The 72089-nt window shown below is 34.6% G+C and overlaps 2 protein-coding genes, 1 long non-coding RNA gene and 1 pseudogene across 4 annotated transcripts; all 4 read right to left on the bottom strand.

The window, feature by feature from the left end:
* Window positions 1-2114: 2114 nt before the first annotated feature.
* On the bottom strand, window positions 2115-11076 carry LOC126701907 (11-beta-hydroxysteroid dehydrogenase-like 4A). The gene is made up of 6 exons (XM_050400348.1): window positions 10482-11076; window positions 7906-8098; window positions 7723-7808; window positions 5402-5533; window positions 5182-5310; window positions 2115-2545 (listed from the first exon to the last, which is right to left on the bottom strand). The coding sequence occupies exons 1-6, from the start codon at window positions 10662-10664 to the stop codon at window positions 2339-2341; spliced, it is 930 nt and encodes a 309-aa protein (XP_050256305.1). The 5' UTR covers window positions 10665-11076; the 3' UTR covers window positions 2115-2338.
* On the bottom strand, window positions 3932-5175 carry LOC126701912 (uncharacterized). The gene is made up of 2 exons (XR_007647554.1): window positions 4437-5175; window positions 3932-4290 (listed from the first exon to the last, which is right to left on the bottom strand). It is a non-coding gene; the product is annotated as an uncharacterized LOC126701912 (long non-coding RNA).
* Window positions 11077-29017: 17941 nt separating the features above from the next.
* Window positions 29018-48782, bottom strand: LOC126701908 (11-beta-hydroxysteroid dehydrogenase A-like). 2 transcript variants are annotated; one of them, XM_050400349.1, is made up of 6 exons: window positions 48477-48782; window positions 48030-48222; window positions 31516-31604; window positions 31192-31323; window positions 30973-31101; window positions 29018-29393 (listed from the first exon to the last, which is right to left on the bottom strand). In XM_050400349.1, the coding sequence occupies exons 1-6, from the start codon at window positions 48657-48659 to the stop codon at window positions 29193-29195; spliced, it is 927 nt and encodes a 308-aa protein (XP_050256306.1). In that variant the 5' UTR covers window positions 48660-48782; the 3' UTR covers window positions 29018-29192. The 2 variants fall into 2 exon arrangements, with proteins under 2 accessions (XP_050256306.1, XP_050256307.1); XM_050400350.1 differs by having other exon boundaries at window positions 31516-31592; window positions 48477-48780.
* A 3276-nt stretch (window positions 48783-52058) lies between these two features.
* LOC126704350 (11-beta-hydroxysteroid dehydrogenase A-like) lies at window positions 52059-66240 on the bottom strand (annotated as a pseudogene).
* Between the last annotated feature and the right edge of the window lie 5849 nt (window positions 66241-72089).

The following is a 72089-nucleotide window of genomic DNA, read 5'->3' as shown; positions in this document are numbered from 1 at the left end:
TTGAAGCATCCATATAGAAAGGAATCTTTCTCATGTAATAATCTCCATCCCTGTTTGGCCAACATAGCAAGGTTGAAATTTCTTAAGTCACGAAAACCCATGCCACCTTCATTCTTCGGTTTAGTTAACACCTTCCAACTTTTCCAATGGATCTTCCTTTCATTACCAATTTGCCCCCACCGGAACCTTGCACACATCGCATTAAGCTCATCACAAAGCTTCACTGGCAACTAGAACACCCTCATAGTATAAGTTGGGATGGATTGTGCCACTGCTTTGATAAGATTTTCCTTCCCTGCTCAAGACAATAATTGCCCCTTCCACCCTTGAATTTTCTTCCAAACTCTGTCCTTAAGGAAAGAAAAAGTTTGGTATTTGGCCCGGCCAATCAAAGTTGGTAATCCCAAATAGGAATCAAACTGCTCCACCTACCTCACTCCCAAAATCTCCTTAATTCTCTCCCTAGATTCCGTTGCTGTGTTGCTACTAAAGAAAACTGAGGACTTCTCAAACTTAATATATTGGCCTGAAGCTGCTGCATATGTCTGCAAGGCATCTGAAATAACCTGCACCTCCTCTTGATTAGCCCTACAGAATAAGAGCGAATCATCTGCAAATAATAAGTGGGATATGCATGGTGCTCTTCTGCATATAGAAACCCCATGGAGCCTCCCACCATCCTGTGCTTTGGCTAGCAAAGAAGAGAACCCTTCTGCACATGAGAGAAACAAATAAGGTGATAGTGGGTCTCCTTGACGAAGCCAACGGGTAGGTCGAATATTACCAAATGCCTTACCATTAATTATCTAATATTTTTTGATATCATAAAATCTTTGAGAGTAACGCTACCCCCTAAACCCCCTAAGCACTTTATAAATAAGAAAGTGCCAATTGAACTACAGGAAGCCAATGATATAATATTACAACTACAGGCTATCATTATAATTATTTAGTTTTGTGTTACACTAGTTTTATTAATTTCAAACATAAATGTGAGTGGGCTATCATTATGTGTACGGGGCTATAAAATATTAATGACAATTTTTTTTTTTTAATTTTTGGAAGGAAAAATAAATTTCAACAGAAGATTTAAGTATTATTTTGCACGAAAAATAAATATCAATATTTCTATTTTGAATTGATGACTTTTAATTATCTGATTCGCATAAATTTTGATAAAATGTATAAAGGAAATAATTGAAAAGAAAAAGACATGCTTCGTACTTCATCCTCAGAAATTATTTAATACATCAAAGTGATCGATATTTTAATTCTGACATGAAAATAACCAATAAATCTCTTATATAGTACACTTGAGTTTTCATTTGCTCCATAAATCTCTTGGACTTTATTGGCTCAAAACTTTGATCTTTGAAGTTTGAACTAGTGGTCGTTCTTTTGAGAGTGTGGCCAAAGTGGATCGAATAAGACAGAATGGGACTAAATAGGACAAACGTGGATAGAATGGACCGAATAAGACCAAATTAGACAGTATGGACGGAATAAGACTGACGAGGACCAATATGGACTGAATAGGACTGAAGTGGACCAAATAGGACCATTATGAACTGAATAGGACGAAATTGGACCGAATAGAACTAAAGTGAACTGAATAGACCGAATAGGAGAAAAGTGGACCGAATAAGACTGAATAGACAAAACAAGACCGAATTGGACCGAATAGAACAAAAGAGGACCGAATAGGACCAACTTAGACTGAATGGAGAGGATAAGACCAAAGTGGGCAGAATAAGACCGAATAGGACCAAAGTAGACCGAATGGATAGAATAGAACCAAAGTGGACCAAGCAGGACCAAATTGGACTGACCATGACCGTAATGAACAGTATGGACCAGTAAGACCAATATAGACCGAATAAGACTGAATGAACTGAAGTGGACCAAGTAGAACCAATATGGACTGAAGTGGACCCATGTTGACAGAATGGACTGAATAAGACCTAATGGACTGAATATAATCAAAGTGGACCAAAGTGAATTGAATAAGAATAAGACTGAAGTACACAATATAAATATAAGATAAACAAGTTTGTGGTGGTAAATTTTGGTTTAAAAATCAAATAATGATAAATGTTGTTGTAAAGCCTTTAAAGTAAGGAAGCAAATATGGATATAGAATATATATAATATTAAAATTTATTTATTAATTCTTATTTAACCATGCAATTCATTCATGATCAATAAATCTCTTTATATAGTACACTTTAGTTTTCATTTGCACCAAACAATTTACCAAACCTTTCCAATCTAAGATCATATATAGGGAGCTCCATTTGTTCTTCTGCTTATTTATTGGCTCAAAACTTTGATCTTTAAACTACAGGTCCTTCTGTTGAGTGTGTGGCCATTTGACTAATATTGCGTGCAGACCCCATTCTAATACTTCAGGGCATAAGACCCTCGTCCAAAATCCCCACCCCATCCAAGATGGGACAGTCAAGTACATGTCTCCTCTGCAAGTGCTGTCCACAATTGCCTTGGCACACCTTTCTGTTGATTCAACTGGCACCCAAGAAATTTTACCCTAACCAGAAATCACCATTCAGAAAGGGGAAGGAAAATCCTCTTTGTTTAGAGAGAATAGAAGTGTACATAATGGATAAGTTTTTTTTTTTTTTTTGAGAATGCATAATGGATAAGTTATGAGTAGAAATTACACATACTAGTGGTAATTACATGGTACTGTTTATTTATAAGAGTCTCCAAAGGTTAATTAGTATGAAGTGGCATTAAAAATACTACAAATTTTACTACATTACAAACTATTATGTCATCAATCATCAAAAAAAAAAAAAAAAAAAAATTTGAACAAATATTCATTTATTACAAACTGTTTTGTCATCAAATCTAAAAAGCATTATTTTCAAGGGCATCCCAAGAGAACATAAATCATATAAACTAGTCGCAAACCCGTGCTATGCACGGGAACCTACCTATTTGTAAGGTAGATTAAAATAATTTTATAAAAAATTTAAGAAACTACACTCTTGCATGATTTGCTCTTTTATGACTTCAATTTGTGTTACAATTTAATGAAGAAGCTATTACTTGAACGTGCAATGAATTATAAAAAATTTGTCAAACAATTTTAGATACTGCAAAAAATAACTCAAAAATCTAGATATTAAAACTTCTGAAAGACCAAAAAATATTAAAGAATCAAATGATTCACTACTTAGAAATTATTGAAACAAAACAAAATATATGTGACTAAACAATAGAGAAATATAAGAGAATGATGGGGTACATTTGAAATAATAATTTCAATTATTGCAAGCTTTTTTATCTCGTAAATGCTTAAAGAGAGTTTGTGATTCATGTACGAAAATTACATTTTAAAAAATATATGAAAAACTATAAAATAATTTATTTAAAAAAAAAAAAAATAAAGGAGAAGAAAATAATATAAGAAGAGCTTATACCTCTACTCAGCTTAAAAAAAAAAAAAAAAAAAATATATATATATATATATATATATATATTGGGGTTTGCTTTGCTTTTATAGTATCCATCATTAACCTTCCAAATTTGGAGATATATTATCAATGTTTAAGTTTGAGTTTAAGTTGGACTTGTTAGAGAGTTAGAGTTTCACTTCTTGTTAAGTTTGGATTGAGCAAAAATAATTTTGTTTTAAAAAAATGATAATGATGAGTTTGAGTTTAGGTTTAATTTAGACTTGTTAGAGAGATAAAGTTTCACTTCTTATTAAGTTTGGATTATATAAAAATAATTTTATTTAAATATTTTGCTGACGTGAAAAATTGTAAGAACTTCATAGTGTTCGGTTTTATTTATATATATATATATATATATATAGATTACATGCAATGCTCAAATTTTTCCATTTCCACCAAGTTCATATATGCTATCTTTATCTGTATTTTTTTTTTGGTTGTGCAAGGTTCACTCATAGTTAACACATCTCCAATACAAAGCTACAAAAATTCACATCAACACTTTTGATATAGCATTCAGATATAAATAGTGGACTAAATATTGCTAAAATAATCCTAATGAGTTTAATAACTAACTAACCATGAGCATTTTTTTCTATCCTTGGGAAGTGACAGCAAATTTTGGCACTGTTTCCAAAACAGAAAAAAAAAAAAATGCTTCAGAGATCAACCACACGAGACAGCTTCTAGATCCGGTTCAATGGGAAGTCCCCTCGCTTGATAGTTGCTTGGTAAAGAGCATTCTTTGCATCTGGACGATTAGTCTCAAGAACTCCTGCAACTTTATCAATCTTGCAATGAAGCTTCACAGCTGCAATAAAACGTGAGAGCTCCAGATCAATGAACTGCACAGTTCAGAAGAAAATACTTAAACTTGTCCATTTTCTATCCTTTTCCTGCAATTTCTTATCTACCAAACAAAAATTAAAACAAAAGGGTCTCAAAGTGTAGAATTACCTTCCAACGCTCCCACCAATTCTAACTCAAAAATTCAGGCACTAACTCAGTCCTAAACCGTTCCGACTCACCCCGACCTTTGCTGACCCCTTCCTTAGCTCGCCCCACAAACTCACCCACCTTCACATTGGCATCTTCCAAGCAAACCTAGTTTCCTTCTTCCCTGACTTGCCGAGTTTCGACCACAGCCGCTCCGAGCCACACCGGACCGACCGAGTCAGACTCAGCCATGAAAACCCATTAGACCCATTTGGGTTTGCAGAAGTTAGAACACAAAAATTGGGTCTGTGGTGGGAATTTTTGGACCTGGGTTTCTTAGGAAGCTTGAGAAGAATGAGAGTTTGAGAGTTGTGTGTGAGTGGAGCTGAAGAAAATAAAAGTGGATTTGGTTTGTATGCGATGCAATGTTTTGCTGTAGGTTTGCCGTGGGTCTGATTGAGGAGGAGATGGTAGAGGATGGCAGAGAGCATCGAGGAGGAGCTGGTAGAGTATCGCGGTTTGCTGTAGTTTTATTACGTTTTTTTTTTTGTTTTTTGTTTTTTCTTTTTAATACGTGCTGACGTGGAAAATTGTGGGAGTTTCAAAAGCTTCGGTTTTATATATATATAGATTAATTAATTTATATTATTAAATTATTATTTCTCATTTGTTTGGTCCTCATTAAATGCAACATAAACAGGATTGGTAAAGGATTTTCAAGTTTTATTTCAATTATATCTCAATATGCCTCCTCTTAACAACCTACCTCTTGTAATGATGGGCCTCGTGTTATTTCTGAGTCAATTAGTCCAGGAGTCACAATAGTTATTCCAATATTTGAACCAATCTCAGTTCTCAATGTCTCAAAAAAGGATATTAGGGCTGCCTTGCTTGCCTGAAGATAACACATATTTAAACCCAATCAGTAAAAATAAAAAAATGCTAGAGTGAGCTAGCTTGTAAGGAATACCAAGGACGTTTCTTACATTGTAGAAGCTTATTCTTGGCATAGTTATGCTTGCTCCTGTTGAAGCCATTACAACAATCTTCCCTTTGCTTTTTCTTAAGTGCGGAACTGCATAGTGGGTTCCATACACTGAACCCCAGAAATTTACGTCCTAAATTACATAAAGTGGGAGTCTGTTAATGTAAGTTTAACAAAAAAAGAGGGTCAATTCTTGAAGAAATCGATTTCATAGTGATGAACATCTTAACACAAGGCCAAGAAATTTGTGACTAAATGTAAATTTAGCAAGGTTGATAATGTAAATCCCAAAGGCATGATCACATAGTGAATAATGCAGAAGACACAATCTATATGGTATGGAACCTGTGGGCGTGCACTCACACACACATATATATATATATATATATAGTTTTTCCAACTTAATATTTTAAAAACATATAAAAGATTAGCATCAAAAACGGAGATGAAAATAATGTAAATAGAAGTACATCTCAACATTTGGGTTACACTTTCAAGCAAAATAATAAATAAAAATATACTACCATGTACCCTTGGCGTGATGGTCACTCTACAAGTATAAATGCTTTTGGGATGAGGGGTAAGGGTTGGAGTTCAAGTCTCTAGAAAGGAGTTTCAAATACATATACACTCAAATTAGGTTAAAGTAGAAATTATGGAAACATTAATGTTTCATAAAATATTAAAATAAAGAATTAAAAAGATATTAATTTTGACAATTATTTTACTGACTACAATAATACAACTACGAGGAGAATAAACAACTCAAATGTCAGCTAGAGTATTACCCCAATTGAATTGATGTATATATATATATATATATATATATATATTCATAGATATAATAGAATTTCAATCTATGTTGTCAGCTCTATGATAATTTCTTTTTATTATTAGGCTAAGACACTAATTGGTTTTTTTTATGAACCCTAGATTTCTTATTTTATAACAAGAGATTTTGCCAATTGAGCTAATTGAAATCCAACAATTAAATTGAGGTGTTTATGTTTATGGTATAATATAGAAAAAAAAAAAAATTGACCTATGAATATTTTTAAATATAAAACTTTTTATAATATTCTGCATTATGTAATAAATTGTATTAGATTGCATTATATGCGTGTGTATTAAATGCAAGGATGTCAAAGTCGGGATTTTATGTAGGATTGTAAGAGATAGGTGAGATTGTTGATCTTAAAATCCTACCTATTTTCTAATTTAAAGCAAAATAACACATTGAGTGACTTTTTATATTGAATAATCATATAAATTATGAATTCATCTATGAAAAAGTAAAGAATATGATGTAATTGTATACCATTCATCGCCACATCTATATTAACAAAATAAATATTCTTAAGTTTTAACACAATTTATCCAAAAATTCATCAAATGTTTAATTAGCAACCAAATACCAAAATAACTATCAACACATATGAAAAATGTTTTCCAAATTCTAAGTTCTAGTTTCAAAATCCAAAATAAGTTAGCAATTGGAAACTAGCTTACTACAAATTAGTGCTATCACAAAAAAATAAACACATAAATATTGCACAATTACATAACCCAACCAAATAATCAAAACAGTAAGCCTAAAAAAAACTTAGTTAATTTCCCCTTTTTTTACCTCTAATATATAAACAACAAAAACTAATACCTAACACAAGCAACTTTGTAACAATTAGATTTTCTGAATATGGCCAAGTGATACATGAATAGAACCTTTAAGATGATCAAAGTTCAAATCCCTTCTATTCACAATATATATTCATTCCTACAATGATCAAAATTCAAATAGAACACTTAAAATGATGATAAAATAAAACAAAATTTAGTTTTTAGTGGGATTGGTAGGATCCTATACGATCATACGATTTTGAACGATTCTACTTAGGATCCTACCAAATATGAGATCCTATTATGATTTGAATCATTTTGGTTAGGTAAGATCATATGATCCTACTATTTGGATTTCGATTTTGACAACATTATTTATGTGGTTCGTTGATGTCCAAATCAAATGTGTATTAGGTCATCCCATATTCAACATGTACTAAGTCAATTAGGACTGCGTAAGATATTACATGAAGCTCTATAGTATATCGTCAAGAGCTTTATAGCTCACCAGAAACTTCCTGATATTTCTAATAATAAAGCTCTCCAAGATTCAAATCCCCCACCCCTACTATAACTATCTAATTATTGGGGGAAAAAACTATTGTTAGAGATGATTTTCTATCACTATAGTTTTCATTTTCCAAATTCCAATTAATGTCACAACATTATTACAAAAAGTGGATCAAAACATGTTGGCTTTATTACCATAATCGAAGAAACATCAGTGAATTTGGTGTAATCTTCGAAAAAGCTACCACTTATTACTCCAGCGTTATTCACCAAATGATCCACTGTTGCATAAAGACCACAAATCAGATATCACAACATATTAATTCAAAAATATTTCCACAAAAACTATAGAAAAATGAAAACACATCAAACACTTACATCGTCCAAAGTAGTTCACTGTTTCATCAACAAACTGCTTACATTCCTCAACCTTGGAAACATCTGCACGTACCACAATAACCTCCGGGGATCCTAGTTCTCGGGCTTTATTTGCCACTGTTGGAAGACGATCATCTCTTATGTCAACAAGGGCTAAATGAGCACCTCTCCTAGCATACTCGTAAGCTACATGCTACAAACTCACAAAATAAATTATATGTGAAAATGTTGTGGTACTTATATGTTTTTTTTAGCTTATGAAATGCTTTGTGATTACAACCATGTATTTGTTTTTTTGAGATAAGAAACTGTTGCATTCTTGGGGCTCTAATTGAGTCGAGCCAAATTGAGTACTAAAAGTTCAAGCATGTTCATTTAATTTTATTTTGAACATGAGATCATCAAACAAGATTAGATGTATAAACTTGATTAAAGTTTTTGTCATATAAGCTTGAGTTTGTTCATGAGCTACTTGATTAACTTATTATGTTCTCATATATAGAAAACCATATCAATTTTTTTTTTAATCCTCTAAAAATCTATGATTTGTAACTGCGAATGGAAGGTTTATATTATCAATAAACTATAAATTATAATTTGATATCATATAAAATTATTTACAAATGTATACAATCCAATCTCAATTCTATATAAATATTTTTTTTTAAACAAGTTTAATTATAAAAAAAATAATATTATGTATAGTTATGTAGTGTCTCATGTACACAATCTTGTTCACAATTACCTTATTATGATTTAGCTTTGTTTGTTTAATACTAAAGTCTAAACTTGGGTTTGAGCTTGAATTACTTGTTAAACAAACGAACATAAACAAGCATTCTCCTGAGTAGAGCTCGAGCTGTTCTTAAATCGTTTGTTTTATTTATTGCCCTAGGTGCCCTAGCCTTTGGTAGAACTATTCCACTGCTTGTCCATTAGACAAACTTTGAAACCTTTAGAATCTATAATGTGGTGGTTTAAACTTGGGACATCTGGGTTTATGTTATGCCCCTAACCAATGAACCAACCACCTAGATATCCTTGTGGAGGTATAAGTAAGGAGTTAATTTCATAACATAGATTGTTTTGATTTGGCTAAAGGAATAAAATATTCCAGTACTCGTTGATACCGATATACCGTTTTGGAGTTACCATTAATATTATGAACATTTAAGTTTTAATAAAAAAATAAAATAATGTTTATATGTATAAGTAAATTGTTGGGCCAATCAACCAAATACTATTGTATAAATTTAAACCCATGTCATAGCCCAGCCCATTAACCGAAGACCAAACAAATTTTCCTATTTTTTAAATATTTATAGAACAATTTTCCCTATTTGTTTTCTCCTCTTGTTTTGTCCGCCACACATTAGTTTTATCTTTACCTCTTTTTTGTTTTCACCTTTTTATCTTTTTTCTCATTCACATCCCTTCCAGAATATTCTTTTTTCTTTATTTCTTCACACCTACTGATCTGTTTCTTATCGTTAGGGATAAAATAACCATAAGTGTTTTAACAAAACATACAATATACGTCTAAATTTCAATTGATAGAGATAACAACATATTTTTTCTTATCAATTTATTTAAATAAAGTAAGAATAAGTTTTTTAACAAAATATTTAACATGCATCTAAGTTTCAGTTGATAGAGACTACAACTTATTTGTTCTTATCAATTTATTCAAATAAAGTAATAATAAGTGTTTTAACAAAATATGCAACATTCATCTAGGTTTCAGAAATTTAAACCATACTCTAAGTAAAAATCTATTATCAAAATTTCAAAACTTATATATATTCACCAATGGCTTTTTTTTTTTTTTTTTTTTTTTTTTTTTTTTTTTTTAAGTTCAGAAATTTGGATTATTTTTCCTTAATGAATTGAGATTTTTGCTTAATTTTTTTCAATGTTCTAATTGTTAAATTTATTAATTTTTTAATGGGTAATATTAATATATGTGTTCTTAAAGGATAAAGCACAATATAATTAGAGACATTAATACAATTGAATTTTTTAATCTTAAGTTTGGAATTAATTATTTTAGGATAACCTTACTTATGCAATTATTAGAAAAAATTTAACAGCTTGAGTTCAAATCACCCTCTTCATTAATAAATAAGGAATTATAAAAAAAAAAATTAGAAAAGTTTTTATTAATCATTTTAATTAGAGATATTATATATAAGGACATATATACAAAATTATGCATTTTATATAGTAATAATCATTCATTTAGTTAGAAATGAGTTCTAAAATGATGTAATAATAACTCATTTAGTTATTGTTTCTCAATATATATATATATATATATTTATATTAATTATTGTCAATTGTAGGTAGTCAAGCCAAATCACATTATTATTATTATTTTTTTTCAGTTCTCACTCACAATATCAACAACAATTCTAACATATATAAATAAAAGAATAATAATTAAACACTTGAAAAAAACAATTATGATCATAACAAATACCATATTAAAAGATACTGTCGAAGAACCCAAATTATATAATATAAATAGCCCATGTAAAAAGTCTGCAAAGATTAGATGGTGTGACATTGATACAAACCTTGCCAATTCCTGATGATGCTCTAGTGATGAGTACTACCTTGCCAGACACTTCCTCACTATATATGGATCTTTTTAAGAAAGAAAGAAACTTGAGTAACAGAAATGGTGGCATAAAAAAAGGGAATGCAATGAGCATTAAGAGGGGAACAGCAATGTTCAAGAACTTGTGTAGCAAATCCATAGCTTTGCTGTGATGAACAGAACAGAGAAAGGCAAGAGAGAAATTGAAGATATGAGGATGGTCTTACATATTTGAGCCTTAAATTCCCTGCCCCCTAATAAATTGGGGGGACTGGTACCACCAGCACCAGTGGATAGACCTGTCAAAAATTTATTAAACTCCATAATAGGCCTTACCTATATTTGCCAGATGGAGTGGAGGATTAGGGTTAAAGAGGATCAATGATATTAACATATGACATATCTTTGGTTAGAAAAGGATGAAAGACAAAATAAAAATTGACATCTATAAATTTTCTCAAAGACAAGATTACTAATTTTTAAATTTTAGGAAGGAAAAATATATTTCAACAAACGATTTATGTAATTATTTTGCAGTGAAAAAAAAAGACAGTATGAAGTCTAGCTATAGGAATAAAAAGTTGTTTATACTTTATTCCAAACACCAAATAGAACAGGTTTAAGGCATTTATAGTGAAATGATATGGTGGATCTTAGTTGGTATAGTATAACTGTTAAAAACCAACAACTCATCTAATTTTCTGTGATGACTTCCAACAACTTTATTATTTCATGCCCAGGTATTTATTTAAAATATCAAAATGATATTTTAATTTTGAGATGAAAATTTATCCCAAAAAAAAAAGAAAAAGAAATTCTGGTCAGAACATAATCATAAATCTCTTTAAATAGTACAATATAGTTTTTATTTGCACAAATAATGATAACGCCTTCCAATCTAAATCATAGCGAGCTCTCCATTAATTCTGCTTAGAATTTATTGGCTTAAACACTAATGTTTCAGCTAGCGGTCCTTGTTTTGATGAGTGCATGGGCGATTGACTAACATTGAGTGCATACACCACTCAAAAACTTCAGGACATAAGACCCTTATCCAAAATCCCACCCTCATCCAAGATGGCTTAATTAGTCAAGTACATGTCTCCTTTACAAGTGCTGTCCACAATTGCTTTAGCACACCTCTCTGTTGACTCAACTGGCATCCAAGGCATTTCAATCTATAAGCAAATATCACCATTCAGAAATGAAAAAAAAAAATTCATTTTTGTTTTGAGAGACTAGAAGTTACGTGATGGCTAAGTTATGAGTAGAAATTACATATAAGTTCTTTCTCCTTTATGCAGCCAAAAAAAGAGCTATGTTAGAAATATTATAAATCTTATTATGTAAGTCCTATAAAAAAAAAGTTATTAAGATATTTATTATAATATATTTTAAATGGTATCGATCATATTCATCATCATGTTCGTTTATCGGTATTTTAAAGAAAATTTGTAATTTTTAGCATTTTCCATTATATGTAGTAGGGATTATTACAAGGTAAGGTTCATGGTCAATGGTCAATATATAGGACTATGTAAAGTTTTGTACCCAAGCCATAGGGTCCTATATATATATATATATATATATCAATATATGAGGTTACTAGAGGTTGAGCTTTGGTGTGATGGCAAGTGCCTTACACCCAAAGCAACAAGTTGTGAGTTTGAGCTCGGGAATCAGTCCCTCTAAAAAAAATAATTGAGGTTAAAGCTGCTTATTAAGACATCTTTTTTTTTTTTTGAGAAACAACACTGTGATGCATTTAATTACGAAATACCAGCTAAATCAGCATGGTATGAAGATAGTACATCACATGGAACATCTTCCATCCATATTACACAATTTGAAAAATTAACTGCTAGCTGAGCCAAGTTGTGTGCAACTATGTTGCCCTCTCTCTTAGTATGAGAGTAGGACAATTTGGAAAAACTTGAAGATAGAGTTAAAGAGTCCTATATCAGCAAGCCAAAAGGGGCTAACCTAGGATTCTTAGATTTCAATGCCGTCATCACCAGTAAAGAGTTGCCCTCCAGTACAGCATCCGATATGTCCATCTCTCTAGCAAACTCGAGGGCTTTGTTGGCAGCCAAGGCTTCAATCTCTATTGGCTGGAGTTTTTGAGGAACCCGAGTAGACATGGAAGCAATAACAAGTCCCTCCTTGTTTCGAACGATAACACCTAGACCGGAGCATTTTTCTTTAGCGAAAATGGCACCGTCAAAATTAATTTTGAACATATCCTGATCAGGTGGTTTCCACCGTGCTCTCCTCTTCGGCCTACTGGGCATTGGCGCAGGTTTTAGGGCTTTGTATTCCGCGTAACTATCATGAGCCCATTGAGAAAGTTGGCTTAGAGGGCGATGGGCTTGTTGGATTCTCACTTGGTTTCTTTAGTGCCAAATGGACCAGATGGTGAAGGCAAACAGGACCGGGCTTCTTTGATGTTTGAACACCTAGGCCAAGAGCTCGCTGAAACTGGAGAAGCTCTGTTGGTTCCAAAAACTCCATATATTATTCAAACCCCATACTCCGTCCAGCTCTTTGTAGCTCCAAACTGCATGCACAACGTCTTCATTATCTTTCTTTCATCGATCACAAATCTGGTCTGTAATGATTTTTCGATGCCATAGGTTGCACTTTGAAGGGAGTGAATTACGGAAGGCTCTCCAAATTAGATTTCTAACTTTATTTCGGCATTCAAGAGCCCAAATCTTCTTCCAAAGCCCTTTCTCATGGTCTTGATGCTTTGCCACCTGAAAACCAACTTCATCTTCCTTCAAGAACCAATACCCCGTTTTGCACCTATACCTCCCATCATGCTCCCACGGCCAATACAGAGTGTCTTCTGTATCTTTTCTAGCCAACATAATATTTTTTATTTCTTCAGCTTCTTGTGGTGCAAAAATCCCATCCACCATCGCAGCATTCCACGTTCTAGTTCCCTCATCAATTAAGTAATCCACTGTAGCTTCTTCCATTGTTTCCACCATTGGGGAGAGTACCTTAGTCGGACGATTTCGAGGTAGTCAATGGTGTTGCCAGATTTTTATTGATTTTCCATTCCCCACCCTCCAGCAAGCACCATCTAGGATAACATCCTGACCTTGTAATAGACTCTTCCAAGCGTAGGACCCCGAACTTGATTCCTTAGCTTCTAGAAGAGAGTGATTAGGGAAGAACTTTGCCTTGAAGACTTTGTAGAAGAGAGTTTCCTTATTATGCAAGAGTCGCAGTGCTTGTTTCGCCAAAAGGGCGTCATTAAAGTGAGCCAAGTCACGAAAACCCACACCGCCTACCATTTAAAATTAACTATTGTTTGAGATTATGGTGGGTGAAAAAGTTGTTTGGTAATGTTATTCTAGTAATGTTGTTTGTATTCTTTGGAAATACGTGTGAGTGAAAAGTGTGTGAAAATATGTGTAATGTTGTTTAAACAACAGTAACAAATGGGCCTTGTGAATATAAATAAAATGTTAAAATTAAAACATTTAAAAATGAGCATTTCTAAGAACCCGAATTATACAATATCAATATATAATAGAAAAAAGCAGTTAGTATCTACAAAGATTAAGTGGTGTGAGATTGATAATTTGTTACAAGCCTTGCCAATTCTTGAAGATGCTCCAGTGATGAGTACAATTTTGTCAGCTACATTCTCACTGCATGTATTTCTTTTTAATGAAAAAAGATACTTGAGAAAAAGAAATGGTGGTAATAAGAAATGAATTGCAGTTAAAGATATGGGAAAGAGTACAATGTTCAATAACTTTTGAAGCAAATCCATAACTTTGAGAGAGAGAGAGAGAGAGAGGAAGAGAGAGGAATTGAAGATCTGATATATTTTTTTGATAAGCAAGATATTTCACACACTATATTATAGTGTGAATATTTATATATATAAGATTTGAAACTTTGAGTCAATGATGTCCCCTCTTTGGCTTTTAGTTATTTTGGAGCATTGTAACAATCTCATCTTGAGAAGATTTGCAAATTGCAACCACAAAAATAGATACTCCAAATCCCATGGCATGAATCAACTCCTATATAAGATTTGAAACTTTGAGTCTGGCTTTTAGTTATAGATTTGAATCAACTCCTATATATAGATTTGAATCAACTCCTAATAGATTCTCTGGCTTTTAGTTATTTTGGAGCATTGTCCATAGTACGGCAATCTCATCTTGAGAAGATTTACAAATTGCAACCACAAAAATAGATACTCCAAATCCCATCGCATGAATCAACTCCTACAATTCAGCAAAAAAACGAAGAAAAAGAATCAACTCCTACAAGCACATGGGGGGAATTTCGGGTGGAACGAAGGGTGATAGTTGGCTGTGAATCAACATCCATTATTGCTTTCTCGTTATTCTTCCACTACACAAAACCCAATGATCAATGACAATTGGGGTAGTTGAAAGTTGAAAGTTTGAAAGCCCTCCAATTTTGCTTGTCCTAAGGATAATCTTTCTTTTTTTTTTTTTTTTTTTTTTCAAATTAATCACAACTGGCAGTGGTGGAGTCAAAATTTTTTGTTTGGAATGCGGGAGTTGTGGTACTAATTCATTAGGCAAGAGGCTCAAGTCAAACTCTTATACTCATGTACAAATACAAAAATTATTTTTTATGACAATCATTCATAGAATAAAATTCCTTCTTTTCTACAAAATTTCATTGTGAAATCCTTAAAATGTTCATTTTAATATAAATTACCAAATTAATTATCTATCAAAGTGAGTAAAAAAAATTTCAATTGAACCAATGAAATGTTTAAAGATGTGAATGATCCAAAATTTTAGCAGATACAAGAACACATATTATAATAAAAAAATGAATTTAAGATAAATAAAATACCTTCTCTATAACTACTAGTTAGAAAATTCTTTTTTTAAGAGTACCATTAAATTAATTAACTCATATATTAGTGGGGGCTAGCCCTTATTTTGTAGGCTAAATTATTAAATATTTATTATATATTGCATAGAGAAATTTAAAAAATTTTAGAGGGCCATATATGTAATTCCGCCCATGAGTCAGATATTTGAAGGCGGTGCCGATTGGTGAGAAGACAGGACATAAGAGACATGAGTGTGGGCTAGCTGAATAATTAAAAAAAGACCATTTTAAGTATAGTTCTTTAGGTGGCTGATTGGGGAGAGAGAGACAATGGCTGGTAGGTGTGTCCGTGTGTGAGAGGACAAGATATGAGCGTGTGTGTGGGGGGGGGATGAATTAGGTGAGTGTGTGACTTATGGTTATGAGTGTTCTAAAAGAAAAAGACAATTTGAGTATCGTTCTTTAGGTGACTGATTGGGGAGAGAGACAAGGGCTGGTGTGTGTGTGTGTGTGAGAGGGACAAGATATGTGTGTGTACGTGTGGGCTGAATGAGGTGAGTGTGTGACTTATGGAGGTTAATAAGTGTTAAAAAAATATAATAGTTCTTTAAGTGCTACTGTAAAATTTTTAATTGAGTTTAATTACATGATAGTAGTGATTTATTACTATAAACAAAAACAACTTGCGCACTTATTCATGGAAAATTCTTTGGTACTCCCTATTCATATTATCTCGTTTGTACACACTCTTTGCATAATCGATAACCCTTTGCAAATTAATTTCTTTCTTTTACATATTTATAGAGATCATTTGTATATGTATGAGACACACATAGGGCTAGCTCAACAACTTAAGGGGCCTTAGGCGAGAATTTTAACAGGGTCTATTTTTATATTTAAATATTAATTAAATAATATTTATCAAAATTTTTAATTTTTTATTTAAAATCTATTTTTCTTTCTTTTTGAGATACAAAATTACTGATTAAGTTTTTGTATTTAAGTTCCTCTAACATTTCTTTTTCAATTGATAATATGGCTAATCCACTTAATCTTTCTCGTGACATAATAAACCTTAAATAAGATTTTATTAATTTTATTTTTAAAAAACTTCTTTCTACAGATGCAACCATAACATGTACTGTTAGTAATATTTTATAAGCAATATATGCATTTGGAAAAGAATCTAGCCTTTTTAAATAATTAAGTACATTAATTGTAGTGTTTTCATCTATTTGCATAATTAAGTTCAATAAATTAGTATTACTATAATACAAATGAGTTGATATGATATACATCAAATTATTAATTGGTGTAATAACTTATAATAATTGATAAAGTAAAAAGTACAAGTCTAAAAGAAGAGGGTGTGTGCCTATGCTATGAGTATACATTGAAATTTAGTGTGGGCTGTGGGTTAGCGTGTGCGGGCTAGTCGGCCAACTGTGAGCTGTGGTGTGGCCATGACCTTTGTGCAGTGCCTGTGTGCCAGTGTGATGTCCTGTCATAGCTATCAACCCTGTGTGTAGTGGCAGTGTGCAATTTAAAAAATAAAATTTGAAATGGTGATACAATGGAACCTTTTTGATGCATTCTATTGACCAATAAAAGGATTAACAAAAAAAAAATCTTAATTAAAATATATAGATAAATATATTATATGTGTGTGTGTGTAATTTTTTTTTTTTTTTTTAAGTGGGGAGATTATTTTATTTGGGGGCCTTAGGCAATTGCATCAGTTGCATTTATAGTTGAGCCTACCCTAGACACATAGATAATATACATAATATAAAGTCCATACAAAGAGTGTCTTTGTTTTTTCCATCCCTTAATTTGAAGACACAAAAACAAAACAAAACAGGTTGGGGTGGGGGGGGGGGGTGTGGTGGTACTACACACAAGTTACAACCTATTAGCACAAAGATGATAAAACACACATAAGTAAAGAGATCACATAACTAGGTTTAAGTGTTTAACCTCAAAGAACATAAAACAACCTTCATTTTCGTTAGTCTTAATCTCAGGGTTGTCGATTGTAGATGGGTTAATGATGTTCTTGGCACCCGAGAGATCCAATATCTTCTTGCTAGGGTACTTCCTTGTGTAAAGTCCTTGGCCTACAAGTTTATTGATTGAATAATAAATAACTTTCGATTAATATGAAATTTGGGCAAATAGGTTATGAACAATAAAAAGTATATAATGTTGAGATTTTAAAAATACTAGTCCAGGTTAAGTTATCAAGTGGTGTAATATTATCAAAAAAACAAAACTACATAGATAGAACTTTATCCTGTCACCTAAGAAGGGTATGCTAATTATGTGACATGGTGAGAGGGGAATAACTAATAAAGCCAATAACTTACATCTCTCAAGTCTTGATCAACTTCCATTTTGCCTTCCTTCAATAAGAGCTTGCCTTGGGTCATTTCAGACTCTATGAAACCAAGTGTCACAACTGTGATTTTGATCTCAGTCCCAACCTCAACACACAATGTCTCGAAGAAGCTTACTATTGCTGCACTGCTTGCCTGAGGTGACAAAGTATAAGAATCCATCTGGAATAGAAAATTATTGGGACCATATATCATATTGCTTACATTGTAGAAACTCATCCTAGGTGCAGGCAACCATGAAAAATCTACCACTTATTAGCATTGTTCACCAAATGATCCACTGTTGCATAAAGACCACAAATCAAAAATTGCAACATATTAATTCCAAATTAATATATCCACAAAAGCCATTGAAAAACGAAAACATGTCATACATTTACATCGTCCAAAATGGTGAACTGTTTCATAAATAAACTTCTTACATTCTTCAACCTTGGAAACATCTGCACGTACCACAATAACCTTTAGGGATCCTAGTTCTTGGGCATTATCTGCCACCGTTAGAAGACGATCATCTCTTATGTCAACAAGGGCTAAATGAGCACCTCTCCTAGCATACTCGTAAGCAACATGCTACAAACTTACAAAAAAATTTCATGTGAAAATGTTGTGGTATTTATATGTTTTTTTTAAAGCTTATGGTATGCTTTGTGATTACAACCATGCATTTATATTTTGGAATGAGGAAGTGCTGCATCCCTAGGGCCCTAAATGACTTGAGTCAAGTTGAATATTAAAACTTCAGGCATGTTTATTTAATTTTATTATGAATACGAGATCATCAAACGAGATTACATATTTAAACTTGATTGTTATTATTATTTTTTGGTCAAACAAGCTCGATTTTGTTCATTAGTTACTTAATTGAATTATTATGTTCCCATATATGGAAAACCATAACTAAATTTTTTTAATCCTCTAAAATAAATGAATTTTTACTACTAATAGATAGTTTATATTATCAATAAACTATAAATATTCCTATAAATAATTATACATGATAATTTGATATTACATCCAATTTATAAATTTATACAATTCAATCTCAATTCTATATAAGTATTTTTTTTAGAGCACATATAAAAATAATATTATATATAGTTATATAGCGTCTCATTATTATGAACTTGATCACAAACACATTATTATGTTTCAGTTTGGTTTGTTTAATAGTCAAGTCTAAATTTAGGTTTGAGTTTGACTTGTTTATTAAACAAACAAATATAAACACACATTCTCTTGTTTATTATATATATATATATATATATGTATGTATGTATGTATGTATGTATGTATGTATGTATAGGTAATTAATTGGGCCAATCAACCAAATACTATTGTATAAATTTAAACTCATATCATAACCCAGCCCATTACCCACGACCAAACGATTTTCCCTTTTTTTTTTTTTGATGTCAAAGATAGAATTTTCCCTATTTTTTTTTTCTCCTCTTGTTTTGTCCGTGTTAGGTTCTAAAGACTTAGGTATTTATGTATTTAGAACTCTAATGTGTATTGTTGGCAAACCATGATCAAAACAATGTGTTCAGAAGTGTTTTAGTCTTGCTCAAAGTTGTGTATTTTATGTAAAGTTGGAATCAAGCTAATGCAGAAAGAATTATGCATTTTAGCCTGGCTCGATCGATCGAAGCTTAGGCTCGATCGATCGAATCTCGGGCAGAATGTTTTTTTTCTGCAGATTTCCAACTCAGCACTAGTTGTTTAAAACATTTTAGGGTTTTCTAATTTGTCCTAAGTATAAAAGGAAAACCCTAGCCACGTTTGAGTGTTGCTCATATTGCGGTTTGTGTAAATCTCTTGTGAGATCTAGAGGAGCTTTTCTTTACACAAACTTAGGGTTTTCAAGGAGAAGATATTTTCTACCTCTTGATGATCAACTCGGTTGCTGCCATTGAAGCTTAAAGAAAACACAAGCGGGTGTGCTTGTATCAGGTGGTGAATCCAAGAAAGAAGGAGTCTGTGGATTCGGAGCTTGTACGTGGTCGTGTCAGTAAGTTCTACTGGTTGGTAGCAATAAGAAGTCGAGTGTGGGGGCTTGTAAGTCTTATTGTATGAACTTCGATTCTTTCAAGATAGTGGATTCAAGTTTACCTTGAGGATAGCTAGGTCAAATTCTCCCCAGGTTTTTACCGGTTTGGTTTCCTGGGTGATCATATCATGTGTTATTTATCTTTCCTCTGCTTTGCATGATATGATCTTTGTTATTGTGATAACATAGATTTGTTAAATTGGACTAAGTAACAACTTGGCTAATTACCTAGGTTAAATCAATTGTGTTTTAAGGGGTCTAAAAACTATTAGTCCGATCCACATTAGTTTATCTTTACCTTCTTCTTTTTTGTGTTCACCTTTTTTCTCATTCACAGATGTTTCTTATCTCTTTTTCCTTCCAGATTATTCTTCTTTCTTCCTTATTTCTTCACACCTATAGATCTGTCTCTCAATGTCCTTATCAAGGAGTATGTCATTTACCATATCCTCATGAATGTTGTTAAAGATAAAATGGTCCTAAGTATTAAAAGTCATTGTAGGTTAATGTACTTATAAAGAAATAAAAATAATCGTAATCCTACACGTAATGCAAATTCTACGATCTAAGTTTATTCTAGACTTAACAAAGGATTATATGTGTATATATATAACAGTCAAGCCAAATCACTTTTTTTTTTCTTCTCTCTCACTCACAATATCAACGACAATGCTAACAGATATAAATAAAATAATAATAATTAAACACTTGAAATAAAAAATTATGATCATAACAAACTCCATATCAAAAGATACTGTCAAGGAACTTAAATTATATAGTATAAATAGCCCATGTAAAAAGTCTACAAAGATTAGATGGTGTGACATTGATAAAAACCTTGCCAATTTCTGAAGATACTCCAGTAATGTGTACTACTTTGCCAGAAACTTGAGTAAAAGAAATGGTGGCATAAAAAAAGGGAATGCAATGAGCATCAAGAGAGGCACTGCAATGTTCAAGAACTTGTGTAACAAATCCATAGCTTTGCTATGATGAACTGAGAGTGGCAAGAGAGAAATTGAAGATATGAGGATTGGATGGTCTTATCTTTGTCATGTTGTTATGTTGGGTTCTAAGACTTTAGGTTTAAATGTATTAGAACTTCAATTTATAATGTTGGCAAACCATGATCAAAACGTTTTAGTCTTCGTTTTAGACTTGCTCAAAGTGTGTTTATATGTAAAGTTGGAATCGAGTGTTCTGCAGGATTTACTGTGTAAATCTGCTTGGCTCGATCAATTGAAAATTAGACTCGATCGATCGAAGCTCGTGCAGATTGTTTTTCTGCAGAATTTTCCAACTTAGCCTAAAGCCCGTTTGACGTGTAGGGTTTTATGTTTTGCCTTAAGTATAAAAGGGCAAACCCTAGCCACATTTTAGTGTTGCTCCTTATGCTGTGTGTGTGAATCTTTTGTGAGATTAAGAGGTGGTTGCCTTCACACATACTTAGGGTTTCCAAGATTCAAGATTATGTTTGGAACTTGGTGATCAATTCAGTTGCAGATTTAAGAGCTTAAAGATATACAAGCGGGGGTGCTTGTACTTGCTGGGAATCCAAGAAAGAAGTAGTTCGTGGACTCGGAGTTGTCACGTGGTCGTGGTAGTAAGTTTCCTACTCGAGGTAGCAATATGATGTTAGTGGTATAAGTCGCTATTATGTAAACTTCAATTTTTTCATAGTGGATTTAGTTTTACCTTAAGCATAGTTAGGTTAAATCCTCCCCAGGTTTTTTACCGGTTTGGTTTTCCTTGGTTATCATATCGTTGTGTTCTTTATTTTCCGTACTTTACAATGATATGATATATTTGTATTAACCTAGATCTGATTAATTTGACTAAGTAATTACTTGGCTAATTAACTAGGTTAATCTGGTTATGTTTTAAGGGGTCTAAAAACAAATAAGTGGTGTTAGAGTGGGTTGCTTTCTTGTTGTAGATCCTTTGATCTAAGAGCTGGTCCTTGACCCCTGTTGTCATGGAACACGGACACTCTCTTGTTATTCCACCTCACTTTGATGGGAATAACTATGCTTATTGGAAAGTAAGGATGAAAGCATTCCTGAAATCGATAGATGAGAGAGTCTGGAACTTCATTGAATACAGATGGAGAAGCCCACTACTCCTGTTAGTGAGTGGCAAACTTCTCAGAAAGAAGCAGCCGCTTTTAATAGCAAAGCTATGAATACTATTTTTAATGCAGTTTCTATGGAGAAATTTAAGAGAATCTCTAATGTTGAGATGACTCATACTGCTTGGAATATCCTCTAGACTGTGCATGAAGGCACAAAGGCAGTTAAAATCAATAAGTTGCAGCAATTAATTACTAAATTTAAAAGCATTAGGATATCTAATGATGAATCTTTTGATGAATTCTATGCTAAGCTTAATGACATTGTTAATTCTGCATATAATTTGGGTGAAATCTATGATCAATCTAAGATTGTTAGGAAGATTCTTAGATCTTTGATTGAGGATTTTAGACCCAAAGTGACTGCCATCACTGAAAGCAAGGATGTGGACTCCATCCCTATTGATGAGCTTGTAGGATCTCTTCAGTCCTATGAGTTGGACCTACCTAAGACCAGCAAATCCAAATCAATGGCTCTCAAGTCTATTGATGATGTTGATGCTAGTGGATTTGATGATGAGCTTTCTATTACAGAGATTGCTTATCTTGCCAAGAACTTTAGAAATTTTCTTAGGAACAATAAAAAAAATGCAAGAGGTAAGAACACTACTGAACCTAGAAATTTTAGGAGAAATGATCCCATTAAGGTTAATAACACTAGAAAACCTAAAGAAAAAGTAGGTCAACCTTCTAATAATACTATGGCTCAACAATGTTTTGGATGTCAAGGGTATGGTCATATGAAATCTGCATGTTCAACATTCTTGAGGTCTAAGGGTAAGGGTAAGGCTATGGCTGTAACCCTTAGTGATGATGAAGTTTCTGACAATGAGTCTGGTAGTGATGAGGATGGAAACTTTATTGCTTTCACTGCTTTGTTGTAGTCGATGAAAGTGTTGCTGTTAAGGAGAACCCTTTTGATGGGGAACTCTCTAAGGATGTAGATTTACAAGAAGCCCACAATAAACTTTGCAAAGTTGCTATAAAGGATGCTATGAGTGTTGATTTAGGCTTAAAGAAAATTGCATCTCTTGAACTTGAAAAGAAAAATTTGCTTGTGAAACTGTTTGATGCTAATGAATTGTTGAATAATGTGAAGACTGAGAACATACTTTTGCTTGATAAAGTTAAGAATTTGGAACTTGAATTATTTGTTGCTAAAGAACAAACTAATAGGTCTGCAAGCTCCAAACTTGATCACATGCTGAGAGTTCAAAAGTCTCCCTCTAACAAAACTGGCTTAGGTTTTGTAGAAAGCATCTTTGTGCTTACACCCCATTCCACAAACTTTGTGCCTTCTTCTTCTTCTGAACCCCCTGTGAGTGAGGTTGTCAAACCCTCTATGAGTGAGGCTGTTAAATCTGTACAAGTTACACCTCCTAGGAAGATTAGAGTTAATCTTCAAGAGTCTAAACCTAGGCTCCTAACCCTCCTAAGGGCAAGTTGCATGATAAGCCTGCATGGGTTTGTCATTTTTGTGGAATGTCTGGGCACATTCCTCCAAACTGTTTCAAGTTACAAGCTGCTAAGCGAGCAAATAAGCCAAAAGTACCTGTGCCTCAAGTACAAGATCCTATGGTACTTATTGGTGAATTGGTAAAGGTTTTAAACCTTTATTCCAATCTTGGAGTTGGAAAATCATTCTAATATGAATAAGAACTCCAATGCTTGAGGTGCATCTAAAAATTTTTGGATGCAAAAGGCTCAATTTAATTGAGTCTTTCTGACATGGTCCTTGTGCTTCATCGCTCTACTCTTTGTGACCATTCTTTTTTGTTGTTCTTGTTTTCTTTGTTTTTCTAGGATTTGCATTGCATAACATTCATGCATTTCATTCTAGGTTGTTTTTGTTATTTCTTTAAAAAAAAAAAAAACAAAAACAAAAAAAAAGGAAGGAAAAGGGAAGCAAAATGTGTTTTGCATTGTTTGTCTTGGATTTGAAATCAAGGTTGGCCAATTTATTTTTACATAACATGTTTATGTACCTTGTTTAGCTAGGATGAGTTTATTTATTGCATTTTACTAGTTGAAGCCTTGTAGTGCATGTTGTGTGGGAAGATGTTTATAGTTTTTGATTACATGATGATCTTGATCTTGAAGTCACATGCTTTTGATTGTCGGACTTGAACCTATTGAGAAAGGCATAAATAACCATCTTACCACTGTTTACTAGCCAATCATGAACACCTTAATGCATATCGTAAGATTTTGTGCTCGAGAAAGTGTAGCACATGCGCAAAAAGAACATAAGGTGTAGCCTCGGTTTAAATGCTAAAATTAGTGTGTACATTATTGGGCTTTAATATCTTCACAATCAAATAAAATTGGTGTGTACATTATCCCGGCTATTTTTAATAAGTTTCTAATAAAAAAAAATTGGTGTGTACATTTTGAGGCAAATCAAGAAACTTACATGATTGCAAGCTTGTTTTCTAGGAGATGTGGGAGTTATATGATGTAACTCTTTAGGTGATAGTCTCTTTCAACTTTATGTAATGAATTTTGTAGAAATTGTGATTGATTTCTATTTACATATCATCTCACATGAATCTCAAGCTTTTACTAGTTGTACACACTACACAAGTCACTCTTTGCTAAACTTTGTACATGTTATTGTGTGTGATTTTGTTTTCGCCAACCAAGTTCGAAAATTCCTTGAATTTTATGCAAAATGTGTTTGAAGCTTGAGAACTTAAGGAGAATTGTTTGAAAATCTTAATTTTGGGAAAATTGGGTTCAAAACAAGTGTTTTTGAAAAGCATTTCATCTCATACTCATGCATTTTATTCATAAAATACTATGCTTTGAGGAGGTTCTACATAAAATTGCTTTGTTTTTCAAAAAAATTGGTTTTCCAGAATTTCGATTGATCAAACTTGTTTCTCGGCCGATCGAAATTGTGATTAAAGTTTTGGTTTGGCTCTGTGTGTTTCGATCGGTGCTTGATTGCTATTGGATCAATCGAAGGTGTTTTCGATCGATCAAATCTAATTTTCGATTAATCGAAAATCGTATAGAGAGTTTTTTAAAACCTTTGTTTCTCACGTGTTCTTCACTATTCAAACCTTTTTCAAAACACTTTCTCTCTCTATTTGATCGGTCTAAGGGTCAAAGCAAGATTTTTGTGGTTTTCGACCAAATTTCTCCAAGGGTTTTTGTCATCTAAGGCCGGTAAGACCTTTATACCCCTCATTTTTCATTTATTTTCATGTTTCATGCATTTTAGGGAGAATGTCGAACCTAAGGGAAATTGGGATTTTTGATGATTGAAGCCTTTTCTCACAATTGATTAATGGGTTTTTATTGTGGGATGTTATAAAACTGTTTTTGTTGAATTAATTTGATTAATTTGTTGAATTGAAATTTTTAATTTTCCTGGGCTTGAAAGTACCCGATTTGGGGCTTTTGTTCAATTAAGCTTTAATTAATGAAATTGGCTGGTTTGAGTGATTGATTTAGTTATTATAAACTGTTATCTATCATGTATAATGATCAATTTAGTCAATTTGTTGGATTTTTGAAAATGGCTTTTCAAATTTGGGATTGTTTTTGATATAAACTCTATGCTCAAGCCAATTTTGTGAATTTAAAGTTACATTGAATTTCTTCTCACTGCATTAGAGCATGCATCATTTGCTTATACTGTTCATGCATCATATAGAATTGTTATTTCTATATTTTCTGTGCTAACTTGCAGTTTGCCCTTGGTTTTTCTGTTTTTTTTTTCTTTCTCTCTTTGTCTCTTTTGTGTCTATCCTTTTGATCTTTAGCATCATGCCTAGGAAGACTAGAACTAATAGGACCTCCACTTTTCCTTCCCCCACCTTTGATCATGAGAGGTTCCTGAGTGAGAAAAACCAGGAAGCGTATGAGAAGCTTAGCCTTCGTAGGAACATTTGGGCTGAGAGAAAGGTTTTGTTAGATGAGTTAGCTGGTGAGATTAGGAGAAATTTTGAGCGTAGGGGTTGGCTTCCTCTGCTGGACATTTCTCATCCTCCTCTAGCTACCTTGCTTAGAGAATTCTATTCGAACCTCTCTATCCACTCCTATGATGCCAACACTCTAGTGAGGAGTTGGGTACGGGGTGTAGGGTACACCATTACCCCTTCAGTAGTGGCTGATGCTCTTGAGATGCCATTGGTCTAACATCCTGTTTATCCTTACAATGAGTCTCCACCCCTTAATGACATTATGTCATTTATTACTGGTACTTCTATCTAGTGGGGTTTCGATCCTCGGGTCACCTTTCACGAGTTAACCGAGACTCATTATCTTTTTTGTTTTCTAGATTTCTTGCCATTTCGTCTGGCCCATCTCTCAACTACACATCATTCCTTTGGAGAGATGTGTGTTTTTGTATGCCCTTGTTTCTGATGCTTCTATGAGCTTTCCTCATCTTTTCATTCGCTCTTTGATTGAGGTTCATAGGAGTAGTTCTACTGCTGATGCTCTCTTCTTCCCCGTTTTTATTCACTGGATTTTGTTACATCTAGGTTTAGATGAGTTTCTGGCGTCTAAGCATGTTCATATTATCGCTTTTATAGGTGCGACCTTTCTTGGGCAGAGGGCTGCTCAGATGAGAGCTAGCTCTAAACGTCCTAGGGTTGAGTCTTCCAGTGTTGCACCTCCGCCTCCCTCTTCTATAGGTGATGCTATGGCTAAGGAGTTTGTTGATCTTGCTGCTGTTGCTGCTATTACTGTTCCTCCACCTTCTACTTCGGATGATTCAAACATTCGACATATGTTGGAGATTGTCATGACCGTTCAGGCGGCTCATGGTAAGCTTTTGGTGGACATGCTTGATGAGCTTTGTGTCTTGCGAGCAGATTTGGGGCATTTGAGACGGTTGCCTCCGCCCCCTCCTTTTGATGATGAGTGAGTGCCTTTTGGCAATTTGTCACAAAAAGGGGGAGTACATATGTAAAGGAGTTTTTGTAGTTAGGGGGAGATTTTTTGTAGTTGTGGAGCCTTAGATTGTATCTAGGTGCTTCATCATGTATTTACATTTTTGGCTCATGATGTATTCTTTGTTTTGATTGAGTTATTCATGATAGGGGGTGATACATTGATTGTATATGTTTCTTGTTTCACATTGCTTATTGATTTATATTTATGAGGTTATTCATGTTATATGTCTTTATTTTGTGTTATGTGAAATCAAGAAGTTATTTAAGTTTTACTTGCATTTTCCACATGCGTTTATGCGTTTGTTGAGTGTTTCAGGAAATATACAGGTTGATTCAGTCGTGCTGTTGTCTACACTTGCAACTGATAGATAGTAGTTAGGTTGGATTTTTTTGTGATGGGCAATATTTTTGTAATGGGCTGTTTTTTGTAAACTTTGAGCATTTTGTTTAAGTTTGTGTTTTGTCACGGATTGCCAAAGGGAGAGTTTGTTGGGTTCTAAGACTTTAGGTTTAAATATATTAGAACTTCAATTTTTAATGTTGGCAAACCATGATTAAAACTTTTTAGTCTTTGTTTTAAACTTGCTCAAAGTGTGTTTATATGTAAAGTTGGAATCGAGTGTTTTGCAGGATTTACTGTGTAAATCTGCTTGGCTTGATTGATCAAAAATTAGACTCAATCGATCAAAGCTCGTGCAGATTGTTTTTCTGCAAAATTTTCCAACTCAACCCAAGCCTGTTTGACGTGTAGGGTTTTATGTTTTGCCTTAAGTATAAAAGGGAAAACCCTAGCCACGTTTTAGTGTTGCTCCTTATACTGTGTGTGTGAATATTTTGTGAGATCAAAAGGTGGATGCCTTCACACATACTTAGGGTTTCCAAGATTCAAGATTATGTCTAGGATTTGGTGATCAATTCAGTTGCAGATTCAAGAGCTTAAAGATACACAAGCAGGGGTGCTTGTACTTGCTACGAATCCAAGAAAGAAGTAGTCCGTGGACTCGGAGCTGTCACGTGGTCATGGTAGTAAGTTTCCTACTCAAGGTAGCAATAGGATGTTAGTGGTCTAAGTCGCTATTGTGTAAATTTCAATTCTTTCATAGTGGATTCAGTTTTACCTTGAGAATAGTTAGGTTAAATCCTCCCCAGGTTTTTTATCGGTTTGGTTTTCCTGGGTTATCATATCGTTGTGTTCTTTATTTTCCGCACTTTACAATGATATGATATATTTGTGTTAACCTAGATTTGATTAATTTGACTAAGTAATCACTTGACTAATTAACTAGGTTAATCTAGTTGTGTTTTAAGGGGTTTAAAAACAAACATGTTAAATATTTGAGCCTTAAATTTCCTGGCCCCCTAATAAATTGGGGGGGGGGGGGGGACTTCTACCACCCGCACCAGTACTAGATAGAGCAGTCAAAAATTTATTAAACTCCATATATTACGAAAAGAAGTGGGGGATTAGGGTTAAACAGGATCAATGCTATTGACATATCTTTGGATAGCAAAGGATGAAAGACAAAATAAAAATTGATATCTTTCAAAATTTTCAAATACTGGATTACTAATTTTTAAATTTTAGGAAGGAAAAATATATTTCAACAAAAGATTTACGTAATTATTTTGCAGGAAAAAAAAAAAAAAATAGTATGAAGCCTATATATAGGAATAAAAAGTTTATATTCTTTATTCCAAATTCCAAATAGAACAATTAGGTTTAAGGCATTTTAATAGTGAACGGATACGATGGATTTTGGTTGGTATGGTAGCTAGTGAACAGCTATAATTGTCAACAGCCAGCAACTCATTGATCAATTATTATTATTATTTTTTTTGAGAACACGATCAATTATGTATTTGGTTATGTATCTTTTTAAGTTTTAGATCCCTGAAAAACACAATATGTTTAACCTAATTTATTAGCTAAGTTGTTATTTAGGTTACTTATTCAGATATAGGTTAAACATTCATCATAATCAACATGCACAACGAAAAACTAAATAACACATCTAATTTTTAGTGAAATGATATGGTCGATCTTGGTTGGTATAGTATAACTGTCAACCACCAACAACTGATCTAATTTGGTGTGATGACTTCCAACAACATTATGTACTTCATGCCCAGGTATTTATTTAATATATCAAAATGATATTTTAAATTTGAGCTGAAAATTTATCCCAAGAAAAGGAAAACAAATTCTGCTCTGAACATAATAATAAATCTCTTTATATAGTACACTATAGTTTTTATTTGCACAAATAATAATAAAGCCTTCCAATTAATCTAAATCATAGCGAGCTCTCCATTAATTCTGCTTAGAATTTATTGGCTTAATAAAACACTAATGTTTCAGCTAGCGGTCCTAGTTTTGACGAGTGCGTGGGCGATTCACTAATATTGAGTGCAAACACCACTCAAAAACTTCAGGACATAAGACCCTCATCCAGAATCCCACCCTCACCCAAGATGGCTTAGTCAAGTACATGTCTCCTTTGCAAGTGCTGTCCACAATTGCTTTGGCACACCTCTCTGTTGACTCAACTGGCATCCATGGCGTTTCAATCTAAGCAAATATCACCATTCAGAAATGAAATATAAAAAAAAAAAATCATTTTTGTTTTGAGAGACTAGAAGTTACATAATGGCTAAGTTATGAGTAGAAATTACATATAAGTTCTTCCCTCTTTATGCAACCCAAAAAAAAAAAAAGAAAAAAAAAGAAAAGCTATGTTAAAAAATTATAAATTTTATTACGTAAGTCTTATAAAAAAAGTTATTAAGATATTTACTATAATATTATTTAAATGGTATCGATCATATTCATCGTCATGTTCATTTATTAGAATTTTAAAGAAAATTTGTAATTTTTAGCATTTTCCATTATATGTAGTAGGGACTAGGGATTATTACAAGGTATGGTTCTCGGTCAATATATAGGACTATGTAAAGTTTTGTACCCAGGCTGTAGGGTCCTATATATATATATATATATAAAGGGAAATATTTAGATACAGTTCCTTAGATACAATTTCTTAGGTACTTCTTTTAAATTATTGCCACTTGTCTAATTTAATGACTCCACTAACTGATGTTAAAATGCAATCTCCTTTGTTTTCTCTTAGCCCGAGAGAAAATCTGAGAGCTTCAAATTTCTCACCCAGTAACCAGATTCCTTCCTTCCTCCATTTTATTTGATGTTTCAATATTTATCAATTACCAAACAAAAAATTGGGAAAAAAAAACTAGTTTGAAGTTAAGTGTTGATGTTAACGTTGAAATCCAATTCATATTCACCCAAACAAAACCATCGCAAACCCATCGGTGTCAAGATTTGGCTTTGAAAGAAAATCAAAAGCACTAAGAAATCTTTTTTTCCCCTACTTGTTAGGCACTCCCCTGTAGATCTGTAGACTCACTTACCCCATCTAGAAAAATGAAATTAGGTAGTGCATCCCTTGAATGCATGTGCCTTTGGTCATCGGAAATTTCCATAGATTGATCATCTTTAGCCATATGGTGTGAGAGTCTAAGAGATTTGATGGATAGGTTTCTAGCGGGCCAAGAAAAGAAAAAGAAAAAAAAAGGGGAAGAAAGAAACAAAATGAGATGGTGTTAACAGACGTTAGCTAAGTTATTAAACTATACAAGTGGCAGCAATTTAAAAGGGGTACCTAAGAAACTGTATCTAAGGTATTGTATTTAAGTTTTGCCCATATATAAATGAGATTACTAGAGGTTGAGCTGTGGTGTGATGGCAAGTGCCTTACACCCAAAGTAACGAGTTTGAGTTCCGGAATCAGTCTCTCTAATTAAAACAATAATTGAAGGTAAAGCTGCTTATCATGATATCTTTTAAACCTTACAAGAAGTGAGAGTTTTGTAAACTAAATATGACATTTTTTATATGGTTGAAGTTATATTTAACCCGTGATCTACTGCACAAGATTTAAATTCAATGTACTCTACTGATTGGACAAGACATGTTACTGACAAAATGGTGTCTTGCCAGAATTGGGTGAAAATAGATGGTTTGGATTTTATAAAATGTAGAAGATTAAATAATTTAAATGCAACTTAAAGTCTGAAACAGGATTGGTAAAGGTTTAATTTTCAAGTTTCGTTTCTTTTAATTCTTAATATACCTTTGGGAAAAATTGGCCTTGCGTCATTTCTGACTCAATTGCTCCGGGAGTTACAATGGTTATCCCAATATCTGGACCAAACTCAGCTCTCAGTGACTCAAAAAAGCATATTTGGGCTGCCTTGCTTGCCTGAAGACATCATTGATTCATAAGTAAAAGAAAATCTCAAAGTGAACAACTAGTAAGGCATGCCAAGGAGGTTTTGTACGTAGTTCTTACATTGTAGAAGCTTAATCTTGGAGTACAGAGCCATGCTGCAACTGAAGAAATTACAACAATCTTTCCTTTGCTTTTTCTTAGGTGTGGAACTGCATAATGGGTGCTGTACACTGAACCCCAGAAATTTATGTCCTAAATTACATAAAATTGGAGTCTGTTAACGCAAGTTTGAAACTCAAAACTTAACAAAATATTGGGATTATATATTATAGACTTGAATGAAAAATAAGCACTGAAGAACGATTAATATGCTAGATTTTTTTTCTTCACTATAATCCAATATAGTTACAGAGAAAGTGGGGCAAGACATGTTGGTATTATTACCATAATGGAAGCAATGTCGGAGGAATCTTCAAAAAGGTCCACTCTTACTACTCCAGCGTTGTTCACCAAATGATCCACTGTTGAATAAACTAATCACAAATTGAAATTGTACATTCCAAAATATTTCCACAAATAGTAGGTGTTAGGTTCTAAAAGTTTAGAACAATTGACAAATCGTGAATACAAACTTATCTAGATATAGATCTTAGAGTTTATAGGTATTATTAGACAATACTCAAGGTGATACAAGTCAAGATTCAAGAATATACAAGCTGCAGAAAGAAGAGTTCAGAAACTACTTGGTTCGATCAATCGAAAGACAGGCTCGACCAATCGAAACACGTATCTGCAGAGTTCTATTTCAGCCCAAACTCTACTTAAACGTATTGGGTTTCAAGTAAAACACTACTAGTATATAAAGAAAACCCTAAGCATGCTTTTATAAGACTTTTCAGAGAGAGAAGAGTGTGCCTCTTTTGTAAATCTAGGGTTTTGTACCTAAAAAGCTCTCTCATGTCTTCTACCGGTGTTATTCCTTGAAGAATCTCAAGATCTGGTATTGTAGAAGTTGCTACCTTCTCTAGTCATCAAAGGTGCTGATGATCTAAACCTTCAATGGTGGTCTTGGAGTGACAAATAGGAGAGTTTGTATTTTTTTTTTAATCACAAGTGTGGGTGGTTGTGTTGCAAAGGCCTAATAGAAAAGGCGTTCATGGATTCGGAGCTTGTACGTGGTTGTGTCAGTAAGTTCTGAATGTGATAGCAATAGGATGTTAGTGGTCTATGTCTTATTGTAAACTTCGATTCTCTATAGTGGATTTGCTTTTTACCTTGAGGATAGCTAGGTTAAATCCTCCCTAGGTTTTTTACCGGTTTAGTTTTCCTGGGTGATCATATCATTATATTCTTTATTTTCCGCTGCTTTACATGATATGAATTTATTGTTTTAACCTAGATATAGATAATAAACCTGAGTATTTACTTAGTTAATTAATTAGGTTAAACAATCTAGTTTATAGGGATCTAAAACCTAACAAGTGATATTAGAGCAAGTTAGCTCTTGATTTAGATTATTATACCTAGAGTTGATCCTTGATCCCTGTTATCATGGATAATTTTAAGTGCCTTATTATTTTTTATTGTGATGTTTTGAATAAAAAGGACACTATTGTTTCAGTTGATCTTTTTGAGGCTTGTGAAAAGAATTTGCAGGATTTCAATCTTTCTTAGAAGATTGGTGTAATCCCTCAAATACACTCTGCTTCTCATGGATTTTCACCTACAAAGCCGAAGACTCATGCTATATGGCTGGGAAAAGACTTGCTAAGGTGAGTATTGTTTACTTGTCCCTGATTTAATTCTTTCAATTATTTGTGGACATGTTTACTTTTAGTTTTTTGTTGTTTTATTTTCTTAGGTTGTTTTGATTATTCAAAAATCCAAAAACATTGAAAATTTTCAAAAAGACAAAAATATTTTATTTTGTGTCTTGTTTTATTTGTTTTGAGGATTACATGAGTTATAATATCTCTCTCGTGATTTAGAACATGCTTGACATTGTGGAGAAACTTGAATAGTATGTGTTATATAAATGCTAAGCTATTTCTGATTTTGTGTGAGTATGTACTAGTTTGTACATGTACTTAAGGGTTAATTAAGAAATTGATATTTCTTGTTTGTGTACCCTCTATAGCTTAGTTAAGCCCTATCATGCATTGCATTTGCATTTTTAATCATTTGGCATAATATGTGCTTTTATTTTTTATCATAATTTTTTTTGAAAATCCAAAAGATTTTGTTTTTGTTTTGTATTACATATCTTGGATTTATAGTTGAGGTTGGCCATATTAATTTTTACATAACATGCTTGTGTACTTTGGTTAGTTTGGATGAGCTTATTTTTTCTGCACTTTGCTAGTTTTAGCTATGTAGTGCATGTTGTGTAGGAGTTGTTTATAGTTTTGATCACATGATCTTGATTTTGAAGTCACATGCTTTTGATTGTAAAGACTAAAAAAATCCTAAGAGAAAGACATAAATAATCATCTCACCACTGTTTACTAGCCAATCATGAACACCTTAGTGCATATCATAAGATTTTGTGCTTGAAAAAGTGTAGCACATGCACAAAAAGAAAATAAGGTGTAGCATTGGAATAAAAAATTATAATAAAAATGGTGTGTATTGTTAGGACATATGTGATTTAATGTTAGGAACATATGTCAACATTTTATGTAATTGACTAATCATTTGACAAAACGTACTTTACTTGTAATTGGGTAGATTTAGGATGTGTTTAATGCAGGATTTTAAACAGCTAGCATCTATCAAGGTTTAAAAGCTGTTGAAGCTCGTGGCTCAACAGCTAGCTCGATAGTTGGCTATCTATCGAGGTTTATGAAGTTCAGTTTTTCAAGCTGATTTTTATCCAATCCGTGAATGTATGTTTGAACTTTTTTTTTCTCACAACCCTAAACATATATAAGGATTATTTTGAGGGCCGTAAAAGGTGACACAAGTTGCACAAGAGTATAATTCCACAAGTGTGAAGAAGAGTGTGACCGGAAACCTAGTTTGCCCTAGTTCTTCTTTCTCTTGAAGAAGCTACTGTGTTTTGTACACCATAGGGTTTTGTGACCAAGCAACTTCATGATCTTCATCGTGTGATGAACAGAAGAACTTTGCAGCCAACATCCTTCTTAAGTTGGTGATCAAGTTGCGTATTGGGATTCGCGCAATTGGTTAGTCACGTACTGAGAGCCGTGCATTGAAAGGAGAGATTATCACTACAGAACAAGTCCAATTAGGTATTGGGATAAGGGTTCAATTGTAGGTTGGTATAAGGTATTGAGATTCCTTACTTATAATCGCTTGTTTTGATAATAGTGGATTCTCTGGTGATTTGTTTGTGCTACCACATACATCGCATGTTAATTTGATTAATTAATAAACTTGGCTAATTAATCAATTAATTTATCACAAAGGGTCAATACGTTTTTGGTCTATCAAATGGTATCAGAGCAGGCATACTCTGATTAGGGTTAATCTTTGTTGTGTGATCCATTGACCCCTGTTTGTCATGGATAGAGGATAGTCTCTTATTATACCTCATTTATTTGATGGCACTAACTATGCATACTAGAAAGTACACATGAGAGCTTTCTTGTAGTCATTAGATGAAAAGGTGTGGCAAGCTGTGGAGATAGGTTGGACCAAGCTTACAGAAGTGCCGGCCGATTAGGATGATGCTAAGATCAAGGCAGCAAACTTCAACAACAGGGCATTGAATGTTCTATTCAATGTAGTCACAAATGAGGAATTCAAGAAAATATCCTCCATTGAAACTGCTAAGGAAGTATAGACCATTCTCTAGAAAACTTATGAAGTAACTAAGGCTGTCAAGGATTCAAAGTTTCAGAGGCTCACTACAAGCTTTGAAGAGATCAAGATGGAGAAGGATGAGACATTTGATGAGTTCTATGCTAAGCTCAAGAACATAGTAAACTCAACTGTTAGGTTCTAAAGTTTAGGATTTTATGTAGTTTAGAACTCTAATGTGTAATGTTGGCAAACCATGATCAAAACAATGTGTTTAGAAGTGTTTAAAACTAGCTCAAACTTGTATGTCAATGTAAAGTTGGAATCGAGTGTAAAGCAGAAAGCAGTGTGGCTTTCGGCCTGGCTCGATCGATCGAAGCTTAGGCTCGACCGATCGAACGTCGGGCAGATTGCTTTTCTGCAGATTCGTCCAACTCAGCCCTATGTGTTTAAAACGTTTTTAGGATTTCTTATTTGTCCTAAGTATAAAAGGCAAACTCTATCCACATTTTAGTATTGCTCATATTGCGGTTTGCGTAAATCTCTTGTGAGATCTAGAGGAGCTTTCCTTTACACAAACTTAGGGTTTTCAAGGAAGAGACATTCTCTAAACCTTGATGATCAAAACAGTTGCTGCCATTAAAGCTTAAAGAATACACAAGCGGGGGTGCTTGTAGTTGGTGGAATCCAAAGAAAGAAGGAGTCCGTGGATTCGGAGCTTGCACATGGTCGTGTCAGTAAGTTCTACTGGTTGGTAGCATTAGGAAGTCGAGCGGGGGTGCTTGTAAGTCCTTTTGTATGAACTTCGATTCTTTCTGATAGTGGATTCAAGTTTACCTTGAGGATAGTTAGGTCAAATCTACCCCAGGTTTTTATCGGTTTGGTTTCCTGGGTGATCATATCATTGTCTTGTTTATTTTCCGCTGCTTTGCATGATTTGATCTTTATTATTGTTATAACCTAGACTTGTTAATCTGACTAAGTAACAACTTGGCTAATTAACTAGGTTTAATCAATTGTTTGAAGGGGTCTAAAAACTGTCAAGTGGTATCAGAGCGGGTTGCTCTTTTGTTTTAGATCTTTTGATCTAAGAGCTGATCCTTGACCCCTGTTGTCATGGATAATTTGAAGGGTCTTTCTGATCATGTTTCTGCTGATTTTATTGATGCCTGTGAAACTCTTCGTAAGGAATTATTGAAATCTATGAAAATTGCTAAGAAATTCAAGGAAAAGTTAAAATTGGCTAATCTTGAAAAAGAGGAATTGATTGTTAGATTAGATGAATCTAATAAAAAGAATGAATTTTTGAGAAATCAAATTTCCTCTTAAGATGAGAAGATGAGAAGCTTGGAACAAGAGTTAGTTGAATCTAAGGCAAAAATTGAAAATTTGACTTGTACCAAGTCTGCTGTTGATAACAGAATTGTTTCTGTTTCTCTTAAGCCTAAAACTGAGAAAGTTTATATCCCTCATTTTAAGAGGAATAATAAAGAAAATGCTTATTTTGCTAGGTTAGACAAAGGTAAATGTTCTGATGTTGACACTGATGTTTCTAAACCTATGTCTAAACCTACTGTTAGAGAGCATAATAAATCTGTTTTTGTGCCTACTTGTCACCTTTGTGGTGTTGTTGGTCATATTAGACCAAATTGTTCTTTGTTGAGGCAAAAACCAAAATCTGAGACTAGACTTGTTGTTAGGAATACTGATGTTCCTAAATTTGTTCCTGTCTGCCACTTTTGTGGTGTCCATGGTCACATTCGTCCTAATTGTCATAAATTGAAATTTAAGCATTCTGTGTTTCAATCTAGGATTTGTGATGATATTTCTCCTGCCATAAGTCCATATAAATTGTTTCATATTCTTTTGAAAAATTTGAGCTTGTTGGCTTGTGAAAGGAATTTGCAGGATTTCAGTCTTTCTCAGAAGATTGGTGTAATCCCTCAAATACACTCTACTTCTCATGGATTTTCACCTACAAAGCCGAAGACTCGTGCTATATGGGTGAGAAAAGATTCTCTAAGGTGAGTGTTGCTGACTTGTCCCTAATTTAATTCTTTCAATTGTTTGTGGACATGTCTTGTTTCTGTTTTTGGTTGTTTTGTTTTTTAGGTTGTTTTTTTTAATAAAAAAAAAATCCAAAAACATTGAAAAATTTTCAAAAAGACAAAAATATTTTATTTTGAGTCTTGTTTTATTTTTCTTGACGATTACATGAATTATGATATCTCTCTCTTGATTTAGAACATGCTTGACATTGTGGAGAAACTTGAATAGTATGTGTTCTATAAGTGCTAAGCTATTTCTAATTTTGTGTGATTATGTACTAGTTTGTACATGTACTCATGGGTTAATTAAGAAATTGATATTTCTTGTTTGTGTACCCTCTATAGCTTAGTTAAGCACTGTCATGCATTGCATTTGCATTGTTCATTTAGCATAATATGTGCTTTTTTGTTTTTGGTCATATAGTTTTAAAACCAAAAAGATTTTTGTGTTTTGTATTTCACATCTTGGATTTATAATCAAGGATTGGCCATATTATCTTTACATAACAAGTTTATGTACCTTGTTTAGCTTTGATGAGCTTATTTATTGCACTTTACTAGTTGAAACTTTGTAGTGCATGTTATGTGGGAGATGTTTATAGTTTTTGATCACTTTGTCTTGATCTTGAAGTTACATGTCTTTGACTGTCGGACTTGAACTTTTAGAGAAAGGCATAAATAACCATCTCACCACTGTTTACTAGCCAATCATGAACACCTTAGTGCATATAATAAGTTTTTGTGCTCGAGAAAGTGTAGCACATGCACAAAAAGAACATAAGGTGTAGCCTCGGTTTAATTGCTTAATGCTTAAAATTGGTATGTACTATTAGGTTTGATGCCAAATCACATAATTAAAATTGGTGTGTATATTATGAGGCAAAATTCAAAAAACTTACATGATTGCAAGCTTATGTTCTAGGAGATGTGAGAGTTATATGATGTAACTCTTTAGGTGATAGTCTCTTTTAAATTCTATGTGATAAATTTTGTAGACTTTGTGATTGATTGCTATTCACATATCACCTCACATGTATCTCAAGTTTTTGCTAGTTGCACACACTACACAAGTTACTCTTTGCTAAACTTGGTACATTATATTGTGTGTGATCTTGTTGTGGCCATCCAAGATTAAAGTTCCTTGATTTTAATGCAAAATGTGTTTAATGTTTGTGCTTTGAGGACAAATTGATTGAAAATCTTGATTTTGGAAGATTTGGGTTGAATTCAAGTTTTTTTAAAACTTTTAATCTCATACTCATGCATTTCATTCATGAAATATTGTACTTTGAGGAGTTTCTGCATTAAATTGCTCTATTTTTTAATTTTTTTTTTTTGATTTTTCCGTGCATCACTTATGTTTAGGATTCACATGCATTGCATTGTTTTTGTATCCATCCTGCAGTTTTGCAGTCATATCTCTTATTGTTTTCACACATAACATGCATACACTTTGCTACATTGGGTACTCAACTTGATCAAAAATTGATTGATTAATTTTTTGAGCTATGTACTTTCTAGTATATGCTATTTTTATGTGTGAATTGTAGAAAATATTTTTCTTAAGAGATATGATGGATAATCAATGTGCAAATATTTTCTCTACTCATGCAACTATTTATGGGTCACATAGTGCCATGTTTGCATTTTATTGAAAGAGAGAATATTTTTTCTTCATGTGTATCCTCAACTTAGTTTTTTTTTTTAAAAAACTTGGTTTGTGTCTTTTTATTTATCCCCATCCCCTTTATTTTTCCCTGAAACTGTTTTTCCCAAAACTTGTTTTGTTTTTCCTATTTTTATAGGGGGAGAAATTTTTTCTAACCTTTGTGGTTCTTAGGGGAAGTTGTTGCTCTTCGTAGGGAGAGTTGTCTCTATTTTCTCTTACTCTGTTGCGTATGTTTTTTGTCAACTCTTTGTTTGAGTTGTCTTTGTCAATGCGTGACAAAAAGGGGGAGAGATTTAGATGAAATGTGTGGAAAATACAAGAATGTTCTGTTTAGGGGGAGTTAACATACATTGAGTTAACATTGTTTTTAATGTATCTAACTTAGGGGGAGAGTTAGATTGCATATTTGTTGATTTACTGTTTTTGTTTTTCTGTCACACATGCGGTTATGCATTTTGTTTAGTGTTTCAGGAAATATACAGGTTGATTCAATTGAGCTGCTGTCTACACTTGCAACTGATGGATAGTAGTTAGGATTAAATTTTTGTTTATGAGCATTATTTTGTAAAGGGCTTTTTCATGTTGTAAACTTTGAGCTTATATGTTGTGTTTTGTCATGGATTGCCAAAGGGGGAGTTTGTTAGGTTCTAAAGTTTAGGACTTTATGTAGTTTAGAACTCTAATGTGTAATGTTGGCAAACCATGATCAAAACAATGTGTTTAGAAGTGTTTAAAGCTAGCTCAAACTTGTATGTCAATGTAAAGTTGGAATCGAGTGTAAAGCAGAAAGCAGTGTGGCTTTCGGCCTGGCTCGATCGATCGAAGCTTAGGCTCGACCGATCGAACGTCGGGCAGATTGCTTTTCTGTAGATTCGTCCAACTCAGCCCTATGTGTTTAAAACGTTTTTAGGGTTTCTTATTTGTCTTAAGTATAAAAGGCAAACCCTAGCCACGTTTTAGTGTTGCTCATATTGCGGTTTGTGTAAATCTCTTGTGAGATCTAGAGGAGCTTTCCTTTACACAAACTTAGGGTTTTCAAGGAAGAGACATTCTCTAAACCTTGATGATCAAAACAGTTGCTGCCATTAAAGCTTAAAGAATACACAAGCGGGGGTACTTGTAGCTGGTGGAATCCAAAGAAAGAAGGAGTCCGTGGATTTGGAGCTTGCACGTGGTCGTGTCAGTAAGTTCTACTGGTTGGTAGCATTAGGAAGTCGAGCGGGAGTGCTTGTAAGTCCTTTTGTATGAACTTTGATTCTTTCTGATAGTGGATTCAAGTTTACCTTGAGGATAGTTAGGTCAAATCCACCCCAGGTTTTTACCGGTTTGGTTTCCTGGGTGATCATATCATTGTCTTATTTATTTTCCGTTGCTTTGCATGATTTGATCTTTATTATTGTGATAACCTAGACTTGTTAATCTGACTAAGTAACAACTTGGCTAATTAACTAGGTTTAATAAATTGTTTGAAGGGGTCTAAAAACTGTCAAAACATTTAATCTTGGGGAAACCATTCCTGAACCCAAGATTGTGAGAAAGGTGCTCAGATCTCTACCCAAGAGATTCCATGCCAAGATCATTGCCATTGAGGAATCAAAGGACATTGACAAAATTCCTTTGACTAAATTGGTTGGAAATTTGCAGACCTATGAGTTGGGTTTGACAAGGATAGGGAAATCAAGCAAGAGCAAGAGCTTGGCTTTAAAAGTCAAGAGAAGTGACACTGATGAGTCTTTTGATGATGAAGATTTTAAGATGAAGTTCTACATCACCAGACAATTCAAGAAGTTTATGAAGAATGTCAATGCAAAGGGCTTCAACAAGGACCATAGACAATAGAGTTCTTCTTAGTTTAAGAGCCAAGACAAAGAGAAGAAGGATGCTAGGGATGGCGGTCAGTACATTATTCCTTCAGGACCAAAGTGCTATGGGTGTCAAGGCTTCGGTCACATGAAACAAGAGTGCCCTACTTATCTCAAGACCATTGGATAAAGCAAGGCGCTTGCTGCTACCTTGAGCGACACTGAGCCTGAGAATGACTCCGATAATGAGGATGATGAAATCCTAAATGCCTTTATTGCCACCGTAAATCCTACTAAAGTGATTGTTGAAGATGTGGATGAAGAGGAAGAATTGGTGGAGTCTAAGTTTGAGAAGATGGATGAACAAGATGACATCCACACAGCCTATGCAAATTTATACAAGGTATCAGAAAAGCATGCGAAGTTGTATAGGTTGGCCACCAAGAAGCTTAGTGATGTGGAGCTTGAGCGAGAAGAAATCTCTACAAAGTTTGATGAAGCTAATCAAACTATTGGAGCACTAAGATTTGAGAATAATTTCTAAGATCAAGAAGCTTAAGGCAGAACTGTTCCAAGTCAGAGCTCAACTGGAAAGGACTTCAAGCGCTAAGCTCGATGAGATGCTAAATTTTTAGAAATCGGCTTTCGATCGAACCGGTTTAGGGTACGATTTCTCTTCTCCTAGTATTGCTTCTACTAGTATTACTGTTTTTATTTCTCCTGCTAATAATATTAAAACTGAGAACAATGATGTTAAAAATGAATTAGCAAGTGAGAACATAGATAAGGATAAATCTATCTTAGAAGTACCCCCTAAACTTGATAACGAAGAGATTAAGAACCCTAAGGCTAAGAAGGAAAACTCTCAAAAGCCAAAACAGAAAAAGTAGCATTTCTATCATCGCTGTGGCATAGCTGGACATACTCGACCTAATTGCTATAAGTGGTTAGCTACTCAAAAGAGCAACAACATGATTGCGTCGGGAGACCAAAATCAGTTTCCATCCTCTTTTGCTCCTTTTGGAGATCTTCTCAAAACCCTTATGTTCCTTTCGAACTTGAACGGTTTAAATCTTCCCCCTCACCACCAAATCAAGGGTTCGTTAAACGGAAAGGTTCTTCCAAGGTGTGGAAGGAAAAGGGCTCCAAGTGATTCCATCGCTTATTCTCTCTCTCCCCTTCGTATTTGTGTTTTGCATTACTTGTGTGTTTTGCTTTATTGTTTTGAGCTAGTCTAGGTTTATGCATTGCTTTGTTTAATTTGTTTTTGTTTGTTTTCTTTTCAGTTTTGGTTTATTTTGTTTTTCAACCAAAAAAAAAAAAGAAAAAAAAGAAAAATACAAAAACAGTGTGTTTGTGTACATTGGTACTTGTGTACCTTGGATGGTCATTGAAACAAAGTTTTCTAAACTTTGTATCTTTTGTAACTTAGATGAGCATCTCCGTGCACAACTAAGCAAGTGAGCTTTGTGGCTCGTGTTTGTGATGAGTAAGATTAAGTGGTCTCTTGTACTTAACACTCTTATCACTCTTTTTGACGGGAAGGACTAGAAAATCCTAAGATAAATGCATAAATAACCATCTCACCACTGTTGCCAGCCAATCATGAAATGACATCTGTATGCTTCAGCATAGCAAAAGTGCAATGTCAAAAGCTTAACATCATTGCGTATTTCTTTTCTCTCTCCTATATGCCTATGTATGATATGCTTATTAAAATAAATATGCAAAGAAAATAAAAGAAAAAAATAATAAATATGCTTTATGTATGATTGCAAGCGTGCATTCTAGGAGATGTAAGAGTTATAGGATGTATCTCGAAGGTGATAGTCCCCATCAAACAGTTATGATTGTGTGTGAGTTAAAGTTATTTTCTCATATCGCAAATCGTCATAACATGTAGACACTTATGCAATCTTGCAATATTTTTCACACACAAAAACGCAATATTCTTTGCTATTCTTGATACATGTGCAAGTACAATGTGATTTGACCATCACAAGGAATACTTGTGTTAATGTGTGCTCACTAAGCTGTCTTAACTTGTTTTTAAAATATAAAATTGGTTAGAGTTGTTTAGTGTGTGTGTGTTTTGGGATCTATGTGCTTAACATTTTTCTTGTTGAGAGATGTTTTTGAGAGGTTAAAATGTTGTTTGGATCCTTGGTTGAATTGCATGTTTGATTGCATTCATGTCTGTGTTTTTCTTTTCTTGAAGAACTGTTTTTAAGTAATCTTGACAGCTCCTCGACTCCTCTTGACACCTGGCTTATCTATCGAGCTCTTTAGCTATCACAATCTCGATAGCTTCTCGATAGCTCGTCAATCCATCGAGAAAGTTTCTGTCTCCTTGATAGCTGCTCGATAGCTCCTCGATTCATCGAGCTTGTTTTTGCTGTGGACACCTCTAGATAGCTACTCGATAGCTGTATCTCTTCATGCCTTTAAAGCTCGACATCTCTTGATCTGTAGAGAATTATGAGACTTCTATTTATATGCGCTTCGCGATTTCTGTCTCATTTCTCTTCGATCTCTCTCGATAGACAGACTTCTCTCTCACTCCTAAACTCTTTTCACTCAACCTCTTCATCTTCCCTACTCATTTCATTGCATATTTCACAGGTATGATCTCTTTTCAAGCCTTTAATCATACATTTCATGCATTCTGACCTAGATTTTGGGATTTGTTGAAAAATTTGGGGTTTTTCAAAATCAAAATTTTTGGGATGGGCTTTGTGAAAATTTTTCATGCATGATAGTTGTGTGTTTACTTTGGTGAACTGATTGTGTGCTAGTAGGATTGGATTGGGCTAAGCCCATACTGTTTTTACTATTGCATATCACATGCTCATGCATTTTCATGCATACGTACCTTACATTCTCTATATTCTTATATATTGATTGTATTTGGTGCTTTTCTGCGTGTTTCTCTCTCCCTCTCTCTCTCTCTCTTGTTTACGTTAGTTGCATTATGGCACCTAAATGTAAATCTACTCCGTCCTGGAACCCTCTTCATTTCGGGGCATCCACTTCTTCTAAACCTACTCCCTCTTCCATCTAGTTCTATGATGAGAAGGCCAATTTGGACTTCTTTGAGAACTTTTCTAGACGAGGCATTCATTTAGAACGCCAAGTCATTTTTTCGAACTTCTCCGACACTAATCTACCCACTGTCATTCACAGTAGGGGTTAGGAGTCACTGTGTGATGTCCCGGTCACTTGTTCATCCGTGCTTATCTAGGAGTTCTACTCCAACATGCATGGATTTGATTATTCAGTACCTTTCTTTGTTATTCGCGTTCGAGGTACGTGCATTGTGGTCACATTGGATATTGTATTCGGCATGCTCCATGTCCCCAGGGTAGCGCATCCTAACTACCCTAGTTGTAAGCGTCTTAAGACTGTGTCTAAAGATGAGCTTATGTCAGCTTTTTGTAAGCATCCTTCTGATTGGGGTGATCGTCAGTTCACTCCTTGTTTGGCCTTTGCTAAAGGTTCTCGTTTTCTTAACATGGTTATGAATTTTGTTTTGTATCCTCTTTCTCACTATAACTCTATTACCGAACCCCGTGCTTGATTTTTGCTTTCTATTTTAGAGCATCTTACTATAGATTTTCCCTCTCATTTTATTCTTTCTATCATAGATGTATATAAGGATACGACGACCCATGATAAACTCATTTTCCTTTCGGTTATCATGAGGATTTTACACCATTGTTGATATATATACATTTGAGGTTGTTATTACAGTTCTTTCACCTATCTTTACATGTGTTGTTTCTTTTCCTTCTTTATACACATGCTTCTTATTTATTGTATGCAATTTATTATTTTTGTTTCACACTAAGATGCTGTGATGAGTTTTGTTTAAAGTGTTTCAGAAATACAGGTTGTCAAAGTCTACTTGCCATGAACTCTCTTCTTGCAAAATTTTTCAAGAGTTTGTGTTAGGATAGATTTTAATGTATTCAACAAGAGAATATGAGTTGAGTGATTTATGACTTCTCTCATATGTTCATTTTTTTGTTGTGGTTTTGTCACGAATTTCCAAAGGGGAGATTGTTAGGACATATATAATTTAATGTTAGGAATATATGTCAACATTTTATGTAATTGACTAATCCTTTGACAAAATGCACTTTACTTGTAATTGGATAGATCTAGAATGTGTTTAATGCTTTAAGAAATAAGGTTTCAAGTTTAAGTGTTAAAGCCATGCAAGTCTGTCCAAGAATAAAGTGAGAAAGTGAAGGATTTTAAAGCTTGACAGCTATTGAGGTTTAAAAGCTGTTGAAGCCCGTGGCTCGACAGCTAGCTCAATAGATTGCTATTTATCGAGGTTTATGAAATTCAATTTTTCAAGCTGATTTTCATCCAATCCGTGAATGTATGTTTGTGATTTCTTTTCTCACAACCCTAAACATATATAAAGATTATTTTGAGAGCCGTAAAAGGTGACACAAGTTGCAAGAGCACAATTCCACAAGTGTGAAGAAGAGGATGACTGGAAACCTAGTTTGCCCTAGTTCTTCTTTCTCTTGAAGAAGATGCTATATTTTGTACACCATAGGGTTTTGTGACCAGGCAACTTCATGATCTTCATCATGTGATGAACAAAAGAACTTTGCAGCCAACATCCTTCTCAAGTTGGTGATCAAGTCGCGTACTGGTATCCGCATAATTGGTTAATCACGTATTGGGAGCCGTGCATTGAAAGGAGAGATTGTGACTACAGAATAAGTCTAATTGGGTATTGGGGTAAGGGTTTAACTGTAAGTTGGCATAAGGTACTGGGATTCCTTTACTTGTAACCACTTGTATTGATAATAGTGGATTTTCGGGAGTGGTAACCTTAAAATCACTCGGTGGGGTTTTTGTCGTGTAGGTTTTCCCTATTCGTAAACAAATCACCGTGTCAATTTAATTTCCGCTGCATACTTAGTTTAATTGGTGATTTGTTTGTGCTACCACGTACATCACATGTTAATTTGATTAATTAATAAACTTGGCTAATTAATCAATTAATTCATTACAAGGAGTCAATAAATTTTTGGCCTATCATGTACATTATAAGGCTAAAAAAAGAAAAATACATGATTGCAAGCTTGTTTTCTAGGAGATGTAGGAGTTATAAGATGCAACTCTTTAGGTGACAGTTACTTTCAAACTTATGTGATGAATAATATAGAAATTGTGATTGATTACTATCTACTTATTACCTCACATGTATCTCATGCCTTTACTAGTTGCACACACTTCACAAGTTATTCTTTGCTAAACTTAGTACATGAAATTGTGTGTGAATTTGGTTTGGCCATCCAAGATTATGATTTTTATGGTGTTTGATACAAAATATGGTTAAGAGTTGGCAAAAATTGTGTTTTTGATGATTAAAAACCTTGTTTTGAAGTTTTGGGTTGAAAAATCTTGTTTTTGAAAAACATTTAAACTCATTCTCATGCATTTCATTCATGAAATTCCTTGGTTTGAGTAGTTTTTGCATAATCTTCTGCAATTTTTCAAAAAATTCAGTTTTCCAGAATTTCGATCGATTGAGTGTGATTTTTGATCAATCGAAAATTTCCAGATTTTTCAAGTCTAGCTTCTGCCTGACTCGATTGGTATTCGATCGATCGAAACTGAAAAATTTTCAGTTTTTAAGTATTTAACCAATTTTTTTTTATGCATCATTTATGTTTAGGATTCACATGCATTGCATTTTTTATATCCATCTTACAGTTTTGCAGTCATATCTCTCATTATTTTCACACATAACATGCATACACTTTGCTATATTGGGTACTCAATTTGATCTAAAAATTGATTAATTAATTTTTGAGTTATGTACTTTTTCTTTTATGTTATTTTTATGTGTGAATTGCAGAAAATATTTTTCTTAAGAGACATGATGGATAATCAATGTGCAAATATTTTCTCTACTCATGCAACTGTTTATGAGTCACATAGTGTCAAGTTTGCATTTATTGAAAGAGAGAATATTTGTGTTCATGTGTAACCTCATTTTTTTTAAAAAAAAGTTAGGTTTGTGTGTTTTTAATTTTCCCCACCTTCTAAATTTTCCCCAAAACTGTTTTTCTCAAAACTTATTTTGTTTTTCCTATTTTTATAGGGGGAGAAACTTGTTTTTAACCTTTGTTGTTCTTAGGGGGAGTTGTTTCCTTGATTCTATATTTCCTCTTATCCTTTGTTGTGTATGTTTTTCTGTTTACTTTTTGATTGGGTTGTCTTTGTCAATACGTGACAAAAAAGGGGAGAAAGAGATGAAATTTGGAAAAGGTTTTTAAAATGTTTTGTTTAGGGGGGGTTGAAATTGTTTTTAAAGGGAGAGAATATAAAAACTTTTTGATGTATCTAACTTAGTGGGAGAGTTAGAATTTACTCTTGTTTTTTATATTGTGTTTTATATTATTGTTTATATGTCTTTCTTTCCACACATACGGTGATGAATTCTTTTGAGTATTTCAGGAAAGACAAGTACATTCTGATCAAGACCTTCTACCTCTTATTGCAACTTCTAGGTTAGGAGTCTTAGATTGGGATTTGTGATGTAATTGGGCAATTTATTGTACTGGGTTGTTCTTGTATTTGAGCATTTCATTTTGTATGTAAGTTTTGTCACGAATTGCCAAAGGGGGAGATTGTTAGGTTCTAAAAGTTTAGAACAATTGACAAATCGTGAACATAAACTTGTTTAGATATAGATCTTAGAGTCTATAGGAATTATTAGACAATGCTCAAGGTGTACAAGTCAAGATTCAAGAATATACAAGTTGCAGAAAGAAGAGTTCAGAAACTGCTTGGTTCGATTGATCGAAAGACAGGCTTGACCGATGGAAACACCTATTTACAGAATTCTATTTCAGCCCAAACTCTACTTAAACTTATTGGATTTCAAGTAAAACACTACTAGTATATAAAGGAAACCCTAAGTAAGTTTTTTAAGGCTTTTCAGAGAGAGAAGAGTGTGCCTCTTTTGTAGATCTATGATTTTGTACCCAAAAAGCTCTTTCATGTCTTCTACTGGTGTTATTCCTTAAAGAATTTTAAGATCTGGTATTGTAGAAGTTGCTACCTTCTCTAGTCATCAAAAGTGTTGATGATCTAAACCTTCAAGGGTGGTCTTGGAGTCACAAACAGAAGAGTTTGTGTTTGTGTTTTTTATTTTTATTTTTATTTTTTATCACAAGTGTGGGTGCTTGTGTTGCAAAGGCCTAATAGAGAAGGAGTCCGTGGATTTGGAGCTTGCACGTGGTCGTCTCAGTAAGTTTTACATGTAGCAATAGGATATTAGTAGTCTAAGTCTTATTGTAAACTTTGATTCTCTATAGTGGATTTGCTTTTTACCTTGAGGATAGCTAGGTTAAATCATCCCCAGGTTTTTTATCCTTTTGGTTTTCCTGGGTGATCATATCATTATGTTCTTTATTTTCCGTTACTTTACATGATATGACTTTATTGTTTTAACCTTAATCTGAATAATAAACCTGAGTATTCACTTGGTTAATTAATTAGGTTAAACAATCTAGTTTACAGGGATCTAGAACCTAACAATAGGAATATCATTTTTTTCACAACTTATACTTCCAAAATATTTATTGTTCCAAAAAAGCATAGTAAAACAAATTAATCCAAAGCTAAAACACATGATACACTTACATCGCCCAAAGTGGTTCATTGTCTCATCAATAAAATGCTTACATTCTTCATCCTTGGAAACATCTGCACGTATCACAATAACCTCTGGAGATCCTAGTTCTCGTGATTTATTTGCGACTATTCGAAGACGATTCTCTCTTCTTGCAACAAGGGCTAAAATAGCACCTCTCCTAGCATACTCATAAGCAATATGCTACAAATTCACATAATAATTTAGTAAATTAACTATTGTTTTGAGATTTTGGTATCCACTATGATTATAACTACTTATTTTCATATGTAATAATATCCACGATTCTCTTGTGAATATAATTAAAATGTTGAAACTAAAACATGTAGAAATGAGCATTTCTAAGAGCCCGAATTATATAATATCAATACATAATATAAAAGGCAGTTAATATCTACAAAGATTGAGAGGTGTGACATTGACAATTTGCTACAAACCTCGCCAATTCCTGAAGATGCTCCAGTGATGATTACAACTTTGTTAGCCACGTTCTCACTACATATATATCTTTTTAAGGAAAAAAGATATTTGAGAAAAAGAAACGGTGGTAATAAGAAAAGGATGGCAATCAAAGTTAATGGAAGGAGTACAATGTTCAATAACTTTTGAAGGAAATCCATAACTTTTAGAGAGAGAGAGAGAGAGAGAGAGAGAGAGAGAGAGAGAGAGAGAGGGAGGAATTGAAGATATGATAATAAGTCTATAGATCTATAGTACGAGGGAATTGAAGATATGATAATAAGTCTATAGATCTATAGTACGAGGGAAAAACACCTTCCAGAAATAGGTGACCTTGAACCAAGCTGGCTCTGTCAAATAGCTGTCTCCCTTGCAAGCACTATTCACTATTGCCTTTGCACACCCTCGTACTGTCCTAACAGGTATCGTGCTTACTTATATCTATTCATAGAGCATATCCACTTAATCAGATGGCATGGTATAGATAAAGCATTGAGCACATCTAGAAACCTAAAACTACATCAATATTTGGGTACATCAATATTTGGGTTAGGTTCAGTATATTCCTAGTGTAATTTTTGTCAATATTACATTATTTTAAATGATGATTTTTGACAATTACAATATTGGGTTACATCGCTTTCTATACTCTTAATGTAACAAAATATTAAGATGATCAAGAATCAATTACTCTTTCATCCATAAATTCAATTTTCAATTTTTTTAATATTTTAAAATTATACATAACATATGTAAGGACACGTTTTGCAGCCCAAGCCCAAAGTGTATGAGATCTTGGCCCAATGAGCTCAGTACAATAAATTTGTAGAGAGTGGGTTGAAGAACTAAGCCCTAATAAATTTGACAATGGCTAGTATGGATTTAAAAGATAATCAAGCAAGAGCAAAGAAAATAAAGCTGAATGAATTCATTGTCCGAGTAGGTATTTTGTCATACAAATCAATAACAGTTGGGTACAAGTATAATTTTGATTGCTACAATATTCTTTCTCTATTTTTCCGTTCCCTTCCTCATGGGAGGTCTCTTACATTATATAGCTCCCTCTGGACCATCTTGATCCTACACTTGTTGATCATTTGAGCCTTTATTTGAGTACCTGTCCTATCAGACACCCTCTTTGGCTTTCTCTGAGTTGTGATTACCAAGGCAGTACTGTTCAGGGGTCTTCTCCACATAAATGCCGCCAGAAAAGTAGTTGTAGTGCATTTAATACGGTGGTAATAGCTTTCCCATCACCCTGGTACATTTATGATGCACGTCCCTATCATTGGAGCTTCTTGGAAGGTCACCTTAATTATCAGGATATATACTGGAGTTGTTCCCAGTTTATCCGAGGAGATGTTCCTCCTTGGACCACCTTCCACTCATTCTCTACTTATGAAGCTTTAGACTGGAATTACCCATAGCTATTTATTCCTCCTCGGACCATTCGTGTCCTTGGACCAGGCCCAAGGCCCAATATACACTTTAGGCCCTTAACCCTACAACATATAAGCTTATTGATTTAACAGTAAATAGCTTTCGATTAATATGAAATTTGGGTAAACGGGTTAAGAACAATAAAATAATATAATCCAATATTAAGATTTTTATTTGGAATGCGGAGTTGTGGTATTATAATTCATTAGGCAAGAAACTCAAGTCATTTTTGATATAAATTACCAAATTAATTATCTATCAAATTGAGTAAAAAAATTTCAATTAATGGAATTAATGGAATCTCACTTCTATTATGGGTCCATGAAATGGACAAAAAGTTTATTAAACAAGATAACATTTTTTTTTTGGATTAGCGCTTGTTAACGGATTACGTGAAAGACTCAACCAAATATTAGTCAAACATTTATCTTTAACAAGTATTACTGTATTAGCATGGGATTTGTTTATCAAGAAATAATATAGGGTAGGTAGCACTGGGATTTGCATGACAGTAACTACATTTCCTCCCTATTAATAAAATTTCATAAGTACAATTACTTGAGACATCAATTTTCCACACTATTAAATCTGATTGCGTGATTGCATTAACCAATACAGTACAAAGATGATTAAACTGAACCATGTGATTCATTAATCAATTTTCCAATTTTCCACACTATTAAATTCGATCGTGTGATTGCATTAATCAATACAGTACAAAGATGATTAAACTGAATTATATGATTCATTAATCAATAGTACTGTTACATGGTTAAAATTTAATTGGAGAACTTAAGGATAACATAAAAAAAAACTTTACCTAAGTGTTATCCTAAAAAGAAAGCCTATTTGTACTTTTGTTTTCTTTCTATTGGTCTGGAAGGCCTTTTTGTTTTAGTCGGTAAGAAACAAACATCTACAGTCAGTTCTCACTGGTTTGATCATAATAGATTATCTAGAATCACGTAATGCAACAAGTAACTGGTTTGATCATAATAGATTATCTAGAATCACGTAATGCAACAAGTAACCGAGTTTTAAATACGAAGCTAATACAAAGTTTGCTGAAACATTTCAATCAACTATTAGGAGAAGAAGTCAAAATGATTTTTTTTTAATCCGTTTACCATATTTAACCCAAAGTAGACGCCAATGTAAGAGTTCTACACCAACAAAAGCAAATAAAAACAATCTTATTGAAGGGGTTATCAATAATTATTAGTCCAATCGGGTTAAGCAACATTTTGGGGTTTGAATAATTTGAAAGAATGTGTGTGAGATGAATAATGACGAGAGAGACATCCCACTAGAAAAGAATAATTACTTATTAATTGAGTGATAAGATATACATAAGCCTCGTGAAAATCAAGTACCTTATTGGCACCAATGAAATCTGCAAATTGGACAATACCTTTCGATTTGGATTACAGCAACAGCTACTATTCTATTATCCAACCCCAAAATCAAGAACGATCAGGAAACTTTATAAATTAAGCAGATAATTTGGGATTTGCTTAGAGAAAATGGCCAATCATTGGACAGTTTATTATAAAATATAGAACTCTACTACTGACAAAGAACAAATCACTGAAAATAAGCACATACTCGCAAATTTTCAATCAGGTCGCACCAGAGACTCTAAAAGATAACCGTGAAACCCGAAGAACTCTTCAAAGGTATACAAACTCAGCCATTCAAAGTCCAAATCGGGACAAAGTGTCATGAATTTAAAAATCTTAGCAACATTACTGAAAAATAAAGAGAAGAAACCAACGCAAAACTTAAGTATGATTTGATGCAATCTATTGACCAATAAAAGGATTAACAAAAAAAATCTTAATTAAAATATATAGATAAATATATTATATGTGTGTGTAAATATATATATATATTTTTTAACAAGTGGGGAGATTCTTTTATTTGGGGGCCTTAGGCAATTGCATTAGTTGCATCTATAGTTGAGCCTGCCGTAAACACAGATAATATACATAATATAAAGTCCTTACAAAGAGTGTCTTTGTTTTTTCCCTCCCTTAATTTGAAGACACAAAAACAAAACAAAACAAAACAGGAGGGGGGGGGGGGGGGGGGGGGGTACTACACACAAGTTACAACCTATTAGCACACAGATGATAAAACACACATAAGTAAAGAGATCACATAACTAGGTTTAAGTGTTTAACCTCAAAGAACATAAAACAACCTTCATTTTAGTCAGTCTTAATCTCAGGGTTGTAGATTGTAGATGGATAAATGATGTTCTTGACACCTGAGAGATCCAATATCTTCTTGCTAGGGCACTTCCTTGTGTGAAGTCCCTGGCCTACTGATGTGCATCAATCAATAACTCCACTCGATCACCTCAGGAAAAACACCTTCCAGAAATAGGTGACCCGTGACCCTGAACCAAGCTGGCTCTGTCAAGTACCTCTCTCCCTTTCAAGCACCATTCACTATTGCCTTTGCACACCCTCGTACTGTCCCAACTGGAATCGTACATACTTGTACCTACTCATAAAGCATTGCCAATTATTCAGATGGAATGGTCAGATAAAGCACTGAGCACATGTAGAAACCTACACCAATATTTGTGCTAACTTGTACCTACTCATAAAGCATTGCCAATTATTCAGATGGCATGGTATAGATCAAACATTAGCACATGTAGAAACCTGCACCAATATTTGGGTTAGGTTCAATATATTCCTAGTGTAATTTTTTTTCAATATTACATCATTTTGGATGATGTTTTTTGACAAGTACAATATTGGATTAATTACATCGCCATTTATACTCTTAATGTAACAAATATTATGAAAAAATCTAAGAGAAATCTAAATAGAATTGGGAGAATTTCATTGATTAGAAAAATGATTACAAGAAGAGTAAGTGATAAAATACATAATGCTCTGTTTATATACACAGTGAACATAACTAACTTCCAAGGATGGCGCCAAAATCAGTTATTGAAACTTCTAGAGTTATACATGTGTCAACTGTGATTAACTGCTTCCTAAAATCTCGGGACCCAAGTCTTCAATGCTCTTGAATGAAGAATTCATGATGTGGCATTGCCTCAATGACTTCCAAGACTTCAGTGCTAATTAGGTCAGGTGTTGATGCACGCTGTGTGGCTTGATCACTGCATTGCTTATCAACAAGTGTTGCACTTCCTACCATTCTTGTGACTCGGCTAGTGCACTTCACCTTAGCAACAGCTGCATTACCTACCACACTTGTAGCTTGTCTCATGTTACTCTGCCCTGTAGTATGCCCTGCAATTTTAACACTCCCCCTCAAGAGCACAACTCTTGCCTTTTGACTTGGCTTAGGTGGGGAAGGATATTCCACTACATGAGCAAAAATATTAAAGACACCCAATCTAGTGATCAACCTCAAATAGTTTTCAACCTCTAATGCTTTTGTAAATACATCTACCAACTGATTTTTGGTTGAGACATAGAAGGTTTTAAGTGTACCATCAATGCTTTTATTTCTCACAACATGGCAATCAACTTCTATGTGCTTGGACCTTTCATGAAACACCGGGTTTGCTGCTATGTGAAGTGCTGCTTGGTTATCATAGTACAACAACACAAGTTTGTCATGTTTAACATGCAAATCTTGCAACAAATGTATGATCCAAGTCAGCTCACATGTAGTTGTAGCCATTGCCCTGTACTCTGCTTCAACACTTGATCTAGACACTATGCTTTGTTTCTTAGATCTCCAAGACACCAAGGCATCACCCAAAAACACATAATAGCCTGTCAAGGACTTCCTTGTGTTAGGGCATCCAGCCCAATCTGCATCATAGTATGCTTTTAAGTGTAAATCAGAATCTGTGGGAAAGAAAACACCTTGTCCAGGTGTGCCTTTAATGTATTGAAGTATTCTAGTAGCAGCCTTCATATGTGGTACTCTAGGTTGTGCCAAGAACTGACTAAGCCTATGTACTGCATATGTGATATCTGGCCTGCTCAAAGTCAGATACATTAGCTTCCCAATAAACCTTCTATACTGTCCAGGATTGGAAATCAAATCCTCACTACCTTTGGACAACTTCAATTGCTGCTCCATTGGTGTTTGAACTGGTTTGCAACCTGTCATTCCAGTTTCTTTAAGAACTTCAAGAGCATATTTTCTTTGTGTTAAACTGATGCCAGTCTTGTTTCTTGCAATCTCTAAGCCTAAGAAATACTTGAGTGATCCCAAACCTTTGATCTAGAACTGACTTCAGAGAAGCAACACAATCAAGATCATTACCTGTAATGATCATATCATCTACATAGACTAGCAGTGCAGTGAACAAAGATCCTTTGCTATAAACAAATAAGGAATGGTCTGCCTGGGACTGAACAAAACCAAGCTATTTAATTGTTGCTGACAATTTTGTGTACCATTGCCGAGAAGCTTGTCTCAAACCATAAAGGGGTTTCACCAGCTTACATACTTTAGGAGCAGCTGCTGAAGAAGAGGCTGAACACTCCCCCTTATTGTGAAAACTAGGAGGCAAAGTCATGTAAACCTCCTCATCCAAATCCCCATGGAGAAAAGCATTGTTGATGTCTAATTGGTGCAAAGGCCAAGACCTAGCAGTAGGAAGTGCAATCAAAACTCTCACTGAAACAGTCTTAGCAACTGGAGAGAAGGTCTCTAAAAAATCAAGTCCTTTTCTTTGGGTATAGCCTTTAGCCACCAACTTGGCTTTATACCTCTCAACACTTCCATCAGGATTGAATTTGACTTTATAGACCCATTTGCAGCCAATGGGAGATTTACCAGGAGGTAAAGCAGTCACATCCCAAGTATGATTGTTCTCAAGAGCTTGAATTTCTTTGTCCATGGCAACTCTCCAAAGAGGATCTTGAACTATCTGGGAGAAGCTCTGAGGTTCCTGAGGACTAGAACCAACTATCAGCAAGTAAGTTTGATAACTAGGCTCCAAGTGAGAGTAGGTGAGGCACTTAGCAAGGTCATAAGGAGCACTAGTAACAAATGTAGTACAAGCATAATCCTGCAAGTAGGCAGGAGGTCTAGTGTCTCTAGCTGACTTCCTGAGAGGCACTGGAGGTGCTGGTACAACTGGTGGAGAAGAAGAAGGTGCAGCTGGAGAAAAAACCTGACTAGGACTAGGTGAAACATCAGTAGACATTAAAGAAGAAGTAATGCCATTATCAGAAATAGGGTCAGCAGAATTAGAGGAAGGAAATAAGGCATTATCAGTATCATTGGGAACAAAGTCAGGGACACTAATAGGAGTGACAAAGGAGTCATTACCTGCTGAAGAAGAGGGAGCAACAACATCTTCACAAGAAGTAAAAGAGTCTGTAACACTACTAGAAACAGATGCAAAAGGAAAAAAATGTTCATGAAAAATAACATCCCTAGAGAGAAACACACTGTGAGTGGCCAAGTCAAGAACCTTATATCCCTTTACCCCAAAAGGATACCCCAAGAAGACACATTTCTTTGCTCTAGGAGCAAACTTTGTTCTGTGATTAGAAAGGGTAGAAGCAAAACACAAGCAGCCAAAAACTCTCAAATGTGAATAAGTGGGTGGATGACTAAACAAAATTTCAAAAGGAGTTTGATTTGATAAAACTGAAGAGGGAGTTCTATTTATCAAGTAAATAGCTGCAAGAACAGCATGTCCCCATAGATGTAAAGGTAAATGTGATTGAAACATGAGAGCCCTAGCCACATTCAAGATGTGCTGATGTTTCCTCTCAACAACACCATTTTGTTGAGGGGTTTCAACACAGCTCAATTGATGACAAATACCTTGCTTAGCAAAGAAATCCCTCATGAAAAATTTTGTACCATTATCAGACCTGATGGTCTTAACCTTTTTAGAAAATTGAGTTTCCACCATGGTACAAAATCCTTCTAAAACAGATTGGGTTTGGGACTTATGTTTTAACTAGTAAACCCAAGTACACCTTAAGCAATCATCTACAATTGTCAAGAAATATTTGCAATTATCAATGGTAGACACTGAAAAAGGACCTCACAAGTCACAATGTATCAAATCAAAACAAGTAGTAGAAATTTGAGAACTTTTATTGAAGGGCAAACGTTTTTGTTTTGCAAGTGGACAGATTTCACAAGCAAAATCCTCAACTGAAGTACAAAGTGGTTCACCATTATTCCTAATTGAAACTAATTTGGCATTAGACAGATGTCCTAATCTAGAATGCCATACATGAGTGCTATGGACTAAAGGTATTGCAGCAGAAATAGAAGCAGATATGGAGTGTGAAGTGGAGTTGCTCCTTTCCAGCAAGTAGAGTCCATTGCATTCTTTACCCAGACCAAGTGTGCTCCAATGAGCAAGGTCTTGGATAAAGCACAAGGTCCCAAAGAAGATAAGACAACATGAAATGGATTTGGCTAACTGATTGACAGAGATGAGGTTAAACTAAATGATGGAACAAATAACACATTGTAAAGGGTAAGTTTTTTTGAAATCCTCACAGTACCAATGTGTGTGACTAAAGCTATTTCACCATTAGGCAAATTAACATGAGTATTCAAAATAGTGGTGATGGAAGTAAAGCAAGTGACAGAATGCACCATATGGTCAGTAACCCCTGTGTCTATGACCCAATCAGTGGTATGAAAACATTCTTTATCAACTACTTTGGCAGAAAATATAGAGTGTTGCAAAGTAGGTTTGAAGAAAAGAATTGAAGTAGTACTTGACACAGTGTCAATGAAATTGGAATTATTATGAGCTGATGGGGAAGGCACACCAATTGCAATAGGCACACCACAAGCTTCAGTAGTCAAACCAGAGACACTTCCACTTGTACTGACAGATGCAACATGATGATTTTGACCTTGATCAATTCCAGAATTGAAAAGGGCAAGGAGCTGCTCACACTGTGCCTTAGTAATAGGACACTGAGCAGATGCATTTGAAGAATTCTCAACAGCAGCACCTTGTGGATAGGAGACTTGATTAGCATTGAACTTCCCCTTTTGCTTATAGCCTGGTGGATAACCATGGAGTTTGTAACACTTGTCCACAGTGTGTCCAAGCATGTTACAATGGGTGCACAAGGGCCTCTCCTTCTTAGGTCCAGCTTTGCTGCTAGAATTCCCTTTGGTATTGACATACCTTGCCACTAAATCAGGTTTAGGTATGAAGGCAGAACCATGACCATGACCAATTCCTTTTTGAGATTCCTCTTGAAGAATCAAAGCATACACCTTGCTCATTGATGGGAATGGCTCAAGCATGAGAATATGACTCCTCATAGTCTTAAAATTCTCATTGAGCCCATTAGAAACCTCATTACATAGGACTTCTCATGAGCAATACTGAGTATTTTCATTGCACCAAAAGTACAGGCTGGTAAAGGCTCATAATGAAGCAGTTGATCCCAAAGCTTCTTGAACTTAGAGTAATATTCAGTCACTGACAATTGACTCTGAGTTATCCAAGAGATTTCTTGTTGAAGGTTATAAATTTTTGGTCCATTTCCCTAAGAAAACACATGTTGTAACTCAAGCCACATCTCCCTCGCAGTCTCACAATACATAATACTACTTGACACATCAAAATGCATCGAATTGATCAACCAAGAAAGCACCATTGTGTTACAGCTTTCCCAATCTTCATACAACGGAGAATCAATTTCAGGTTTCTCAATCTTTCCATTCACGAAGCCTATCTTCTTCTTGGCTGTGAGTGCTAGAACCATAGCCCTAGACCAAGATTGATAGTTCTTCATTCCCAACAATGGATGCGTGACTAAGATATTACCTGGATTCTCACTTGCACTTAGCAAAAAAGGATTGGGTGAATTGGTCTGTGTATTGGAACTGGAGACTGGTCGCGTGGATTGAGTGTGTGTTGGATCAGAGTGATCACTTCCTTCAATAGAAGCCATGAATGATCTTCAAAGCTTGAATGAAAACTTCAATGAAAAAGAAGAGACAGAAAGAAATTCTCTGAAAGAATTCTCAGTAAAGGAAAATCAAGGAAATTTTCTTGAGAAAATTCCTATTTGGAATGAAAGAAAATCTTCTGGAACCAAACTAAAGCTAGGAAATCAGTGTAAACTGTGCTAGCTGCTCTGATACCTTGAAAAAATCTGAGAGAAATCTAAATAGAATTGGGAGAATTTCATTGATTAGAAAAATGATTACAAGAAGAGTAAGTGATAAAATACATAATGCTCTATTTATATACACAGTGAACATAACTAACTTCCAAGGATGGCGCCAAAATCAGTTATTGAAACTTCTAGAGTTATACACATGTCAACTGTGATTCAATGCTTCCTAAAATCTCGGGACCCAAGTCTTCAGTGCTCTTGAATGAAGAATTCATGACGTGGCATTGCCTCAGTGACTTCCAAGACTTCAGTGCTAATCAGGTCAGGTGTTGATGCACGCCGTGTGGCTTGATCACTGCACTGCTTATCAGCAAGTGTTACACTTCCTACCATTCTTGTGACTCGGCTAGTGCACTTCACCTTAGCAACAGCTGCATTACCTACCACACTTGTAACTTGTCTCATGTTACTCTGCCCTGTAGTATGCCCTGCAATTTTAACATATTAAGATGATCAAGTTTCAATTACTCTGTCCTCCATAAAATGTTTAAATATATATTTTTTTTAATTTTAAAATTATACATAGCATACAAGTTTATTGATTGAATAATAAATAACTTTTGACTAATATGAATTTTGGGCAAATAGGTTAAGAACAATAACAAGTATATAATGTTTAGATTTTAAACATACTAGTCCAGGTTAAGTTATCAAGTAGTGTAATATTATCAAAAAAACAAAACTACATAGATAGAACTTTATCTTGTCACCTAAGAAGGGTATGCTAATTATGTGACATGGTGATAGGGGAATAAATAATAAAGCCAATAACTTACATCTCTCAAGTCTTGATCAACTTCCATTTTTCTTTCCTGCAATAAGAGCTTGCCTTGGGTCATTTCAGACTCTATGAAACCAGGTGTCACAATTGTGATTTTGATCTCAGGCCCAACCTCAACATGCAATGTCTCGAAGAAGCTTACTATTGTTGCACTGCTTGCCTGAGGTGACAAAGTATAAGAATCCATCTGTAATAGAAAATTATTGGGACCATATATCATATTGCTTACATTGTAGAAACTCATCCTAGGTGCAGGTAACCATGAAAAATCTACCACTTATTAGCATTGTTCACCAAATGATCCACTGTTGCATAAAGACCACAAATCAGAAATTGCAACATATTAATTCCAAATTAATATATCCACAAAAGCCATCGAAAAACAACATGTCATACATTTACATCACCCAAAATGGTGAACTATTTCATAAATAAACTGCTTACATTCTTCAACATTGGAAACATCTGCACGTACCACAATAACCTTTGGGGATCCTAGTTCTTGGGCTTTATCTGCAACCGTCAGAAGACAATCAGCTCTTATGTCAACAAGGGCTAAATGATCACCTCTCCTAGCATACTTGTAAGCAACATGCTACAAACTTACAAAAAAAATTTCATGTGAAAATGTTGTGGTATTTATATGTTTTTTTTTTTAAGCTTATGGTTTGCTTTGTGATTACAACCATGCATTTATATTTTGGAATGAGGAAGTGTTGCTTCCTTAGGGCCCTAAATGACTCGAGTCAAGTTGAATATTAAAACTTCAGGCATGTTTATTTAATTTTATTATGAATACGAGATCATCAAACGAGATTACATATTTAAACTTGATTATTATTATTTTTTTTGGTCAAACAAGATCGATTTTGTTCATTAGTTTCTTAATTAAATTAATGTTCCCATATATAGAAAACCATAACAAAATTTTTTTAATCCTCTAAAAAACATGAATTTTTTTACTACTAATAGATAGTTTATATTATCAATAAACTATAAATTATTCCTATAAATAATTATAAATGATAATTTGATATTATATCCAATTTATAAATTTATACAATTTAATCCCAATTCTATATAAGTATTTTTTTTAGTGCACATATAAAAAATAATATTATATATAGTTATATAGTGTCTCATTTTTACGAGCTTGATCACAAACACATTATTATGTTTCAGTTTGGTTTGTTTAATAGTCTAGTCTAAACTTAGGTTTGAGTTTGACTTGTTTATTAAACAAACAAGCATAAACACACATTCTCTTGTTTATTAAATAAATAGGGATAATTACACTTTACCCACTTGTGGTTTGCCTCTAATTTTATGTGCCTACCCATGGTTTCAATTTTGACACTTTGCCCACCTGTGATTCTCATCGTTATTGTGCCGTAACCCACCTCTCTACTTTCCGTTACTCTAACACAGAAAATGTAAAAACAAAACCCCAAATGGATCAAAACACTCCTCACATGAAGAACATACACAAACACATGAAGAACATACACAAAGCTACTGTTAACAAAAGTTTAACACCCCTACTTTTATATTTATTTATTTAAATAATAAATTGATCGAAGTGGCGACATATTTTCTTTTAGTTACCTAAACTAGCCAAAAGTTGTAATCAATTCCCAGAACTTACTCATTCTCAAAAAAAAAAAAAAAAAAAATTCCCAGAACTTAGCAAAAGTCTCCACTCACTTGAACGTGGATCGATCAAAGCCATTAGCTAAAAAAACCCTCTTTGAGATACGGATTTAGCATTATGCAGACGGCAGCTCTCCTTCCTTCGCCTCCCTCTTTCCAACTCCCTCCTTCTCTTCTTCCCCACCGGTCCCAACTCCGACCGGCTCGGCTTCTTGCTTCTCTCTATCAAAGCTTCCCGTTTCGACACTTGGGGCGCCAAAGACGATGAGGTTTTACATGAAAGTACCGGATTCAGCGGTGACGAAACTGCACCCTTCTTCGAGTTCTTGGGAGCGGCGTGGGTCAATTGCTTGGAGTTCGGCGTGGGTCTGATCGGTCCACCCAAAACACCTAGAATCCGAATCAAAACCCGACAGAGACGCCAAATCCCGATGCCACCACTCGGTTTCACTGCCTGGGTTTGTGACGTGTTTGTGATTTGATTTTGGGTTTGTGATTTGTTTGTGGTTTGATTTTGGGTTTGTGACTTGTTTGTAGTTTTGGTGGTTGGGGTTTGAGGTTGTGGGCGGTGGTGGCTATGGCAGTGGGTTGTGGTGGCTGGTGGCAGGGGCAGTGGGCAGTGGGTTTCGATTTTTTATTATTGATGATTTAGATGTTTTATTTTGGGTTCAACTTCCTATAATTTTTTAGATTTTTGGTATGTTCTTCATATTCAAGATTTGAGTGAGAGCGATATAGGTTTTTGAAAAACTTACTGCTTCATACTAAACATATGTAAAGAGAAGAAAGTTTCAGATGCCAAATTGATCTTTGCTTTTTTTCATTGAAATTGATCTTTGCTTTTTTCAATCCATGTTTGTGTATGTTCTTCATGTGTTTGTGTATGTTCTTCATGTGAGGAGTGTTTTGATCCGTTTGGGGTTTTGTTTTTACATTTTCTGTGTTAGAGTAACGGAAAGTAGAGAGGTTGGTTACGGCACAATAACGGTGAGAATCACAGGTGGGCAAAGTGTCAAATTGAAACCATGGGTAGGCACATAGAATTAGAGGCAAACCACAGGTGGGTAAAGTGTAATTATCCCATTAAATATATATATATATATATATATGTATGTATGTATGTATGTATAGGTAATTAATTGGGCCAATCAACCAAATACTATTGTATAAATTTAAACCCATATCCTAACCCAGCCCATTACCCAAGACCAAACGAGTTTCCCTATTTTTTTTCTCCTCTTGTTTTGTCCGATCCACATTAGTTTCTCTTTACCTTCTTCTTTTTTTGTGTTCACCTTTTTTCTCATTCACAGATGTTTCTTATCTCTTTTTCCTTCCAGATTATTCTTCTTTCTTCCTTATTTCTTCACACCTACAGATCAGTCTCTCAATGTCCTCGTCAAGGAGTATATCGTTTACCATATCCTCATGAATGTTGTTAAAGATAAAATGGTCCTAAGTATTAAAAGTCATTGTAGGTTAATGTACTTATAAAGAAATAAAAATAATCATAATACTACACGTAATGCAAGTACTACGATCTAAGTTTATTCTAGACTTAACAAAGGATTATATGTGTATATATATATATAACAGTCAAGCCAAATCTCTCTTTTTTTTTTTTTTTTTTTTTTTTTTTTTTTTTTTTTTTTTTTTTTTTTTCAGTTTTCTTTCTCTTCTCTCTCACTCACAATATCAACAACAATTCTAACAGATATAAATAAAATAATAATAATTAAACACTTGAAATAAAAAATTATGATCATAACAAACTCCATATATATCAAAAGATACTGTCAAGGAACTTAAATTATATAGTATAAATAGCCCATGTAAAAAGTCTACAAAGATTAGATGGTGTGACATTGATAGAAACCTTGCCAATTTCTGAAGATACTCCAGTAATGTGTACTACTTTGCCAGACACTTTCTCACTATATATGGATCTTTTTAAGAAAGAAAGAAACTTGAGTAAAAGAAATGGTGGCATAAAAAAAAGGAATGCAATGAGCATCAAGAGAGGCACTGCATTGTTTAAGAACTTGTGTAGCAAATCCATAGCTTTGCTGTGATGAACAGAGAGTGGCAAGAGAGAAATTGAAGATATGAGGATCAGATGGTCTTATCTTTGTCATGTTGTGATGATGCCGTAATGTCACCAGTGAGCAACACAATCCACGCTCGCTCCAGCTAACAACCTGCAAGAAGAAAGAAGTGATCTTGCCGTGGGCACCGATGTGGTGTCGACCAAATACCCTCCGACGGTCAAGTTAGAATTGTTCTCAACTCTAGAGTGCTAGAGAGGGTAAATTATGCGTACCTTGATTCCCGAGAGTATTGAAGCTTTTATAGTAGAAGAAAGTCGGCTTCTCTTCCTTGGACCAGAAGTCTTTTTCTTATGGGAATCCCCTTGAGTAATCCCAAACGTGATGGACAAGACATTTCCTTGTAGGGGGGATTAACGCGCGTATCTTCCGGAATGTTCCTTGCGCTAGGTTTCTAGTTTCCTTGGAGACCACACGTGCGTGCCAAGAGTATGGAACTGCTCTAGGCCACTGGGCTCTACCATTGCCGGCCCATGGGCTCGGATCCGTCAGGCCCAATGTCGTGAAAGTCCATTGAGCTAAATTTTGCTCCCTCATGTTGTTACATATTTGAGCCTTAAATTTCCTGGCCCCCTAATGAATTGGCCGGCAGGGGGGGGGGGGGGGGACTACTACCACCAACACTAGTATTAGATATGATTTATCGTTGTGTTCTTTATATTTCCGCACTATTTACATGATATGATTTATTTGTGTTAACCAAGATCTGGATAATTTATCTAAGTAATCACTTGGCAAAATAACTAGGTTAAACAACTTGTGTTTAGGTCTAAAAACGTACAAATAATGTAGAAATTGTGATTGATTACTATTTACTTATCACCTCACATGTATCTCATGCTTTTACTAGTTGTACACACTTCACAAGTTATTCTTTGCTAAACTTAGTACATGAAATTGTATGTGAATATCGTTTGGCCATCCAAGATTATGTTTTCTATGGTGTTTGATGCAAAATATGGTTAAGGGTTGGCAAAAATTGTGTTTTTGATGACTAAAAACCTTGTTTTGAAATTCTAGGTTGAAAACTCCTATTTTTGAAAAACATTTAAACTCATTCTCATGCATTTCATTCATGAAATTCCTTGGTTTGAGTAGTTTCTGCATAATCTTCTGCAGTTTTTCAAAAAATTCAGTTTTCCAGAATTTTGATCAATTGAGTGTGATTTTTGATCAATCGAAAATTTCTAGATTTTTCAAGTCTAGCTTCTGCCTGACTCGATTGGTATTCGATTGATGTTCGATCGATTGAAACTGAAAAATTTTCAGTTTTTAAGTATTTGACAAAATTTTTTTTATGCATCATTTATGTTTAGGATTAACATTTTTTTTTTTTTTTTTATCCATCTTGCAATTTTGTAGTCATATCTCTCATTATTTTCACACATAACATGCATACACTTTGCTATATTGGGTACTCAACTTGATCTAAAAATTGATTGATTAATTTTTGAGTTATGTACTTTTTCGTATATGCTATTTTTATGTGTGAACTGCAGAAAATATTTTTCTTAAGAGATATGATAAATAATCAATGTGCAAATATTTTCTCTACTCATGCAACTGTTTATGGGACACATAGTGTCAAGTTTGCATTTATTGAAAGAGAGAATATTTGTGTTCATGTGTAACCTCAAATTTTTTTTTTTTTTTTTTTTTTTTTAATTTTTTTTTTTTAAAGTTAGATTTGTGTGTTTTTAATTTTCCTCACCTCCTAAATTTTCCCCAAAACTTGTTTTGTTTTTCCTATTTTTATAGGGGGAGAAACTTGTTTTTAACCTTTGTTGTTCTTAGGGGGAGTTGTTTCCTTGATTCTCTATTTCCTCTTATCCTTTGTTGCATATGTTTTTCTGTTTACTCTTTGAATGGGTCTTTGTTAATACATGAAAAAAAGGAGGAGAAACAGATGAAATTTGGAAAAGGTTTTTAAAATGTTTTGTTTAGGTGGAGTTGAAGTTATTTTTGAAAGGGAGAGAATATAAAAACTTTTTGATGTATCTAACTTAGTGGGAGAGTTAGAATTTACTCTTGTTTTTTATATTGTGTTTCATATTATTGTTTATATGTCTTTCTTTCCACACATTCGGTGATGTATTCTTTTGAGTATTTCAGGAAAGACGGTACATTCTGATCAAGACCTTCTACCTCTTATTGCAACTTCTAGGTTAGGAGTCTTAGATTGGGATTTGTGATGTAATTGGGAAATTTATTATATTGGGTTGTTCCTGTATTTGAGCATTTCATTTTGTATGTAAGTTTTGTCATGAATTGCCAAAGGGAGAGATTGTTAGGTTCTAAAAGTTTAGAACAATTGGCAAATCGTGAACACAAACTTGTGTAGATATAGATCTTAGAGTCTATAGGTATTATTAGACAATACTCAAGGTGATACAAGTCAAGATTCAAGAATATACAAGCTGCAGAAAGAAGAGTTCAGAAACTGTCTGGTTCGATCGATCGAAAGACAGGCTCGACCAATTGAAACACGTATCTATAGACTTCTATTTCAGCCCAAACACTACTTAAACCTATTGGGTTTCAAGTAAAAAACTACTGGTATGTAAAGGAAACCCTAAGTACATTTTTATAAGGATTTTGAGAGAGAGAGAAGTGTGCCTCTTTTGTAGATCTAGGATTTTGTACCCAAAAAGCTCTCTCATGTCTTCTACCGGTATTGTAAAAGTTGCTACCTTCTCTAGTCATTAAAGGTGCTAATGAGTTCAACCTTTAAGGGTGGTCTTGGAGTCACAAACAAGAGAGTTTTATTTATTTATTTATTTTTTATTTTTTTAATTTATCACAAGTGTTGGTGCTTGTATTGCAAAGGCCTTATAGAGGAGTTCGTGGATTCGGAGCTTGCACGTGGTCGTGTTAGTAAGTTCTACATGCGATAGCAATAGGATGTTAGTGGTCTAAGTCTTATTGTAAACTTCGATTCTCTATAGTGGATTTTCTTTTTACCTTAAGGATAGCTAAGTTAAATCTTCCCCAAGTTTTTTTACCCGTTTGGTTTTTCTGGGTGATCATATCATTGTGTTCTTTATTTTCCGTTATTTTACATGATATGATTTTATTGTTTTAACCTAGATCTGAATAATAAACCTGAATATTCACTTGGTTAATTAATTAGGTTAAACAATCTAGTTTACAGATCTAAAACCTAACAGTAGGAATATCATTTTTTTTCACAACTTATACTTCCAAAATATTTATTGTTCCAGAAAAGCATAGTAAAACAAATTAGTAGTTGAAAATTGTGACTTCAAGTCATGATTTTAGTTGCTTTTAGGGTATGTATAAAGCTATGTAAAACAGCTTTTCTGCAACAAATTAATCCAAAGCAAAAACACATGATACACTTACATCGCCCAAAGTGGTTCACCGTCTCATCAATAAAATGCTTACATTCTTCATCCTTGGAAACATCAGCACGTATCACAATAACTTCTAGAGATCCTAGTTCAAGTGCTTTATTTGCGACTATTTGAAGACGATTCTCTCTTCTTGCAACAAGGGCTAAAATTGCACCTCTCCTAGCATACTCATAAGCAATATGCTGCAAATTCACATAATAATATAGTATATTAACTATTGTTTTGAGATTTTGGTATCCACTATGACTATAACTTCTTGTTTTCATTTGTGCTAATATCCACAATTCTCTTGTGAATATAATTAAAATGTTGAAACTAAAACATTTAGAAATGAGCATTTCTAAGAGCCTGAATTATATAATATCAATACATAATATAAAAGGCAGTTAATATCTACAAAGATTAAGAGGTGTGACATTGACAATTTGCTACAAACCTCGCAAATTCCTGAAGATGCTCCTGTGATGATTACAACTTTGTTAGCCACGTTCTCACTACATATATTTCTTTTTAAGGAAGAAAGATATTTGAGAAAAAAAAACGGTGGTAATAAGAAAAGGATGGCAGTCAAAGTTAACGGAAGTAGTACAATGTTCAATAACTTTTGAAGCAAATCCATAACTTTGAGATAGAGAGAGAGAGTAATTGAAGATATGATGATAAGTCTATCGATCTATAGTACGAGGGAAAAACACCTTCCAGAAATAGGTGACCTTGAACCATGCTGGCTCTGTCAAATACCTGTCTCCCTTGCAAGCACTATTCACTATTGCCTTTGCACACCCTCGTACTGTCCTAACAGGTATCGTGCTTACTTATACCTATTCATAAAGCATATCCACTTAATCAGATGGCATGTTATAGATAAAGCATTGAGCACATCTAGAAACCTAAACCTACACTAATATTTGGGTTAGGTTCATTATATCCCTAGTGTAATTTTTGTCAATATTACATTATTTTAAATGATGATTTTTGAGAATTACAATTTTGTGTTACATCGCTTTCTATACTCTTAATGTAACAAAATATTAAGATGATCAAGTATCAATTACTCTTTCATCCATAAAATATTCAAATTTCAATTTTTTTTAATATTCTAAAATTATACATAACATATAAGCTTATTGATTTAACAGTAAATAACTTTCGATTAATATGAAATTTGGGCAAATGGGTTAAGAACAATAAAATAATGTAATCCAATATTAAGATTTTTATTTGGAATGTGGAGTTGTGGTATTAATTCATTAGGCAAGAAACTCAAGTCATTTTTAATATAAATTACCAAATTAATTATCTATCAAATTGAGTAAAAAATTTCAATTGAACTAATTAAATGTTCAAAAATGTGAATGATCTAAAATTTTAGCAGATACAAGGACACATGTTATAATAAAAAAATGAATTTAAGAAAAATAAAATACATCTCTATATCTACGAGTTAGACAATTCTTTTTTTAAGAGTAACATTAAATTAATTAACTCACATATTAGTGGGGGCTAGCTCTTATTTTGTAGGCTGAATTACTAAAATATTAAATATTTATATATTGCATAGAGAAATTTTCAAAAATTTTAGAGGGCCATGTATGTAATTCCGCCCATGAGTCGGATATTTGAAGGCGGCGGACTGGCGAGAGGACAAGACACGAGTGCGTGGGTTAGCTGAATAATTAAAAAAATACAATTTAAATATAGTTCTTTATGTGGCTGATTGGGGTGAGAGGGACAAGGGCTGCTAAGTGTGTGAAAGGACAAGATATGAGTGTGTGTGTGTGTGTGTGGGGTGGGGGGTGGGGGGTGGGGGGGGGGGGGGGATGAAATAGGTGAGTATGTGACTTATGGTTATGAGTGTTCTAAAAAAAAAGATAATTTAAGTATAGTTCTTTATAAATAAGATTTTATAAGCAACCGTAACAGGTATTGAAACCTTAAATAAGATTTTATTAATTTTAGTTTTGAAAAACTTTTTTCTATAGATACAACTGTAACAGGTATTGTTTGTAATATTCTATAAGTAATATATGCATTTGAAAAAGAATCTAGTCTTTTTAAAGAATCTGATTGGATACCACTTATTTTGCTAAAAACTGAAAATTGAAAATACTGTAGCAAATAATTTTAAAATAATTTTCACTCTTAGCCTTGACGTAGGATAGTACAGTGGGACCGCTTAGAGTGAAAACACGGTAGCAAATTATGTTTGGATACCACTTTAGCAAATAATTTCAGCAAAATCATTTCAACTAATTGTAGCCGTGGGTCCCACTTTTTCAAATGCAAACGTAGACTTTCAGCCAAAACGTGCAATCCAAACGCACACTAATTGGAGTGTTTTCATCTATTTGGATAATTAAGTACAATAAATTAGTATCACTATAATACAAATGAGTTGGTATAAAATACATCGAATTATTAATTAGTGTGATAACTTATAATAATTGATAAAGTAAAAAAGTACAAGTCTAAAAGATACTGTGTACAATGCAGTGGGTGTGTGCCTATGCTATGAGTATACATTGAGATTGAGTGTAGGCTGTGGGTTAGTGTGTTCGTTCTAGTCGGCCAGCTGTGAGCTGTGGTGTGGCCATGGCCTTTGTGTAGTGTCTGTGTGCCAGTGTGCTGTGCTGTCATTGCTATCAACTGTGTGTGTAGTGGCAATGTGCAGATTGATGGGTCGGGTTACGATCTTGGTAAGGAAGACAGGTTTGGTCACCAAGCAGGAAGTTATAAGGAACGACTGGTGGGAACTATCTCGGGTGCTTACGCACAAGCATTTAGGTTTGAATCGGCCATGGAAGAGGAAATAGAGTCTGATGAGGAAGAAGATGTACTTTGTGAAGGTATGACTGCACTAAAGCTCTCTAAGGAGGAAAAACACAGAATCCGTGAACCTTGGGGCCGGTCCATTATCATGAAAACATTTGGGAGAAATGTGGGATACATGCACGTGTCCTTTAGGCTGAGAACCATGTGGAAACCTGTGGGTAGAATGGACATCATTGATCTTGAACATGGTCACTTCCTGATCAAATTTGGGCTTAAAACTGACCTTGATGGGGTTTTGACGGGTGGACCATGGTTTGTTGGCCAACAATTCCTAGCCATCAGACAATGGGAACCCGAATTCAAAGCTTCTAAAGTGATGTCTTCCTCAGTTGCAGTTTGGGTCAGATTACCCGAATTACCTGTAGAATTTTATGAACCCACCATTCTTAAAAGGATTGGAAGCACCATTGGACTGGTGCTTAGGATTGACTCACACACGATCAATGGAGAGAGGGGGCGTTTCACCAGAATTTGTATCCAAATCAACGTGGAAAAACCACTAATCAAAACCGTGAAGATTGGCAAGGTGGTCCAAGTTGTGCAGTATGAAGGCATTAACGATATTTGCTTCACATGTGGTCGCATCGGACATAGGAAAGAAGGTTGTCCAATGATTATCCTTAGGTCGGAACCAGCTACTACTGAGTCCATGCAGCAGCAGAATCCCAGTTCAAATTCGGAAGGGTCCCATGAAGGTGGACAGAGAGACGTTGGGGTGGCAGAGAAGACTGATGCAGACAAGTATGGTGATTGGATGGTTGTGAAAAGGAAGCATAAGGCCAAGGATAAAAGAGGCAGTTTACACACATCTTCCTTTGATGCTTCGGGTAGGAGTGAGGGGGAGAAAATAGGTAACTAGCACTAAAAAACTAACTATTTAGTTAGTAGTTAAGGTTTCAAAACTAATTTGTTTTCTAGCATCTCGAGTATTTTAAACTCGATTTTGGCCAATAAATCGACCATCAGACGCTCGATTTCTATGCTCTGATTACTGCCGACGTGGCAAACTTTGCCACATGGGAACACAGAAATCGAGTCTCTAAGACTCGATTTCTAAGTGTTCCACGTACAACCAACTCAGTGAGGCACAACGTCAGGGAAGAAAGCAGAGAAAAAAAAAAAAAAAAAAAAAAGAAATAGAAAGAGAGATCGGCGAGACCCAGGCCGCGCGCGGCGCCTGGGTCTCGCCGATCTGCGGCCTGGGTCTCGCGAGCCCAGGCGAGACCCAGGCAGCGCGGCGCCTGGGCTCGCGAGACCCAGGCAGCGCGGCGCCTGGGCTCGCGAGACCCAGGCAGCGCGGCGCCTGGGCTCGCGAGACCCAGGCGCCGCGCTGCCTGGGCTCGCGAGAGGCGAGACCGAGGCCGCGTGCGGCGCCTGGGTCTCGCCGATCTGCGGCCTGGGTCTCGCCGATCTCTCTTTCTATTTCTTGTTTTTTTTTTTTTTTTTTTTTTTTTTTTTTTTTTTTTTCTGTGCTTTCTTGCCTGACGTTGTGGTTCCTCAGTGAGTTGGTTGTATGAAGAACACTTAGAAATCGAGTCTTAGAGACTCGATTTCTGTGTTCCCATGTGGCAAAGTTTGCCACGTCGGCAGTAATCAGAGCATAGAAATCGAGCGTCTGATGGTCGATTTATTGGCCAAAATCGAGTTTAAAATACTCGAGATGCTAGAAAACAAATTAGTTTTGAAACCTTAACTACTAACTAAATAGTTAGTTTTTTTAGTGCTAGTTACCTATTTTCTCCGAGTGAGGGCATTACTCACTGGAACACACCAAGAAAGCCTCGAGACACACATGCTGACACATGAAAAGATGGGAAGAGAAAGTCTCATGATGTGGGAGGAACTAGGGAGGTACGGCTGGTCCATTCCCAACAAACCCAATCCCATAAAAACTTTTCTAACTCTAATAGCCAAAAGGATGACCTGGGCTTATCTAAGCGTGGGCCCAAGAAACTGACCCAGGGTAATAATTCACTTTACCATGGTAATGTGGATAGCATCAACGGGCTAGCTTTTGACACTTGCCCCACACACTTAAGTTCCTACCCTTCTGATGATAAGTTTCCTCCTTTAAGCCAAAACTTTCATTTTGGTGTTGGGGTTGAGGGAAATGGAGACAACAGTGGAAAAATGGGCGATTTTTCTCAAAGGGAAAGTCATTCCTATAGGCGACAGAACAATAGAAGGCATACAGAGAGACCCAACAGACATCATGGGCTGGTACGAGGAGGAAGCAATGGAGGCGTGGAAGAACATTTTCCCACTTATAGAGGTGAGTGCTCGTCTGGGGTTCTTGCCGATGGAGGACGAAGCTTGGATCACCACACCAAACCCATACTGGCATTTCCTCATGGACAAGCCGAAATTCCAGCCATTGGTAAGCATTCTGCCCTCGCAGTAAGGGAAGCGATCTTGGATGCACCTCTGCGAAAAATCACTGAGTCCTTTGGAAAAGATTCACCTCGAACTAGTGATATCACAGAGGAAAATACTTCTAAAGAGGCCAATAGAGATGATGATTTTGGGAAACCTTTCAATGCTCAAACTCCTCCAGTTCTCGATGCCGACCATAGCATGTACATTGAATATTCTGAGCAACCAAGCACAATTCGGGATTCTGCAGCATGCCGTGAACCTATTTCCAAGGGTGATCAGGGAAAGGAACGAACTGAGACAAGTATGGATGTTGAGAGAGACAGGGGAGGGGCTGTCACCAACGTGCTTTGATTCTCGTTTAGCCCCCAATCCAATCATGAATATTTTAATCTGGAACTGCAGAGGGGCAATGAAGCCCACATTCAAGAAGACTGTGATGGACTTGGTTGAATTGCACTAACCTGTGATTTTTGTGATTACGGAGACCAGAATTGATGGTCCTCGGGCGGATGAGATCATTAGGAGACTACCTTTTAATGGTGCTTATTCCACTGAAACCATTGGCCATGTTGACGGGATTTGGCTCCTGTGGTGGTCTAATTTTGTTTCCATGGAGGTCCTGTTGGCAATGGAGCAGGAAATTCATGCCATTGTCCAGGTTAGTCCCCATGCTCAACCCTGGCTTTTAAGTGCTATTTATGGTAGTCCTCGTTTTAGAGAAAGATGCTTACTGTGGGGCAATTTAAAAGTGCTATCGAAAAAACATAAACTCCCTTGGGCTATCATAGGGGATTTTAATGATGTTGTCTGCAGTGAGGAGAAAATGGAGGGCAATGGGGTTTGCAGAAGAAGGGTTGAGGAATATACTGGCTGTATGAACTACTGTAATTTATTTGATTTTTGGGTT

Source organism: Quercus robur, chromosome 10 (genome assembly GCF_932294415.1).
Source record: "Quercus robur chromosome 10, dhQueRobu3.1, whole genome shotgun sequence".
In the NCBI taxonomy this organism is placed as follows: domain Eukaryota; kingdom Viridiplantae; phylum Streptophyta; class Magnoliopsida; order Fagales; family Fagaceae; genus Quercus; species Quercus robur.
Note: the sequence above shows the minus strand (reverse complement) of the source record. Positions and strands in the feature narration are given on the sequence as shown.

Bases quoted from the DNA above. Each gene is read 5' to 3' on its own strand.
- LOC126701907 (XM_050400348.1), bottom strand. From the start codon at position 10,664: ATGGATTTGCTACACAAGTTCTTGAACATTGCTGTTCCCCTCTTAATG. The intron at 5,311-5,401 runs GTAAGAAACGTC...TGTTATCTTCAG, and splicing joins CAAGAATAAGCTTCTACAAT to GCAAGCAAGGCAGCCCTAAT. The intron at 2,546-5,181 runs GTAGGTTGTTAA...ATTTCTGGTTAG, and splicing joins GAGGCCCATCATTACAAGAG to GGTAAAATTTCTTGGGTGCC.
- LOC126701908 (XM_050400349.1), bottom strand. From the start codon at position 48,659: ATGGATTTCCTTCAAAAGTTATTGAACATTGTACTCCTTCCATTAACT. The intron at 31,605-48,029 runs GTAAGTGTATCA...ATTTGTGATTAG, and splicing joins AATGAACCACTTTGGGCGAT to TTTATTCAACAGTGGATCAT. The intron at 29,394-30,972 runs GTATATTAAGAA...ATATTTGCTTAG, and splicing joins AAGGCCAATTTTTCCCAAAG to ATTGAAACGCCATGGATGCC.